At 38.6% G+C, this 62,307-nt stretch overlaps 3 protein-coding genes across 5 annotated transcripts; 2 read left to right on the top strand and 1 right to left on the bottom strand.

Annotated features, from left to right (window-relative positions):
* Positions 1-9,337: 9,337 nt before the first annotated feature.
* Positions 9,338-27,794, bottom strand: LOC149966706 (protein cereblon-like). 3 transcript variants are annotated; one of them, XM_090153857.1, is made up of 9 exons: positions 27,408-27,788; positions 24,731-24,843; positions 24,028-24,230; positions 21,485-21,649; positions 15,107-15,287; positions 12,528-12,593; positions 12,253-12,456; positions 10,999-11,192; positions 9,338-9,734 (listed from the first exon to the last, which is right to left on the bottom strand). In XM_090153857.1, exons 1-9 carry the CDS (start codon positions 27,484-27,486, stop codon positions 9,575-9,577), a joined length of 1,365 nt encoding a protein of 454 aa, XP_090009983.1. In that variant the 5' UTR covers positions 27,487-27,788; the 3' UTR covers positions 9,338-9,574. The 3 variants fall into 3 exon arrangements, with proteins under 3 accessions (XP_090009983.1, XP_090009989.1, XP_090009993.1); XM_090153863.1 differs by having other exon boundaries at positions 24,731-24,840; positions 27,408-27,787; XM_090153867.1 differs by lacking the exon at positions 10,999-11,192 and having other exon boundaries at positions 27,408-27,794.
* Positions 27,795-38,134: 10,340 nt separating this feature from the next.
* Positions 38,135-52,367, top strand: LOC149966705 (dnaJ homolog subfamily B member 9-like). The gene is made up of 5 exons (XM_090153848.1): positions 38,135-38,318; positions 49,278-49,504; positions 50,899-51,098; positions 51,441-51,654; positions 51,952-52,367. The coding sequence occupies exons 2-5, from the start codon at positions 49,279-49,281 to the stop codon at positions 52,020-52,022; spliced, it is 711 nt and encodes a 236-aa protein (XP_090009974.1). The 5' UTR covers positions 38,135-38,318; position 49,278; the 3' UTR covers positions 52,023-52,367.
* A 1,364-nt stretch (positions 52,368-53,731) lies between these two features.
* Positions 53,732-55,682, top strand: LOC149966704 (uncharacterized). Its single transcript, XM_090167584.1, has 6 exons — positions 53,732-53,844; positions 53,931-53,986; positions 54,154-54,196; positions 54,479-54,531; positions 54,909-55,022; positions 55,668-55,682. The coding sequence occupies exons 1-6, from the start codon at positions 53,760-53,762 to the stop codon at positions 55,680-55,682; spliced, it is 366 nt and encodes a 121-aa protein (XP_090023710.1). The 5' UTR covers positions 53,732-53,759.
* Positions 55,683-62,307: the final 6,625 nt, after the last annotated feature.

Raw genomic sequence — 62,307 nt, 5'->3', positions numbered from 1 at the left:
TGGAGATTAAGCCGCGTACAAGTCCTCGGGAGATGGGGAGAGCAGGTTCTGGACCAATGAACCCAGCCCTCGCACCTTCCTTGGCCAAGGCGTCGGCCCTTTCGTTCCCAAGATCCCCCTTATGCCCAGGTACCCAACAAAGTTGAACTTTATTGTGCAACCCAAGAGCACAGAGGATATCTAAGCAGCTAAAAACCAGTTTAGAAAGAATACTATACTGGCTGAGAGCTCTAAGAGCAGCCTGGCTATCTGAATAAATCTGGATAACCTTCCCATGATACCCCTGATGTAAACAGTGAGCAAATGGCAAAAATTTCAGCCTGGAATACACTAGTGTGTATCCCTAGACTTTCATAAAAGCCAAAATTATTAGTAAGGCAATACATCCCCGCACCAGTGCCATAGTGTGTCTTAGACCCATCAGTGAACCAGACGATCTCTCCTCTGGTACCGAGGGTCAAGTGACTCCACTCCGCACGGCTAGGGAAGTTGACCTCAAAAGGTTTACTAAAGTGGAGTTTAGTAACCATCAGATCAGAGCCCATTGTTAAAATCGGCATCTGATTGGACATATCTCGGAAGAGCTTGGTGTGGCTATGCTCCCAATTATTAGCCTTCCACCAGCCATTTTGGTTAAGCCTATAGGCACCTAAAAGGGCAGCTTCCTCAATAAAAAGGTGGAGAGGAAGCATATTCAGGAGTATTTCCAGAGAAGCGCTTGGGGCTGTTCTCATGGCTCCTGTAATGCCGACACAAGCCAGCCTTTGCAGAGTGCGCAGATCAAACTGCACAGTCCTTAAAGTAACCCTTGGCCACCAGACCACAGCTGCATAAGACAGGATAGGTCTGATGATCATGGTGTACAGCCAGTACACAGTCCTGGGGCTTAAGCCCCAGGTCTTGCTAACTGCACTTCTAGTTCTCCAAAATAACATTTTGCCCCTCTTGACTATGTAGTCAAGGTGTGGTTTCCATGTTAGTTTGCTATCCAGGATGACCCCGAGGTACTTAACCTCGGTGCTCTCCACTAGGTCCTTTCCAAATAAGGAAATACCCTCAAACATACCTTTTATCCTTCTACGAGTAAAAGGAACCAAGACAGTTTTATTAGGATTAACCATGAGGTTGACCTCCCTGCACCAGCTCTCAACTGAGGAGAGGGCCCTCCTCATTACGTCCTTCACTGTTGCCGGGAATTTCCCAGTAATGATGATAGCAATATCATCGGCGTAACCGAAACAGCGGCATCCTCCCCTGTTCAACCTCCGAACGAGTTCATCCACCACCAGGCACCACAGAAGGGGAGAAAGAACGCCCCCCTGTGGGCAACCACGACTGGTGGAGACCATAAGGGAGTCACCCAGCAAGGAGGATACCACTTTTCGGTCAGTTAACATAGATTTGATCCAAAGGCACAATGTGTCATTGATACCAAACCTTTTCGCAGCCTTAAGTATAACTGCGCTGGAGACCTTATCAAAGGCTCCCTCAATATCAAGAAAAACTGCTAACGCAATTTCCTTGTGCTCAATTGCTTTTTCCAGGCAGCTGCTGATACCATGCAGGGCGGTCTCAGTAGACCTGCCCTTCTGGTAAGCATGCTGCGCAGTTGACAGAGGAGAGTTGCAAAGAACCTCCTGCCTAATGTAGTTGTCCACCATTTTCTCCAGAATTTTTAGGAGAAAAGAGGTAAGACTAATTGGCCTAAATGCCTTAGCTTCCAGGTAATCAGATTTACCAGGCTTAGGTATGAAGATCGCTTGAGAAAGCTTCCAGGTGCTAGGTAAATGCCCTAGAGCAATACAAGCCCTGTAGATTCTCAGCAGCATAGGGCATAGAATATCAATGCCCTCCTGTAAGAGGATAGGAAAAATCCCATCCGGTCCCGGGGACTTATAGGGTTTAAATGACTTTACAGCCCATATAAGTCTGGAATGCGTGGCGACCTTATTCGCCACTGCCCAATCTTCCCTTTTGGTTCGATTGATCCTCAAAGGGTGATTGTCAGTGTTACCATTGCTAGTGAGCTTAGAGTCCGGAAAGTGTACATCTAACATACGTGTCAGAGTGTCCTTACCGGACGTGGAAAAAACTACCATCTTTCAACTTAATGGTGTCAAGATGCTTAGTATTATCGTGTGCCAAAATTTTCATTAATTTGGCCGTACTGGGAACATCCGCTATGTTGTCACAGAAGTCTCTCCATGAAGCCTTCTTGGCATCGCGGATAGACTTGTGGTAGGTGGTGAGGGTGCGTTTATAGGCATCCCAATCACCCCCCTTCTTTGCCCTATTAAAGAGCCTACGAGTTTCCTTGCGCAGCCTGCCAATCTCGTTGTTCCACCAAGGCACTAGCCTTGGCCGGTTGGCAGGCTTTGCCGGACAGTTGCGGTGATAGGAGTCGATAATGGACTGTTGAACGCGTTCAACAGCCAAATCAAAATCCAACACCGATGACAGCCGTGGCTTATCACCCTTTAGGAAGAAATTTAAGTCTTCCCTGTAACCGGACCAATCTGTGCCCCTAGGGTTACGAATAGTGGTACAAGACCAGGATATTGAAGCAAATGTGTCTGTGATCCGACAAAGACGGTTCGTTAGACACATGCCAGTTCTTGATTTTATCTGCGACATTTACTGTACACAGTGTGAGATCAATGACCTCACTTCTGTTAGAAGTAACAAAAGTTGGTACATTGTTCTTATTCAAAATGTGAAGTCTGGTACTAACCAGATATTCCATTAAGTCGTTACCGCGCTGGTTGCAGTCTGAGCTGCCCCAGATTTCGTGGTGCGCATTAGCATCGCAACCGATGACTAGCCTCCTCCCCGAACCCTCACAGTAGCTGACCAATCTGGTCACCCCCTGCGAGGGAGGGGGGAGAGCATCGTCGTATGGTAGGTATGCCGATGCCATAGTAACCTCCCCACCTTCCGTGATGAGCTTTACTGTGGCAATATCCCTAGAGGTGTGCACTGAGAGCGGAAGGGCATGAATGCCCTTGCGTGTCAGTGCACAAGCCCTCGGTGTAGCAGAGTTATAATCATAGAATATATTACCTGCATTTTGGAGACCAAGTATCTTTCCATTGGCAGTCCATGGCTCCTGTATGAGAGCGACGTCAAAGCTCTCCTTTGCGAACCTCCTGCAGAGAACTGCAGTGGCTGCCTTGCAGTGGTGCAAATTAATTGGCAGCACCTTTACACTCATCTTGGTTTAAGGTGAGCTCGGTTGCAGGCCTTAGATGTCTATTCAGACACAGTGGTGGTTGTGTTTGTGGAAACCGCAACACACCCACCGGTCTGACTTACATCCCTAGCCTGCCCCCCTGTTGCACCCTCCAGTGGTACAACCTCTTTGATCTCTTCGGTGTCCGACAAAGCAAAGGCCTTTAGCTCCTCCACGAGATTATCTTCCATTGGAATGTCCTCTCCGGAGTCCCCGCCAGCCAGAGCCTCATCTTCCATCCTTGAGATCTCCAAGGCGGAGGGTTCGACTGAACCACCCTCCTTTACAGGATCCACCAGAGCTGTCGGGTCAGGTTCATGAAGTATCTTAAAGATACCACTGTCCAGACCCGTTAAAGCTCGGTGTCCTGCCTCCTTGATAGCCTTAACCGACTCTCCATCCACCTGGAAGATCCAGCGGATGGCAGTCGGCTCATCGGCTTTATTTACGACCTTCCAACATTGCGTATTTAGCGCGTTGTTGTAGGTCCTGAGTCTACGAAGGAGGACATTGCCATCCTTGGTGTAGACGTCCTTGGTGCGGAAGGCTACCTTGAAAGGTTTCGGTAGGTCGACGGCCTTCATTACTGAAAGCCGTGACCCCCCGGAGACCAATTCCTTCTGGTTAAATCCTCCCACCAACCAATCCGCTGTAAACGCATCCTTACAGAGGTAGTGAATGGCGCCCCCAACCAGCTGGAAGTTCCCAAAACGAGGTAGAGGGTCTCCCGAAGGTGACCCATCTATCCGCTTCAGGACCTCACGCTGGATGGTGACCATTTCCTCTGCGGAGATGGTTTTCACAGGATAGCCTTCTTTAACGATGGCCATCTTTGTGGAGCTTAAGGTTGCGCTATAGGTTTGGTCGTGAGACTTCACCTTTTTGGAAACCTGAGACTGGGAATCGGGGGAGTCATTTTCCCTGGAACGTTTTGAAAGTGATGGCGGGGGGTCGTCCGACTGGGTCTTGCCAGAGGCAGACCCTTGAAGACTAGGCCGGGTTCTTGTAGGGGAAAGTCCCCCCTCCAGGTTAGAAACAGGGGGGGTAACATCCGAAGATGAACCCGCCCCCTTGCTTTGGGTTGGGACCTTTCGAACCCTCCCCTTGCTTAAGGCCGGGTTCTTTCGAACCCTTGCCCAGTTTTTGGTTTTTTTGTGTTTCCATTTTGGTCCCACGAGAAAAGAAGAAAGTAAAAAGTCACCGCCCTTAATCCTCTGTCGGGGCGGAAGGCTAAAATACAACGGGGTGTCGCCTGTTGCCCCGAGGGGATCGTTCACGATAACGTATTTACGCTTCTCCGGTACCACCCAGCCCTCAGCACGATACCACCTGTTACTCCCTTCCACCACGAAGAGGTACAAGGTTGCAGTTTATGGAAGGGAAGGGTTTTGGTTTAAAACCCTAACACTTTCTCTTGTAAAAACCTTTGCGGTAGGTGGTTCCATAGTCCGTTCTGTGAGGGGCTCCCTTGCCTTTTCCGTTGAGGATTCTACCAGATTCGCTGCTGATGGAAATGTTGTCTTTCCTGTGAAGATTCGTTTTTTTCATTACAATTAAAAACTTCTTTTAGGTAATGCAATATGTTACCTGATTTTTCTAGAATCGTTGAATAGGTAGCTGAGCAATCTTCACAGGCATAATAAGTTCCACCCGAAGAATCGTAGGCTACACCACCATTTTGAAAAATCAGCTGTAATATTAATATTAAAACGTAACTTATCGGTGTCCGAACCAGTGGTTTCTGATTTTTCAGATCTGTCAAAGTCATTGTGTCGTTCATTCTGGCTTTCACTTTCATTTTCACTGTGATTGCCACACTGTTCACCCTGGCTATCAGTTTCACTCTCATTTTCATTTTGGCTGTCACTCTTATTTTCACTTAAACTTTGGAGAAGAATGTCTTCAATGTTGTAATAGTTCTTCCCTACAAATGTGTGCAAGGCATTTTCTGTCATATAGCCATATAGATCCTTACTAATAGCACTCCAAACCGCACTTTTTTTCGCAGCCAAAGTTCCATCTTAAAAAATTTCCAACTTAAATTTTGAAAAAGCTGAAATAACTTTACTAATTTCTTCTTCAGATTTACGTTTGTAAGGCATTTTCAATTTTTAGCCAGCGTAGTGATAGACACGTCTAGCAGCCGAAAACTTTCAAAATAAGAACTTTAAAACTATCCAACTATTCAAAGACCAAACCCGACATAAAGAGATTAAGCAAGTAATTTACGAGAACGTCAAGATTTCAATAATACTTTAATGCTATTCTGAGGCTCCTCTAGAAGCGTCTACGGGTCTTTTCTTAACCTCCGTAATGACTCGCAGACCTTCGAACTTTTACGACCCACGGGCTCAAAAAGGGAAGCAAAACCAAAACCAATAGGCTCTTTGTTTGTTATTTTCACACATATGTGGTAAAAATTTGAGTCCACTGAGGGTAAAGTTGGTGGTGCGGTTGAAATCCAATTATTAGATAAATGGGAGGTTATTCAAAAAGAAAAAGCTTTGGTTTATTCTTGATTTTGTGAAACGTAAATCCTGGATAATTTTTACCAAAACATAAAACCTAGAATTAGGGAACTCTTTTTTTAAAATTTTATATCAAAGAAAACAAGGAAGTTTCTGATTTAAGTTTCATATAGAAGTTTCTTAGATTCGACCAATCGGACTCTCACGCAAAACTTGGCACATTTTAATTACATAACAGCTTTTTAACACATAACACATGAAATATAATACGTAACCAAAGAGTATGGAGGAAATAGAGATACAACAACCGGGAGAAGTCCGCAACTAAATGTTCACCACCGAGGGGATGACAATGGGGAAAAAGCTCTAGAAACCGGCTTCAAAATAGCTACAGCAATACTAGCTGCCGTAGCCGGTTTCTAGAGCTTTTTCCCCATTGTCATCCCCCTCGGTGGTGAATGTTTCGTTGCGGACCTCCGGTTGTTTTACCTCTATTTCCTCCATACTCTTTGACGTAGCGAGTCACACTAGCATAAATTTTCCGTCATTCGTAGGGTTCTACGGTTAAAGAGTATCTAAACATTTTCCATTGAGTAGTTGAGCTAAGTAATTTATTCGTTGAGTCGGGTACTCTATCGAGTTCTTTAGCATGTTGCATTGCTTCACATTAAGGTCGCATTCGAATAGCCGTGATTTGAGACCTTAACTACTATCAGGGGTTTGCAATTAATTTAGCCCCCCCACAACTAATATCAATTATCTCAAAAATTAAATTGTCGCATTCAAAAATAGCGATTATCTCGTTAACTAAGATGTCGCATTCGAAATTAAGGGTGTCACATAACGTCGCATTGAGGTCGCATTCTATTGGTTGTGTTTCCGGGTTGATAGTTGAGAGTGGGGGGCTGTCATTAAGTTAGCCCCCTTTTGTTTCAATTATTCCTACTTAACAATTATGTCGCATCTTTTTTTTTAGTTTCGCATATGGTCGCATCGAGGTCCCAAAAAACTTTCATTTGCGACCTCAATGCGACCATATGCGACACCCTTACTTTTGAATGCGACATCTTAGTTAACGAGATAATCGCTATCATAAGTGGGGGCTAACTTAACGCGAGCCCCCCCTATATCAGTTGGTCTTCAAACACCCTTATTCGAATGCGACCTCAATGCGAAGCAATGCGACAATTTAATTTTTGAGATAATCGATATTAGTTGTGGGGACCTAACTTAATGGCAGCCATTTAAAATGGCGTCTCATTCATTTAAAATAGCGTCGCATTCATATAAAATAGCGTCGCATTCATTTAAAATGGCGTCGCATTCATTTGCAATCATTTAAAATGAGGTCGCATTCATTTGCAATCATTTAAAATGAGGTCGCATTCATTTGCAATCATTTAAAATGAGGTCGCATTCATTTGCAATCATTTAACATGGCGGCGCATTCATTTGCGTTAAGTTAGCCCCCCCACCCACTTACGATAGCGATTATCTCATTAACTAAGATGTCACATTCGAAAGTAAGGGTGTCGCATAACGTCGCATTCTATTGGTTGTGTTTCCGGGTTGATAGTTGAAAGTGGGGGGGCTGTCATTAAGTTAGCCCCCTTTTGTTTTAATTATTCCAACTTAACAATTATGTCGCATCTTTTTATTTAGTTTCATATATGGTCGCATTCGATCGCAAATGAAAGTTTTTAAAATTGTAGAGAGGGGGGGCCAACTTAATGGAACCAATAATTGGTCTTTTTCTGATCATGATTGTTAGTGTTTTTCCTTTGCCAGTTCAAAAGCTTAAAATTTTGACCCTTATTAATTTTCATAAATTTAGTAAAAAAAACTTGAGAATAGAAGTGTCATATTTTGAATTGACCCCTTCTTTCCTCCATCCACTTACCATCATATCACCAAGTATTTGACACAGCCTTAGCTATGAAAATAAACAACCCTTGAAATAGTTTTATTTAAGCTTAATTTCTGCACACCAGTTTTCATGTATTTTTCAAAACTAAACAATTGAATAATGATAAATAACTGCTTTCTGTAACTGTAATGATTGGGTTTATAACGTGTATTTTAGTACGTTACATTAACCAAAAGCACATTTCCTAATAATCATTTATAATCATTAAATTTTAATTATACCACAGGTAAAATAGGTTTTTATTTTTCTCAATCAACAGTTTGGGTGTTAAGGAAATTCTTTGAGACTATTTAAAAATGGTGCAACACAAATGCAGAGCTTTAAAGTTCCAATTTCACCAAAATTTTTCTATCATTTTTATTTGACAGTAGTTATCAAACATACTGGCACCTAAAATATTGATTTCCTCATAAGTGTCTGTTAGTTGAAATAATGTAACGGCACTTACAACAGTCTAATGTAAATCATTTTCCACCATGTTTCTGATTGGTCGTACAACTATGTCAGTTGTGACTGACGTATAATATTGCTTGACACCTGTAAGCCAATATTGCAACAATAGCCCTCATCCGCTTTCAACTTGGTGGTGGTGATCCTTTCGGGCTCAAGCCTCCACATAAATAGAGTTGAGGATAAATAGCCATCAGGGAAAGATTTTTAACATAACTATTTATTATGATCCAAATTCAGTCTTTTTACAGAAGTTATAATTATTTTGATGATGTAGGAAGATGAAATATGCATGAGAATTATTTCAATAGATTCGTCCAAACAAAATCGCGTTGTATGCTAGATATCCTAAAATACCTTCCTAATGCATGTGGCCAAGAAAAGCTTAATGATCTAGCCTTGACCCATGTACACAGATTTTCCTGAAGACATCAATTAAAATATTGTTATCAACGAATTCATTGTTGGGTGAAATACTAGAAAAAAATATAGTAATCAAGATTTAGAGCTGTACATTTTCTTGAATAAAAATTAATGGCTAGAAATTATTTCTGATCGCCGCCGCTGCCGCAACTTAAATATTTTATGGTTTTTATCTTTTCCCTTACAAAATCTTGATTAGCAACTTCTCCAAATTAAGAAGTAACTATGTATTACTAGTACTTATAATACCACCAAATGGTTTTAAAACTGCTTTGTAGATCCTTGGTAGGATACTCAGAGCAGTTTGGAAGACATCTGTAAAGACTTAAGTTATAGTAAAATGCTTAAATATCTTACATTCCTTTGATTTGCACATTCAAAAATATTAGAAATTTTCAATCAATTCCACTATCCTTTTTATTAATGAAGGATGATAATTTTCCCACTTCCAGTTGGAAAGTTTTATTAAGGATCTAAAAGGGTGTCCGATCGTGTTCAATATTCAATTTTGGATGCAACATTTGTAGACATTATAGCTAGGAAATATAACCTCAACGCATTTTTTATGAAAGACCTTAACAATTTGAACAAGTATTCACTAGTGCAATAAATATCTAAAGCCATATAATGAAAAGGTCAATTTTGGAAGTGTCAGTGGTCCACACCAAATACTTGCGGTTTTATTCCCTTAAAGTTTGTTTCAATTTTTTCCCTTCCCGTTTTTACTACTTTTTCTATTTTTTTTTCTTCAGGTTTTGATGGCAATCTGAGAAATCCATAAGGTAAAACTTTTAGCTTTTAAATAAAATGCATTGTGAATGAAAATTGAAAAAAAAGCAATCAAGATGTTAACTCCATTTATTATACTGTCAAACTCTTGATTCCTTTTAAACATAATTCGGTTCAATCAAATTTTGGGAAATAATAACAGTATATACAGTGGTTATTGTTAACTACATGCATAATCATACCATATAAATATATTTCCAATACTTTCTCAATTTGGTAAAAACCTTTACAATATCCTTTTCTCTATTAAAATATTTTTAAATCATGTGATCCAATATTCACATTATATTAAATAACTGGAGTCCACTGTCGTCTGCTAAGCCCCTGTTCCAGCGAGGACCTACAGAGTCCCCAAAACTTGGAGGGTTGTAAGTTCTCTTTTGTTGCTGTAAACCTCCAACCCATATGACTGTGGCAGTTACGACACTGAGCTACAGTCCAGGCATATCTGAAATTCAAACACACATACAACTTAGAATTGCATTTAAAAATTTTCCAAATAAGATACCATGGATTTATGCATTCTACACATGAATATATCACCGCTTTAAGTATGATTCGTCTCTTATAAAAAGAGGTTAGACTAAGATGCAGCCTGATTATGCATTGAGAATTAAAAATTTAATTCTTAGTTCACCTTGGCTGTCGGATAATGCTGCCTGAGGATACTATAATTCTTGAATTTAGCAAAAAAATTATCAATACTAACTTTTAACATTAGTTTTTTGTTTAGTTATAAGTATAGGATTAGAGCTTAGCTGCCTTAATATCTGTCAACTAAATATGTTAAGAAATTAGCAGATGACTTTTGAATTTCTATGATTTTTGGTTCAGCTTTCAGCTGTTGTGCAGTGAAATTTTGAACCAGCAGACAGCTTTCATATATTAAATTTATGACCAAAAGAACATCACACAGATTTATTTCAAATTGAAATATATTGTTAAACATGTTGTAAGAAGCAAAATTGTCCATTGCCATTTTCAATGACATAGTTGAGGACTTAAAAAAGACCAACATTGTTTGGGGAAACTAAAATATATATATTTATCAAGCCAAACTGATAAGTGGGACTTTGGCCTATAGACCTTCAAGGTGATGGTACAAGTATTTGTACCTTCGCCTTGAAGGCCTATTGGCCGAAGTGCCGCATAACGATTTTCAGTGTGTGGCAACACTTACTTTCCACTGGCTACATTTGTTATGAAAATACAATACAAAATCCAAGCCTAACTTTATATTACTAACCCAATATGCCATTCATATTGATTTATCACTTTTTAAAACAATATCATAAAAGTTCTATCTCATATTAATATTTTAAATTATCCTTAGGAATGACTTGATTTATAATTCACTTGACTTGAATTTCCACAGCTAAGGTTATTAACAGTAGATCAGGTATACCAAACAACACACTACAAAACCATTTTATGTTGGCTATGGTATTAAAGAATTTAAAATTTTTGATTTATTATTTACTGTTGAAATTAAAGACATTTAATGAAGTTTCCACAAATTGATGCCACACCGCAAAACTTACAACTTCAAACCTTCACCCTTCTATTTTTTTTATTTGGCCAAGATTTTTGAAATGAAGCATAGAATCCTGTTGAACCAGTATTTTACCAGAGATAACCTACAGTTCTATATTCATAGGTATCGTGAATAAATTAATAGTGATCCATATTTTTATCTTATCTTATATACTAACCCAGGAAACCAGCTATGATCATCAGATGGTTCACCCATAAGCGTAAGGCCTTGGGCCTTATGACAAGTTATAGTTTCATGAACATAGCCATTTGGATTTACGTAAGTGCCTTGAGGACCTTCAAGTGACATACTAAAAATATCATGTCGACTGGCTATCTGTAAATCGCAATGTTTACAGCAAAGCACAGTACACTGAAAAAAAGTTTGTACATCACATTACAGAAATATCTTGGATAACTTCATATTATCTTCAACCAAATTTCTCATTTTTGGAATCGAATGGTTTACAATCTGCATACCAATGTGAGTCAAATTATCTATTGCCTTTGGTCTTAAGCAAAATACCACCATCTACTTTATTCCATTTGACTATCATTTAGTGATATTCATATTTCAAAAGAGTTTAAATGTGGTACTACAACAACAACTTAGCTAGACATAACAGATTTTTGGAAAAATTACAATTTGCTCCCTTATATTATACATGAAAATCGTCAAGAAAAATTTTCAAAATCCATAAAAACACATTTTAGAATAATCTATGCAGAACCAACAATAGGTGGATACTTTTCGTAGGTTGTAGGATTTTGGACTAGTGTAAGAAGAGTAACCATATGATGTCAGTGTAAAAATGTTTTCCTAAAATGGCTTCCTAAGGCCATATTACCAGGTAAATTCTGGATAAGCACACGATTTTATCAATTTACCCTTATAATAAAAAATTTAGACCCAATTCTCTTGACCTCGACGAATAGTTCACAGTGTAGACATTCTCTCGACTAGAATCAGCAAATTGTTTAAATTAGCTAAAGGTGTAAACCTTTTATTGCAGAAAAAGTGAAAAGTGTCCACCTATTAAGAATCAGCTAGGCTATTATTCAAGGCACCACCTTAGGCCTGAGTCAGCTAGCGAATTTTAATGCCTTTAAATCAGGTGGCCAGATTTCAATGCGTAGTAGGGTGGTGAAAAGCCCTTAATGCCATAAGAGCCAACAGCTCCCTATACTCTACTAACTAGTACCCTCAACTTCCTCAAGTTTCTATGGAAAGGGGAAACCGAGGAACTTGAGGGTAAACCCATTTTATCAGTGGGGAGAGAACTTTCAAACTCAACACAAATTGATCAGAGTTTTCACCGGTGTCAGAAGCTGGGATCAAACCTGGTTAGCAATATTTGGAACGAGGTGAAAGCGTTAACTCCTACGCCACCCCACCTCAGTGTAACGTCATTTTAATATACTATAAAATTTACTTTTTGCAAAATGCTCAGGGCGCATCTGAGCCTTTGAATAGGTGAATTGAAAGACAGTAAGCTGAGTCGAAGAGCATCATCTAAAGGGAGGTTAGCTGCAACCCAAAATGAGTATTCGGTTGGATTATCTGGAGCAATGCTTTCTGTGTTGATCATTCGTCCCCATCCACGTAACTCCTTCTTAACCCTTTGCATAAGTAATTGCTGAAAGATAATGTAGTCTGTAATGCAAAATTCATGTAAATAAGTTATAGTTTATGAAAATATATACTCACAGAATCATATTGTTTATAAACCCAAGGTGGCCACCAAGTATAGTTGGCAAAACTATGGCGATCATACTGAATGATAAAAAAATTTAAATAATTGGGTATTTGTGTAAAAAAGAGGCACTTGATGTATATGTCAGGGTTTCAAATTTTGTTTTACAAGTAAACCAAAATGTAGGAAAACATTTCCTGAATCCTGATAAGTCTTTATTTTTTTTCAGATTCTTGTGGGTGTAGAGGTTATTAATGAATTACGACAACAACAATTTGATGATTTTTATCCCAATATGCCCCAATTTAATTTTTGTGGTATACTGCTCAAAGGCAGACATTCTTTGTGTTCATAGCCTAAAATGTCCTTATTTAAGGATACGAGTGAATAATAAGCCTAACATGAGGTCCCCATAAGTTAAGGTCTAACATTGGGCCCATGTAGAGGGCATTGTCCGTGCGATAATGAATTGGATTGTGATAGGATAGTAGCTCCATTTTTATTTTTAAATGTCATTAAATAAAGTATTCTCTTAGCTACCAGATATACTACTAGTCTATGTCAATGATGAGAAATTCAACACAAAATGCGTTTAATCAAAATATGAGCTTGCCTGTTAAATCCAGTTTCATTCAAAACTCGAGTTGTAGCGAAGAGATAAGCTTCAAACTACGATTATTTTACAACAATACCTGTTCATATTGAAATGAATATTCTTCAAAAATGTTGACACATTAGTTGTTTTGTTTAAATTTCCCCCTAATCACGTATTTCACCAGGTAACAAACCCAACGCCATCCGTGTTAAATTTAACACAACCGTCGTTGTTAGGGCTAGCTCCGCTCTACGTACTGCAACCGTCGCGATTTTCACCCTAGCTTCCATCAGCCTAGGCCTAAGCAAATGGTAAGGTTTCTTACCATTGACAGCTTGACATTCCTATTTCCTATGAGACCAGAACAATCTCTTTATACACATTCTTATTTACCTATTATTCTTTTAATGTTCCTACTTATTACTTATTGGCATAGGCTTATATTGAACTGAGCTTAGTTAGCTAAACTTTAGCAGTCGACGTTAGTGACGTCATGGACGGCTTGTTTTAGGTAGACGTCACTTAGAGCACGTCTCTCATGACGTCGTTAAATGATCTTTTTTACACCTTTTTGGCTGTATGCCCATTGTGGCAGTATATAAAGGGAGGTTAGCTAGGATTTAGGGAGATTGATATTGATGATGCTGTTGGAGTAGGTTGATTAGGTAGCTCTTAGGAGATATTATTATTTAGTTGTAAATAAAAGTATATTTTGTAATGTTAGGTTAAAATTATTATATGTTAGAAAGAGTTAGTGTATTGTTGACTTGTCATAATCCCGCCATTCTTCACTCTTACGGAAGAAGTCAGTAATTATTACTTTAAAATTAGTGCTATGCTATGTCTGCTGCACAATGGTAACTAAGGGTATGATGTTTTGTGTTTTGTTACTCTTTCATCTTAAATTTATTATTGTATTTAATTGAAGAAATGTTACTTTTTTGATTATTGTTATTGCTACCACTACCTAAATCACCTCAAATAAATAATGATTGGAACTTCTTTGGTGCTTTCGTAAATTGTAATGCTCTCTCACTCTAACGTGGTTGGGGAACAATCGAACTAGGTTGTAACTGGGGAAAAATATCGGTTACAGTACTAACTTCTTGCACTTCTGTTCGTCTCATACTCATGGAGATAGCTGTTTTCGCTATTGACGGTAGTTGAAAAAGATAGGGCAAGAAGTCACTTATACCGGTTCTAAGTTTTTATGGGAGAAATGGCTTTTGATGTTAGATCTATAGCGGATTAACTTATAGGGAGCTACTATATTATAAACTTATGATAAAGCGTGTGTGCTCATTGAAAATAAATCTTAGATCTTGGCTAATGGGGACCTTATGATAGGCTTACGATTTAATAAATTAGGAACAGATATTTTAGATGATTAATTTAAAGATGAAAAAACCATTGGGCATTGGGGAACTGAAAAATCAGACAAATTCAATCATAACTTCCACTTATTACCATGGTTAATTATAGTTCAAAGTTTGAAACAACATCAACCAACTACATGGTATTGTAAGAACCTTACCTAGATGGTGCAACTTCAATTGGGAAGCCATCTCTACTGACTAGAAGGCCTATAAATAGATATTCACCAAGCCTAACAAGAAAGGGTGCAGCTGGTACAAAACACCAGGGCCTGTGCAGCTTATTGGCTCGTGTTTGAAGAAATGAGGTAGTAACAACTCTCTTGGGGCCCAGAACTCTTATTTTACCAGGGCCTGCTCTCAGTGGCTCTAATATTAACTTGCGGTGGTAAGGGGCAGTTTAGGACAATGATATTGCTCCACACAATACGATTAACCCGTATTATTAAATATAGAGTGCTATTATTCAAGAGTAGTTATGTAGCAGAGTTAGCTAGGATATCAGCACAATTATTTAACCTGTTTTGAGCTTACCTTTTACGCTCTGGAGAAAGGTTAATTACAGTATATTTTAAAAAATCTTTATCCTCTATAATCACTAATATTATGTGTCTACAAAACAAACCTTTCGTCTAGATGGTTTAGGCCTCAAAACACATTGCTGTCCTTGCTTTTCCATTTGTAAAGTCAAACGGTCAAAATTATTTGGTAATAATCTGAAGCGATTCATTGAATCCAGTCGTGCACCCTCACTAGGCTCAAGAAGCAAAATTTCTGGCATTATTTGAACTTTTGCCATCCAACTTCTGAAATAACACAATGTAGGTTAGACAAAAAAAGTTAAATAAAAAATGATAATAAACTATTTTTCTATTTTTGCAAATTCAATTATTATATGAAACATCTATTATTTTAAGGCTCTGTCCCTACACCGTACATGGAGGGTCTACATTATATATTTTAACTGTCTGAAATACCAGTGACTTCTTTGTTTGCAGCTTTTACCACCTCTTCTTAGTAAATTTCTTCCACCAATACAGCCCTTGCTTCAGTACTGAGCAACTATAGGATTTCAATTCGGAAAAATTGCAACGTGAAAGAATTTTTGAATGCACCTTTTTTAAATAAATTAATGCTTCATTATGGATAACCCATTAAGTCTGAGACTTATTTAAAGTGGGGTCTAGTTTAAATTAATTACAAAATAAATGGTAATGCCTGGGAATAGTTAATGATATCAGATTTCAGTAATTTTAAATCATAGCAGATTAAAAAGAAATTTTTTCTTTATTTTAAAAAGAGTTCAGTTACTATTTCTTTAAAAATTCTTGGTAAATTGTTCCATTCTCTGATTCCTATAAATTTAGTGCTGCAATTCGAAAGTCCAGATTTACATATTTTGACATCAAAGTCATATTTGTGGCCTCTTATATGGATAGTTCGGGAGAGGAAGAAGTTCAAGATGTAATTTGGTAAGAGAGCATTTTTTACTTCAAACATGAAAATTAGGAGGTTAAAATGATACATAAATGCTAGGGTTTGAATGTCAGCTGCTTTCCTAGCTTCTATAGCTGACAAATGCCTCTTTTGTCCCATAATAAGTTTAGCACCAGCATTATGAAGAATTTTCAAGTTTATCAAGGTTTTCCTTTGACGCATTGTTATAAAGAATGTTCCCATAGTCAAATAGGGGTTTCACTAAAGCCAAGTAGTGTTTTCAGTGATTTTGTGTCTAACGAGACTTGGCATGAGCGGAGCAACCATATAAGAGACTTCACTTTGTTCACTTTATTGTCTGTGTGGGCAGACCATTTTAAGCTTTCTTCGATCCAGAGGCCCAGGTACTTGACTCTCTCAATCTCAGTTTTGCAATTCTGTACAGAGGTGGCAAGTTTTTTTCGCTTCCCTTGAAGGGCTGAAGATCATAAATTTGTTTTTCTTCTTGTTAAAACCACGCCTTTATGATGTAGTTTATTTGATATATTTTGAAGATCCTTATCTGCCCACTGAAGAGTTCGGTTCGTCTTTTCCAACAAGAGATATGGCATTATCATCTGCATATTCATTTGCACTAGATTTTTCAAGCGCAATGTGGATGTGTGAGGGCGAGAGTATTCTCCATTAATATATTGTTGTATATTCTATTCCTTCCCACTATTGCTTAATTGAAAAACCACATGAACTGGCAATCCTACTATAAAAAGTAAATCGTCTGCTAAACGTTTTAGAAAATGAGCAACAGATTATAGTGCTCTCTCCCTCTTGTTTGTTCGCCAATTAAAGTAACATTATTCTAATTTCATATTTATCTTTTAATCCCTTAAATAAGTTTATTTAACCTTTTAATCCCTTAAATAAATCGGTTAAACCTTTTAATCCCTTAAATAAATTGGTTTAACCTAATTTAAAAATGTGTCTTTAATTTAACTTGCCACATTAGACAATAACACATATACTTGCTGTTCTCTCTCCGAGGTATGACTCTTACCACAAAAGAGCAGTTGTACCCATGTTATCCGAAACTTGAAGTAGCTGTGTATGATTGACAAGGTCAAAGGATTACTATTACGAACGTGTTATTATTTATACCTTTAATTATAGTTTCGTAGAGATAACATATACTAGTTATGGTTGAGTGCCTCGGTCTAATTCCAGATTATAGCTCGTACAGAAGCTTGTGGTCATTCAAATGCTTTTGTTTGTTCATTCGCATTTTTTTCGTAAAGCAAAGAGAGGGTCTGTAATACAGTCAATGGTCGATAATAATTTAAGTCTTTAGGGTCACCACCCTTAAATGCAGGGATAACTTTAGCTTTTTTCCAAAGCTTTGGGAAAACTGCAGTTCTTAATGAAGTGTTGATAATTAATGCAAGAATCTGGGCAAGTATTGGAGTTCCAAACCAGGGCCGGCGCAACATTATCAGTGCCCGTAGCCTTATTCGGTTTAATCCTCATTAGTAATTTAAGGATTTGTTGCTCAGTAACTGGTGTAAAAGAATTAAAGTTAATAGCTACATTTGTTTCATTGTTACTTTGGTTCTTGTTTGGCTGGAAGCTCCTGTAAAAGTTTTTGGGACAGGTAATGGAAGTGATCATTAAAAGCATTGACAATTTCAGATGTATTTTCATAAGTATTCCCTCCCACTGTTAAGGTACTGATATTATTTGGTTTTTAGGTTTTAAGATATGGTTTCAGAGTTTTCCACAACTGCTTTTAATCTGAAGTAGTAGTAAAACCCTTCATGACTGTTTGCCATTTAAGGATATTATTAGGGCAATTTTTATATATCTGATCAATAGCTGTACTGGGATTAAGAGTAATTCTTGTGGGGACATCGATTTATTGTTTATATTAACAGTTTGGTTTTCTGAGTATTTGGTTTGGCCAAAACATCGCAGTTAGTGTCCCCAAGAAGGATAAGCTCCTTAGTAGTACTTGTTAGGCAGTCAATTTGATAATTCAATTAATTCGTGAGGTCTTGATCAAAACTTATAGGTGGGATATAAATAAATCCAATAATTATTCCCTTAGAGTTCTTATACTGAAGGCTTGTCCAGATTGTATCCATGTCATACTGATTTGGATTTTTATTAGTAATATATATTTATATATTATTATTATTATTATTATATATATTTATATTTATAAGCTTATATGTAATAGACGACAAATCCACACCTCAGTTTGTCCAGACGATCTTCTCTAAACTAAAGGTAGTCAGGGATATTTAGGATAGCATCACGAACCTCTGGTTTTAACTATGTTTCTGAAACTCCAAGAATATCAATACAATTTGAGTGTAGTAGGAAATTCACGTCATCAACTTTGGATCTCAGACTACTTATGTTAATATGCACCATTTACATGCCAGACTCAATTGTACGAGGATTAGCTTTAGGAGTTAAGAGCATTTAGATTTTAGTTATTATTATTATTATTATTATTGATGAAGGGGTGAAGGGCTTTGGGAATGCCCGTTCGCGCACGTCGACCAGAGGTCCATTGTGCAAAACCCGAACCTTAAGACTTAAAAAGTCCAATATCCGACACAAAACGGAGAATCCTCTTGGCCGGCATATTATAGAAATCAGAAGTTTCCAGTTGATGCATACCAAGATGCTCGAATCTTTGGGCCGCGTAGTAATCGCACCTACAAAGCACATGAGAGGCGGTTTCCTCCTCAGCCTGACATGCCCTACAGATTGGATCATCACTGATTCCAATCAGGTGAAGATGTCTGTTAAGGAGACAGTGACCTGTTAGTAGGCCAATGACCAACCTGATATTAGATTTGGAAAGCGAGAGCAGCTCCTTAGCTCTCTGCCTAGAGGGGCCCGAGATAAACTCTTTAGCCTGCCTTTGGCCATCCATCTCAAGCCAAAGCTTGAGTTGACGGTCAGTCATGGAGTTAGAGATAAGGCCGCGAACTATGCTAGAGGGGATAGGAACGGCAGGTTCAGGACCAAAGAACCCAGCCTCTGCCCCCTTCTTGGCTAAGACATCGGCCCTCTCATTACCATAGTACCCCCGATGGCCAGGAACCCAATAGAGCTGAACTTTATTATTGGTGCCTAGCTCCGAGAGGAGGTTCAAACAGCTGTAAACCAGTTTTGAAGAGACCTGAAACTGGTTGAGAGCCTTGAGGGCTGCTTGACTATCCGAATAAATTTGGATAACCTTGCCATGAAGCTTCTTCTTAAGACAAAAATCAACACAGAAGCAGATAGCGGCAATTTCCGCCTGGAAAACACTAGCATAGACACCAAGGCTTTCAAAGAAGCCGAGATTGCTAGTAAGGCAATACATCCCCGAACCTGAGCCAGAGCGGGTCTTAGACCCATCGGTAAACCAGACGATTTCTCCTCTGGCCCCGAGGGTACTATGATTGGCCCACTCTGTACGGCTCGGAAAATAAGTATTGAAGGACTTACTAAAATGCAGCTTCGTAGTCATCAAATCAGAACCCATGAGATATACAGGTAACTGACATGAAATTTCCCGAAAGATCTTGGTGTGGCTATTATCCCAAGTATTCGCCTTCCACCAACCATTCTGGTTGAGCCTATAGGCTCCCATAGCAGCAGCTTCTTCTATAAAAAGATGAAGAGGAAGAATGTTCAGGAGAATTTCTAGAGAAGCACTTGGGGCTGTTCTCATAGCTCCTGTGATGCTGACACAAGCCAGCCTTTGTAGGGTGCGCAGATCGCTCTGCACAGTCTTAATTCGGACTCTTGGCCACCAGACCACTGCAGCATAAGAGAGCAGTGGTCTGATGATCATGGTGTACAGCCAGAAGGCTTTTTAGATTGTGACACCTGTACTCAGGGCCGGCGGATCGTGTTAATCTCGGGTGGGTAGTCAGAAGAAGGGGGGGGGGCGGATTTATTGGGTTATCCTACATAAAAAGATAGGCCTATATAATACTAATTAAGAGAAATTGATAGAGGTAAAAACTACTAAAATTTAGTATTATTCAAATTTATTATTACATAGTATTAATTGCGCAATACAAAAACTGTACTGCGCTTTGCATTTTTGGAAATGAACTGATTCAACAATTTTTCCAAATATTTTGACGCGTGATTTCATGTAGCTATTAAAATTCATATGGCTACGTGTAACGATGTTTGAAGGATCTGAGTACTAATATTTAAACTCAATTATTTAGAAAGGTAGAGACAATGTTATAAAACGTAGTACTGACAACTGTGGTTACTTTTACTACCCCAATTTGTGGTAGAAGACTTCGTTCCTTAAAATTAGGCACCGATTATTTAAATTACAATTATTTAAAAAATAAATGGAGACTTTATGGCTTTGGTGTCAAATAAGCAGTTTAGGGAGAATCAGTTATTTATTTTTTGAACACTTACATTAGAGCCCACTACTAACCAAATAATCAACTCAATATCATATATGTAATATACATTTAGTATCGTTTACCTTCTAAAATTTATAGTGTATGCATATGCAATTATGCACTTATAATTCCTACTTCACAACGGGAGGTAGCTAATAACTATTTTATATAAATGTTTGGTACAAAGGGACTAATGACGACAAACAATAACGTTTAAATACACTTATGAAAATTATGCTTTTGTCATTTTGTGTATTTTTAAATTTTGATTTTGATGATTTACTTTAATCTATTTCAATCGGGGCAGTGCCGCGTGCATAGTTTTCAACGGCACCGATATTTAAAGCATGAGATAAAGATAGTGTTGTATTTAACTTCTGCATCACTTCCCGATAGAAGTCAGTCTTTACCGTATTTTCAGAAATAGAAAGGGGATGGACGCGAAGGAAATGAAAAGACTTGTCAAAGGTCTATGCTTAAGTTGTGATTTGCCCTTTTGGGAAGACTGCATTTTACTATTCACGCTTGTCTCATTAGAATTAAAAACTAATATTTAATAACCTATTTTACAAATTTACTTCTGCAGTTTTTATACTGAATGAATTAACTTAATCAAGGAGGAGATAGGAAAAATACGTAGTCCCTGGAAAATTGTGGAAACCTAGCTATTCTGTGACAATGGCCGTGGCTCTACCACCCGGAATTTCCCGGGTGGGTACTTCTACCCACCATACCCACATTATCCGCCGGCCCTGCCTGTACTGCTGACTCTTGAAGTCAAAACCTACCGTGTCATAGGTGCTCATCATTCGGGTTTACACACAATTTTTAATGAAGCGAAATGGGTGCCCCAAAATGGTTTTTCTCATTAAAAATTCAGCGCAGTTGCAATTTTCCTGAAGTTTGCACACATGTTTAACTAAAATGCTTACTCAGTACCTCAATATCACAATTAAATCTTTTATGTAAAATTTCTGTTTCTGGTTTTTTGGGAGGCTCAAAAACTATTTAAAACATAGCATGCATTGAAATTGAAATAGAAAGATCTGACTTTATTCTAGGGAACACAGTATTTTGATGCTGATGTGTTTGTTAATAAAAAATTTCAGTGCATAATTAAATCACTCAATTTAATTGGGTACCCATCAATTTGTCGCCAAGCCTCCAATACTCTGAATCGCTGCCTTCCTTCTGCTTTGACTCGAATTGAAGAAATACCTGAAGGATCATCTTCTTCTCTATAAGAGCGAACTTCAGCAGTAGTTCCAATTGATGCCAAAGAAGGTGTAAAATCAGGATCCTGGTACCTGCGATTGAGATTATAGTAATTGTTTTTATTTTAGTACACAATTTGTACTACATTTTGTCTTTAAAAAGAAAAGTTTTTGTGGCCCATGAGAGTATACCATATTGCTTCAGATTCTGAATATGACCTCGATCCTTATGATTTTTAATAATATTAATGAAAACAAACTATACTGATACTACTTGGTTTAAACTGCAATGGGTGTATCTTTTGTAAACCCAATTTACCCTAGGCTTAATGGTTTAAAGACTGGGACACATCTGGCACTCCTACACCTACATTATTTATTTTAGTAGAGGAGAGAGCAATGTCGAAGTTCACGGGAACCGACACTATTTAAGCTTGCATCAGCGCTGGGAAGGGGGGATTTTTGCCGGCAGTTTTACATCAGAGAAGCTGCCTGCCTCGACCAGGCAGCACTGTCCTTCTTAGAAATCATTGGCAGTGGTGTGCTTTCTCCTCCACAAGTATGATAGGCCTAATCTTTTCATGCAAATGACATGGCTCTCTCCTCTCTGGTAATATTAATTTAATTATTAAACTGCTTTTATTTATACATCCGCTGATATTTACAGATAAGACACTGTAATAGTGTGAATACATGTCCACTACCCAAATAAAGTCTTTATTTATTGAAATAATTAAGGTTATTTTATTTCTATCAAAGCCGATTCAGTTTCCCTTACCAAAAAATAAGTGGCCTAAGAACTATTTAAGTTGGTTTTAAGTTTGAATTTGAGACAAATACCAACTAAAAACCTACTTAAAAACAACTTAACACCAACTTAAAACTTGCTAAAAACTTACTTAAAATGTTACTTAATAAAGACCACTTAAAGCCAACTTAAAACTTACTTAAAAAATAATATGTAATTTTCTGACCACTAAAAACCAACTTAAAGAAAAAGGCATTTTCCCACCAACTTAAAACCAACTTATTACCAACTTAACTAGTTTACTGAAATATGCTGACCACTTAAAACCAACTTAATATCAACTTAAATGTGAATACCAACTAAATACCAACTAAAAACAAACTTATTTTTGGTAAGGGTAAGGGGAATTCCCATAGGTTGTGATATCGGTTGCAACATATTTATTATTTGAATGTATTCACTTACTAAGAGTATGAGAAAGCAAACACCCTAAGCCCACCCTTGCAAACTTTGTAGTGAAAGTACATGTATGTCCACTTAGATTTTTTGTGACACTTTTTCATATATACTTATGTCTAATGATTAAAAAGCAGACAAACTTACACTACGAAGTATGCTAGGATGGTACCTTATTCGGGTGAAGTAAACTACAGCAGCCTTATTGTTTTTGGCTTGTGCCTTGTAAACCTTGTTACGTAGATAGCGTGAGTATTTTTTTGGGCCGCAAATGAAGATTTCATTTTTTAATTTAATTCATTTCGTTGTTTTTGCTGACACCACAGTTTTGTTACTGTGTTGGTAGCCCACACAATGTGTTAGCTTTGAGTCTGCAAACTGTGCAAATTTACACATGCCTAACTGGCTTTGCCACCTCCAGGTAGAAGGAAGTGGTTTATTGCCAGATATCTAGCCACCGTCATGGCTAAACAAGGAAAACACGATTTTTTGAAAGCTACAGCTTCGCTGCATTCACCCAACCCTTGAACCTTTTGTAAATTTTTCTGGATATTAAATGCTTTGAAACTGTACTTTTCTTTCTCAATTAATAAGGCCATAAAGGCTTTTCTTTACAATTTCAGTAGATATGCGTTCACTAGTTAAGATTCCAGATGGTCCAACCATAAGTTTGGGGCAGGTGGGAGCGAGGCGTTAGGCACCAATACTTCCAACCACTAAAAGCCGTTCTTCTGTACTATACTTCATGATACTATCTTGCTACGATTGGAGGGCACCATGAATGCCTTTCATCATCCCACGCAGGGGGCAAGTCAAAACATCACTGGTGTCTGTTTCAATTTTTACGATGAAATCCTCGCAAAGCACATCATTTTCAGACAAAATTAAAGATTTTACAATGGCAGCAAAATCCCAAATTTACCGAAATTTTTAAAAAGAGTGTGGTGTTCATGAATACACAACAAAAGGAATTGCAACAAAAAATTAAAAAAAACTAAAATTTTCATTAAAAAAAAGACTTTATTTGGGACCAAAAAAATACCCTTATAATCTCAGCGTCAAATTCTATCATATCCCCTGAAAAAATAAGGAAATAAAAAGAGGCTGCTGTACTTTAATTTGGCCCCATATTCTTGGGTATTTTAATGCATTCTTGGTAATAGTATAAAGTAATTTTGGGAAAGTTTTAGATTACATTGAACCCTGCCATTATTTTAAGGTAAATTTTGCATCAATTACATGAAGCCACAATTCAATGGTACTGTACCTGCAATTAACCATTCCAAAAGTTCGGTCTTTCTCAATTATTTTCTTTACCATTGATACCATGGCCGGATTAAACAAATGCAGCGGCAATGTTTGCCCAGGAACCAATATAATTCCTGGTAATATCACCAAAGGTAGTTGCAGAAGGCTATCATCATCTAACACAGTCCTTCCACTCAATTCTTCCAAATCTGTTCCCAAATACTGCAAAACCATTTTAATAATTACTACACTAAAATATATCAATTGTATAGGAAATAATTTTTTAATCAAAACAAATTTTCATTAGAACAATTTTAATGATTAATAAAATTATGGTGGATGGTTGTCATTGATACTAGAAATGACACAACCAAATTTGGGGACACTTATTCGCTTCTCCAGGCATTTAGTGTAAAACAAAAAAAATACAGATATTTTCCAAGATGACGTCATAGTTTAACTTAAGTTCTCCTCACGTGACCTGATATTTTAGATCCTTAAAAGGGACCGTGTTTGAAATAAGGGGTCATGATGTACGTAAAGCAAAAAAAATTGTTGGGTTTAGTACAAGTTTAATATACTAAAATAAAAAGTTACTACATAGCACCTGTACTATATTATTTGTTTTGCTAAACCATTTGGGAGCTCAACATTTGTCATGCGTATACAATAATTTTGCTATATGAAAATTATTAAATTTCAGTTTCCTCTTTTAATAATACCTTGTGTTGTGCTGGAAGTGAAGTGTCATAAAGAATATCCACTTTGGAATCAGTCACATTCCCTTTATGATCTCTGTGCACATTCTCACTATCATTTATGTTTTCGTACTCTACTAGAAATAAGAGAAAAATATTTTATATCTCCAGATATAAGCTTATTTTTGGCCTAATATTGGTTTTATTACCCTCAGTTTACCAAGATTTTAATTTCAATATGCATTGTAACACGGTCACCTGAGTTAATAATGACCTTAAAAGTTGGTCGATGACTTAGGCATAAGGTGTTGTCTTGGGTATTTGCCTACCTGCTTATTATTATTATTTCCCAGTAAAGACTAATTCATCTTGTATTCTTACATTCTGTCTCAGTTCTATCATAATCCAAAAAGAATCCTAACCAGCGGGGTTAGAAAGAGGGGTAGGTGACGAGTGTACTCTGAACTTTACCTACAACGTCATTGATCTCACCCCAATCTAAAGAGGGTTATGATGTTTGTAAGATTTGTTACTTTCCAGTTGAAAAACATAACTAGAAAATAACATGCAATCTCGATCCATTAATTGCTCTAGATCACTTTTGGCAGATCTCAAAGCATGCACTTGAGAGTAGTAAATGGAGCTTGGAAAAATTGATCAGAGTTAATAATAATAATATGGTCTTTATTAAGGGATATCCCCTTCAGCAAAGCTGATTTTCAAGGAGGTCCCGGTAAAATATACAAAGTCTGTAGGTAAAAAGACAAATAATTAAAACAATAAATTAGTTAAGTCCTACATTGTATGTGGATTAAAAATTAAATTAATTAGTTAACACCGTCGTGGATAGCATTCTTGAATTCACGAGTATTAGTAATAGTGCGTATAGAAAAGGGAAGATTGTTCCACAGTTTTATGCCTCTGCATTTGATCGATAGTGTACGTAGGTTAGTCTCTAGACTTTCAACATAGAAGGTGTTCTGACATCCTCTTGTGTAGTGGGTATGAAGTGAACCAGGTATTCGAAAGAGTTCGGTAATATAGTCAGGAGTTCGAGCAATTGTAACGAGGTGCATAAAGATTGCCATGTGGTTGTCTCGTCCAAACATGATAATGGAATATGAAATGTTGATTAGGGGATCTTGAGAGCACTGAGATGGTAAATGCTATGCCAATATCAGAGATTTTATAGCAAAATGCCCTAGATTGCCATTTCTTCACAGAAAAGTACAGTAGAGGTTGCCAAGTGATGTTTCATTATTGGAGCATAAAATCAGAAAACAGCTATCCTAGTTGTCAAAAACAGAACTAGTATGCCATTTAGTTCATTTTGAGTTCCAATCATGACTTCACGAGGCTAGATGATTCAGAATTATAATATTACGGGGTATACAGCCTGTAATTTATTTATTTTTCCAGGACTTGTGTGTGTGTATATATATATATATATATATATATATATATATATATATATATATATATATATATATATATATATATATATAAGGAGTCATACCAGAAAGGGATTTTTAAAGACTATGTAGAAAATAGTTATCTCTGCATTTCACTGACTGGAGCTCCTACCTTTTTATTGTTTACAAATAAAATTACTTTTCATTATATTCTATAACTTTTTCCTCCTTTTTTGAAAACGAATTTAATTTTTTTTACTTTTTATTTGATCCCTCCGAGCTAATTACTTTTTCCTGCCAATAAAATCATTGTGTGTGTGGGTAAGTAATATGGGCTATTTATAACAATAGCACCTTTTGTTTTATTTAATCAGTTGTCAAGGATTACATAAACATCAAAATTGTTTTGCGGAAATAATTATTTAAAAAGATGTGATTTAAATAAAAATATATAATAATAATAGCCGGATTTTTATGGTGACGCGCATTTATCATAAAGATTGTATTCAGGTGTTGAAGAATATAGAATAGCATTAGCATCTGGTACTTTACTCGAAAACTTCTTAGAAAGTTCATCTGTATACAGTGAGTATCAAAAAATACAGACAACTAATTAACAAATTCAGAAAAAAATACATATTCCATATTCTTGAGTAAATGAATGCATTCTTACAATCGCTGATAATGGTGTCTTATGAAATTAAATGATTGTTAAAAACATGCATATTGCATAAAGACAATAAGATCAGATGTAAATATAGGAAATGGGCACTTGATAAGCAAAAATAAAATTTTCCCTAAATCTCCAGTGATGCACACATCAATACACCAAACAAATTTAACATATTATGTTAAGCTGAAAATGTATAAATATACACAATATACTACTTTGTTGAAAAATATTACAAATAAAAATATAATTTATAAAATAATTCTTCTCTACTGCTAAACGCCACTCCCTTGTACATCATAATTAGAATCTCATATGACACTTAAGTTATCTGTGCTTTTTCTCTCATGAAAACCATCATAGAAGCCAAAGCTACGGAATGAAACTACTGTATAGCATATTATACAGCTGTCTAACATTTCCACCTAGTATTAACATCTGCTTATACGACACCTCTCAATCTTTCAACGTCCACCAGAGAAGTGCATAGAAATGGAGTAATTCAATTACTGTACCGCATCTTCAACGGCTCAAAGTTACGGATGCCTATTTCCATATATCTACTACTGATTTGGTTTGATATTTCCTAACTACTCTAAGAAGACATGCAACAATTTACCATCATCATTGGCACTGCTATCACTGTCAGTGGATTCACCTATGAAATTAATTAATTCCAATCTATCATCTTCCTCCATTTTTATATAGTTTAAAAGAAAACCTTCACATCAATATTTTGCTTTAAGTAATTTTACAACTTTTCGCTCCACTCTGTTGTGAAATTTTTGTAAACAAACAGCGTTGCCAGATAAGGCTGACCATAGAAACCTGTGGGGCAATTCTGTAAAAAATCGACTGGGAATTCAATCTCGATACCCTATACCATGTCGAAATCGACTTCGACAATTTGCATTGATTTATGCTTATTCGAAATCTTTACCGAATACCATTCGTCGAGATCTCGAAGTTCGAAATCTAGTTTTCGATCGAAAATTGGATTTCGAATATTTACAGAATAGGCCCCATGGTCTTGACCAGCCTTGGAAATAAGGTATTATATTTAACTGGTCCTTATGACCAGTGATCCTTTAGATTAAGAATTATTAAACTGGTCATTATGACCAGTGTCCCCCTAGCTTATGAATTATTAAACTGGTCTCATGTAAAATGTTCTAATGTTATTTTATAAACCTAAAAAAACCTATACATTTTAGAAGTTAGATTATGTTGGTAACATTAATTTTAAACGTATTCAAAATACTTAACTTTATTTTATGAGTATCACAAGAATAACACTATATAGTACTACATGTATCTCATGTAAGACTACTGCCATAGCCTAGAAGACCCTTGTAATTTAAAGTATTCTCACTCTCTACTCTAGGCCCCGTAGCTCCCGAGTCCTCGGTCCGTTACCACGTAGCCTAACGTACTTCGGGGCAGCCTTGGAAATAAGGTTTTTTTTAAACTGGTCCTTATGACCAGTGACCCTCTAGCCTATGAATTATTAAACTGGTCCTTATGACCAGTGACCCCCTAGCTTATGAATTATTAAACTGGTCTTATATAAAATGTTCTAATGTCATTTATAGGCCTAAAAACCATATACTACATGTTTAGAAGTTAGATTATGTTGGTAACATTAACTTTACGCGTATTCAAAATAGTTAACTTTATTTTACGTGTACCACCAGAATATTACAATATAGTACTATCTCACCTAAGACTTCTACCATAGCCTAGAAGACCCTCGTAATTTACCGTATTATCTCTCTTTCTCTAGGCCCCGTAACTCCAGAGTCCCCGGTCCGTTACAGCGTAGCCAGGTAGCCTACCGTACTCGGGGGAAGCGAGACTAGAGGATTTGAGGGTTTGAGGCCAGAGGGATGTTAGACAGTTCGACTCGTTCAAGGGATGCGAGTGAACTTCAACGAAGGGACTCTACATAAAACCTCGACGTGCGGCCCCGGCGGTAGTAAGAGGGGTCGCTGTACATAGAAATCCAGTGAATAGGGAAATCCAAATTGATATAAACCTTGAATTAATAGGTCATCTCCTATTATTTGGAATTATTAAACTGGTCACCTTCTGTTTTTTGTTATTATTTCTAATTAATAAACTGGACACGGTGACCAGTGACCCCCCAAATTTTGAATAAATAAACTGGTCAGAACAATTAATTAATTGGTCTTTGACCAACTGACCACCGTTATTTCCAAGGCTGCTTCGGGGAAAGCGAGACTAGAGGATTCAAAGTTTGAGGCTTTGAGGTCAGAGGGGGCTTCGACAGTTTGACTCATTCGAGGGATGCGAGCGAGGTACTCTGCAATGCCTCGACGTGCGACGGTAGTACGCGGTACATAGAAATCCGGTGAATAGGGAAATCAAACTTTGAATTAATAAACTGGTCATCTCCTATTATTTGATATTATTTGGAAATAACGGTGGTCAGGTGGTCAAAGACCAATTAATTAATTGTTCAGACCAGTTTATTTATTCAAAATTTGGGGGGTCACTGGTCACCGTGTCCAGTTTATTAATTCGAAATATTAACAAAAAAACAGAAGGTGACCAGTTTAATTATTCCAAATAATAGGAGATTACCTATTAATTCAAGGTTTATATCATTTGGATTTCCCTATTCACTGGATTTCTATGTACAGCGACTCCTCTTACTACCGCCGGGGCCACACGTCGAGGTTTTATGTAGAGTCCCTTCACTCGCATCAGTTGAACGAGTCGAACTGTCTAAGCCCCCTCTGGCCTCAAACCCTCAATCCTCTAGTCTCGCTTTCCCCCGAGTACGGTAGGCTACCTGGCTACGCGGTAACGGACCGGGGACTCTGGAGTTACGGGGCCTTGAGAAACAGAGGTAATACGGTAAATTACGAGGGTCTTCTAGGCTCTGGTAGTAGTCTTAGGTGAGATAGTACTATAATGTACTATTCTGATGGTACTCGTAAAATAAAGTTAACTATTTTGAATACGTGTAAAGTTAATGTTACCAACATAATCTAACTTCTAAACATGTAGTATATGTTTTTTAGGCATATAAATGACATTAGAACATTTTATATAAGACCAGGTTAATAATTCATATGCTAGGGGGTCACTGGTCATAAGGACCAGTTTTTAAAAAACAACTTATTTCCAAGGCTGCTGGCAGCAGCGTTCGGCAGTAAACGCTTCTATAAAACATCTTCATGGAAATACCAAAAAGTAATATTTCCAAGAGCTAGGACCTGTAAGTTGTTGAAATAATGAAAACTTTTCACTGTACGATATGCAAAATGTGATTCCTTTTAAAGCAAGTGTCGGCTCGACGACTAGTATCTCTTTTTTTAACAGATGTCGCCATCATCGTAATCAAAACACCTTATAGCGTTTTCCATTGGGAACCTCCGGGCACTCCCGGAGTGCTCCAAAATCAAAATCGTATTCCATTGGGAAAAAAGGGGCAACTCCGAGAGGGATTATCGTCTTCCATTGGCAAAGGTACTCCCTCCCGGAGTGCTCCCGGAGTGCTCCCAGCTGCCCCAACTCAAGAGTCGGAGCAAAACAAAAGAGTGCTCCGAAAACGTTTCGTATTTCCAAAAGGGACATAAGACCCAAAAGTGTGTCAACTCTACCTTCGCGCCCGTTAAAATATTTACTGAGAGCTAGTCTCACAATAGACTACATAAACTACTAGTTGGAAAAGTACTAGCAAGGTTATATTTAGTCTATGGTCTGCCGCAATTTTCTCTCTTCGATTTATTTTCCCGTAGACATACGTTCTAAAACGCCTCACTCGGCGGCGCTGAAGTGGAGAAAATTTCTAATTTTGATGACGTTTTTCAACCCCCTCTCCCACTCCCTCTTTTACTTCGCGACAAACTCTCATTAAACATTATACCATACCGACACACTTTTGGGTCTTATGTCGCTTTTGGTATTTCATTGGGAGCTACCAGGGCGAATCCTCCGAGCGCCTCCTACAGAGAGCAGTGACGTCATTCAACAAATCCGGATCACACTCGGAGGTTCCCAATGGAAAACGCTATAAGTTCAGCTACATTTTTACCCAAAAGTTTGGTACTTATCAAAGTATAGGTACCCCTCGCGTTGATTGGATCGTTTGTATATTGGTGAATGACATAAATTACAATAATTTTAAACTATGTTTTTTACATGGTATATATAGTTTAGGTTATAGCCCATTAAATAAAGTATAACTTGTCTAAATATAATACTCTACAAAGGTTCTCTGACGACGTTATCAATTTGCGACTATGAATTGAACTTCCTTTGCCATTAATAGATGGCACCAATTTTGTTATGGTTTGTTTGTTGGATTGGATTAGGGCGCGCTATAGGCATAGAAATCGGATAACAAACTAGAAAGCTTAATCAAATGGCTGACAAGGTACCGATTAGATTCTTGGCTAAAACGACAGTAACGCCATCTGCGCTGCCTAAAGAGGCGCGCTCGCGCGTAACTTGGTTAAAGGTTTTCCCTCACCCCATTGAAATTAATGTAAAGTTGGCGATAATTAAACGTTAATTAACCTACCAAATGATATAAGAAATATTCCACTGACAATTTTTCCTGTTTATATGAACTTAAATGTAATGTAAAATCGTCTTGAAAAATCGTTTATTGCTTTATAACATTCAAAAATAATATTTTTCTCGCATCATGTAGATAACCGAGCATCTGCTCGTCTAGGTAAAGTTTGTGTTGTCAACGCGCGTATTAAGGCCTTTTCACACGAGTCAACTTTTTGATACAACTAGATGAGTCAACTTGAGTTTAGTCAACTAGTTGGTTCGTGTGAATAAAAGTTCGATGAGTTGATCCACCAAAAAAGTACGCGAGAAAAAAATGGATCAATGATCCATTTTTGCTGACTCAGCATTTTTATTTGAAAAGTTGGCTCGTGTGAAAAGGTCTTTAGAAAGAAAAATGAGATATAGAGAGTAGGTTGTAATTCGGAACGATATTAATACTTTTTACGAATTTTGTCATAGGTGAATTATAAATATGACTTGAAATAAGTTTCAAGGTTTATTTAAAAGCTAGTTTCATAACTTTTCATCCATTGGTTCGTTCAGAATGTATCTTTAAAGTAGACGGAAATTTTAAGGTGCGGAATCTTGCCCAGTCTTAAGCCTCGGTTTAATCTACTGCGTATTTTGAAACAGAAAAACCCGATTACTATCGTTAAACCTTTGTTAATTGATGGCGAACGCTCCTTGTAATAAGAAACAAATAACGAAATACTTTCTAAGCTTATTTAACGCCAAAAATTCCACGTATTTCGTTATTTGTTTCGTATTAAAATATCATATTATTAATCCAAGATTTAACAATAGTAATCGGGTTTTTCCGTTTCAAAATACGTGCGTTGACAACGCAAACTTATTATATTATTAATGTTAATAATTTTAATATTATTTTTGAATGTTATAAAGCAATAAACGGTTTTTCAACACGATTTTATATTACGTTTAAGTTCATATAAACGGGAAAATTTGTATGTTGAATATTTCTTATATCATTTGGTAGGTTGATTCGCTCGCGTTCTACATGTCGAACAGTCTCATCGGTGTCGTGTTTTCTTTTCAAAGCATTGATACTGGTCTTTTGGATTTATTCCTTACGGCAGTCAATATGAACTTAAATTGAAGTGACCCATTATTCAGACTTTCCCATCATTTTGTCTCACACAACCTTCACAATAGCTTCATTTTCAAGCGATTTATTGCAAAAATAACAAGAGTTAGCTGGGTGGTAAATTTTAAACGCGGTTACATGAAGAGCGGCGGTTGCCTTTTAAGTCAACGAAGGCGCAAAATTGTAAGACGCGTTTCAGGTACAACGTTAAAACCGCGATTACGACACAACGATTGCTCGTATGTAAAATGTTCTTAGAGCATTTTTTGTAGGAAATAGCCGGACCCTAATGTTCATACTTGGGTTTATAGCCGTACATACAATACTAACGTAGATATTCGCGATAAACCATTACTGTGCACCGGTTTTCGATTTTCCCCATAACCACTGCTCGTAAAACAACTATTTCTAACAGTAACCTGTGAAAAGATATGTTTTTGTTTGAGTAATTACTCCTTAAATGTTTAATTACGGAATTTTGAACCATTCTTCATTTTTTATTTAAAAACTATCTATGATTTGAAAGAAACGCGTTTTCTAGTGCGTTCTTAGCGATTGGAACTTATGGTAAAAAGAAAACTATTTCTATCACTAACCTGTGAAAATATGTTTTCTTTTGAGTATGTACTCTTACACGATTTGATTACTTTAATTAAACATAAGTTACTTTAAAGATGTAAAAAAAACGGCGTTAGCGTCGAGCTAAAGTCAGCCATTTAATTTTAGGCGAAATAGAGTGTTAGTTCACTAGTTTGGCACCGATGGCGTAACTTTTCGTTGCCAGCCAAACGAAAAGCATGGGCCAAACGCAGGGTTTTTTAAAAGTTCTAACCGGAACCCGCGACAAAATTTCAAAAAACGTTCTAGTTTGTTACCCGATTTCTATGGCTATAGGCGCGTTGTTCAAAGGGTTTTTTTGGTCTCCTTTATTTTTCTAGTTTTCGTAAATTTAGTTATTCTGGTCAGGATTTTTTTCGTATTATTGGTGCTTGAATTAGTTTTGGTGCCTTTTGGATAGGATTTTCTTAGCTCTGTGAGTTATAATCATAGAAATCTCATCATAAGTAACTAGAATGCTGCCGCCTACGGCCGAGCTTGACGCCAGTTCGCCTTGAACCTTCAGCCAATGAGAGGCCGTAGAGTGGTTCCGCCAAGGAGGATAATAATCCTCCTTGGTTCCGCTACTATAGCGGGAGATAGGTGACGTCATTCTCTCTGGTGACATTAAATTCTTGGCAGAACCACTCTTTGAGCTCTGATTGGCTGAGATCTGGCTATCGTCTGCCACGGCGTTTGGTCCATTTGCCAGTTACACGGCAGCATTCTAGTACCTATGAGATTTCTATGGTTATAATTTGCGTTATTTGAATTAGTTGGGCTGGGTTATTTTTCGATTTTTGGGCGCGTACCGTGTCTGCCGTTTGATTTTGACATCGAAATCTCATAGGTAACTAGAATGTTGCCGCCTACGGCCGAGCTTGTCGCCATTTCGTTTTGCACCTTCAGCCAATGCGAGGCCGTAGAGTGGTTCCGCTACTATCGCGGGAGCCAAGGTTCGTAGAGAAAAATACACTATTTTTAGCGGGAGCCTGATGACGTCATTCTCTCTGGTGACATTAAATTCTTGGCAGAACCACTCTTTGAGCTCTGATTGGGTGAGATCTGGCTATCGTCTGCCACGGCGTTTGGTCCATTTGCCAGTTACACGGCAGCATTCTAGTTACCTATGAGATTTCTATGGATTTTGATGCCGAGGTCGAGGCTTGGTTTTTAGCTGAGTGGCTAAGGCGGCCCGCGCTCGACGGGATTGCGGGTTAAGAGGCTGAGGGCCTGCAAGCTAGGATATTTATAGTTGAAATAAGAATGTTTCAATCACAGCGGAAAACCGGGAATCGAAACCAGGATGACGGTAACAATTGCCGGCTCTGTCACACGTCGGACTATGCCCCTAATAAGGGTACAGGTTTACTTAATTTGTGGATTCGTTGTGTGACATTTTACAGCTGGTACCATGTAGAATGGGCCTCAGTCATATGTGAGGGAAGTGGTGATCATAGATATAAGATATGTATATAAAGGTTTAGATAAATTTCGGGGCGTCTAAGCCTAACATAAAAACGGAATTGACACCTAGCAGACACCGAGGAAGGCACGTGAGCAAGAGCGCCAGCTCTCTTAGCATTTTAGTACTAAGTGCTTGACCTTTCCGCAGGCCGTAGTCTTTAGCCACCATCTGTTGGTGACTTTTAGTATAATTTTTAAACAGGAGACAATGGCTCTCGCGACGATAGCACGAGCTTTCTTACCGATAGATAGCGCCTTATAAGGATAGCCTGCAGAAATTACGCGTTTCTGCTAGCTGTCACCTCCGTATTCACTCCCTTTGAAATATTTTATCTAGACCTTTATATACGTTTCCTATATCTATGGTGGTGATGAAAGGAAGATCCCAAAGATTATGAAGAACACTTACGAATGCATGGAATGCGTCTCAGTAGAGGAAGCCCATTTGACTAAGGAAGATAAAGCAAACTCTGGCGATCCAGTATACGATGACAGTCGCTCAGTCCGAAGCGATGCAATAGCGATTCCAGATACCATGGTTCCCAAGCATATCGAGACTTTGGATGTCAATGCGATGAATAGTTTTCTAGCTACTATGGATAGCCTTATTGGAAATAGGTTCAATTCCTTTGAAAAAAGTTTGACGGCAATACAGAGCTCTCTTTTGTCGGAATTCGACCGTAGAGATAATGTAACAATAAAGAGGTGTGAAGAAATTGAGCAGAGTTAGCTAGCCCAAGAGAACAAGACAGCTGGAATTAAGTTGCAGATGGACCAAGTCCAGGAATTAGTGCAACAATTGAATTCGATCTCGTACTGGAACTCCACTCTTTCCGACAATTGCGGTGGCCTCAGTGATGTACAAGTTGTACTACATGTTGCTCAAAGACAAGCTTAGAGTATATGTCGAGGATTGCGGTCTTCTTAATGAGGAACAAGCGGGCTTTCGTCGGGTAAGGAAAATAGCGGATCACCTTTTTGTTATCACAAGTTTGATAGAGCGGTCGTTTAAAATGAATACACCCTTGGAAGTGTCTTTTTTGGACTTAAAAAAGGCGTATGACAGCGTTGATAGGTCCCTCCTTTGGAAAAGTGTGTTATCAAATGGTCTCCCAGCTGAAATAGCACGTGACATCTCTAGATTGTATACCCACTGCCACTATACCTACAGCCTGGACGGTATTACCACAGGAAGGGTCGAGAGTCATTTGGGCTTACGATAGGGCTGCCCGCTCTTGCCTATGCTGTTTGTTCTTTATCTGGATGATCTTGCAGTTGGAGCGGAAATGCATGGACCTCACTCGAACTTTAAGCTGGGGTGCTTACTCTACGCCGACAAAGTGGTGCTTTTTGCGAATAATCATACGGACATGTGTAGGCTACTGGACATTTGTTAAAGTTTTGCTTCCGACGTGGCTTGACCTTTAGTATCCAACTTTTTGAGTACAAGCCCTATGTCCACCGTCTCACCGGGATATCAGTTACAGGGCACGCCTATGCAAAGAGTTACTACATATACTTACCTTGGAGTTACTTTGATGGCCCAGGATGCCTACCTTGCCCAAATGGAAAAAGAAAAATCGGGAAGTGTACTAAGCTACGTTGGATGGTGAGGAATTTGGCGGAATCATCATACAATAAACGTTCTGTTGGACGGACTCTGTGGAAGAGCGTGGCAGTCCCAGTGATTACATATGCCAACTAGGTTATTTGTTACTCCAAGCCTACTAATAAGATCTTTGAGCGTGCACAGCGTGAAGTGGGGCGCACTGCACTCAGTGTAGGGCCAATGGCAGCAAACGTTGCGGTTCAGGGTGAAATGGGCTGGAGTTCAATGGAACAGAGGGAGGCAAAAAGCAAGCTGAAGTTCTTGGGCCGGTTAAAAGTGTTGCCAGAAGATCGAATCGCAAAAAGAATGATAGACTTTATCAGGTCCAACGGTTATACAACTGCATGGACGTTGAGAGTGGCACAACTCGACCGCAGCTACGGAATTGGGACCCGTCGGGGTACTGCTACCACGTATGACGAGTGGGTTACGACAGTTGTGAGGGAAGTCACTGCTGCGGGGCAGCAAAATTGGCCTGCTCTTGTTAAAGGAAAGAAAAGTCTGACGGTGTACGCCTTACGCAAACGCGAAAAGACTGCGTCGTCATGGTAACAAATAGGCGATCTTCCCGCGCAAAAAAAGGCTTATAAAACAATGGATTTAAAAACCTCAATTTGTTATCGTACTTAATATTTTGAAGTAATAATAATGTTCTTCGCGAAAGAAGTGTAGTGATACCTAATTTCAGGTATTTGTATGGTTATAAAAGAGATAATAGACGGTAAAATAAATTCCAACGGCTTCCCAGCCTCTGAAGGGTTTTTGAATTTGGGGGTACGAAAAAAGGGGAAACGTTTCGTGACAGCATGGCTGCCAGCCTCTCCGCTTCGCGACTTTAATTGTCACTGAAATCATTTCAACCGTTTTTCACGTCATTACGATTGATCTCAGTTAATAATTTGTATTTTAATTTAAAGAATTCAAGTTATAGGTAAATTTATAGTTAAACAACCATTTTGTCTAGCTTTTATTCCCGAAATATAACGGTCAGTTTACTTAGATGGCGCCACGTGCTCTACGAAGAATCACGATTTAGATATTTGTTACTCGGCGAAAGTTAAAAATTGGCCTCTGCGCATGCTCCAATACCAACCAATCCGGTGTTCCCTCCCTGGCTAGTGTCCAGTTTTTAAGTGGCAATGACGGTTTAAAATTCCACCCCCATTTATTTTACCGTCTATTAGGTAATCTAATAATATAATAACCATGACTAGGCTTAATGACGAGTTTTCGTTGAATTAGGGTAGCGAGGCGCCAGAGTTTTCCCGCTTTAAGACACGACCATTTCTACGAGCTTCATCCATAGAGATAGAAAAAATAGAGGGAAGATTACCGCGTTAAGGCACCCCTGTTTTTGACTGGGAAAATTCATTCCACCCCCCACGCAGGTATGAAAGCGGAGATGGGCAGAATTTGCAACGCCATCTACCCTTCCTTTGTTTACATCAAATGACAGTTGATTTTCCAAAAGGTTTAATCTATTTCATTTCACCGCACGTCGATGGCGCCACGTAATCTGCCCATCTCATGGCTTCCTACATTGGCGAAAAGGGGGTCGGCACTCGCGGTTAACTTCGCCAGATACAATAGTGCCTCTATTTATTTTCTATCTCTCTGGCTTCATCACGGCCGTAAAAATCTTCCTTAGACATTCCTATATAGTTTCCTGGTACAATCATGTTAATTTAAAGTACCATAAGTGCAGCCAACTTCAATAGTTTGACATGCGCTTTTATTTTATTGCAGTTGGTCAGGATAGTACTTTTGCGGAGACTAATTTGAATTACGCGCAGCCTCTCACAGCGCAAATTTTTAAACCAATAGATAGCTTTAATGTTATTGAAACTGAGAAATTTTTGATAGATGCTAAACAATCTTTTCCTCTATATTACCTCCATCTATTGGACGCTTGGGTCAAGTCTCCCTATTGTAACATAGAAATGGTTAAAAGTTAAGGTCTTGAGTATACAGATGGCTTTCTTTAAACCAATGATATTTGTGATCGTGTCCCGTTATTTACTTACGGTATTCGAGAGCAAGAATGGCGTTTCTGGGTTGAAGTATATTACGCATTTCCATTTTACATGAAGTTTGAAACAAAATGATCCAGCACCTTGTTAAAGTTCTTACTTAACTTACTTAATAACTAATACTAAACCATATTGTTCCGGATTTTGTTTTGGAAAGTGATTCTCATTTAGGTAAACGAACTATAGTTTTTATTTGGAAATTTTACTGAAGTTGTGTTTTCTAAGCTCTCTAATGGTTCTCTTATTTTATTTAACGATAATTACCTAATACGTTCCTCTGCGTTTTTAACCAGTCATTATTAATATTTTATTTAGTTATCATTATTAGAGTAGATAACGTTTTTGAGATACGTTTTACACTGGAAGTTCTCAAAGTTTTCCCAAATGTGACAACAACCCAGTTATATATTTGAGATGGCACGGGTGCTTGATAGAGCCACTCAGAGCATTCTCTAATTGTTTTTCCATTGCCCTATTTCGAAAGCCAACCTAAAATGTGGTAAATGACGATCTGACCAAATGGAAAATATCACTTTCAAGAGAAAAAACTTTGTGAGAAAATGGAGCACGCAAAAGTAGGCTTCAAATTCTTGGAAAGCATTTTGAGCAGCCCAGTGGAAAAGGTTGTTAGAGTAGTAAATTGAAGAGCATAAATAATGTGCTGGTATAGACCATGGGCCAAATAATGATAAATCCAGGACATGACTCTGGTACCTTCACACGTACTAAATCTGTCGTCCACCAAAAGGTACAGGATCTCAATGCGGTAGAAAAGGGGTAAATACCAAATTGGGGGCAAATTTCTTAAGCGCCATCTAGCGTAGTAGCGTTGAATAAATCGAAATTGTGGCGATGGTTGAATTTTGAAAAACAAATCAGACCACGATTTACATCAACGATTTTTTCGCGAGTTACATATAAATGGGTAAAAAAAAGCACTGCATTTTTCCTAAATGCAATAGGGATAGTCGCTATTCTCACAAATCGCATATGTTAAGGGTATATTTTATTGCTTTTCCTAAACCAAAGTAGAAACCCGAGCGATTTAAACAGTGGGCTAACTGTCTAGCAAAGTTTAAACCTGGTTTCACAGTAAACAATGTAAACTATGATACATTTTTGTGTTCAAATCACTTAAATGAAGAGTTTTTCAAAACCCAGCTTTGGCTTCAACAACCAAAACTACAAAGCATGGCTCCAGGTATGTATTAATATGAGCTTGAAATTTTAACTAGTCTGTCTTTAATATAATACGCCTACACCTCAAGGGGACGTTGCAAATATAGAAGTGTCAGGAGAAGACAATCCAGAACTACTAAAGCGAACTGAGGATATTTTAAATGTGGATATCATACACAATGCAAAATCGACATAAACCTCTCAAGAAATTGCGTACCAACATATACTTGACCATGATTACGTTCAAACAGATTTAAATAATGATGACAACAGTCCCAATTCACCAACCGCTGATGGTCAAAAGTATTGAAAAGACCCTGGAATTAATACACAGTTCTGTATTACCGGGAGAGTCAATAGAAAATGGGGGAGAAATCGATATAATTTCACACGTTGAAATGGTTCCAACCACATCAGTCAAAGACATTTTCTCAACCTATACATTTCCTAAGGAATGGGTGGTGAATTTTGACGAAGGAATGAAAATGTTCAAGATGAATTTAGCTCCACTTTTAACTTTTCATTGCGTTTCATAAATCAATTAGTAACAGAGCACCCGCTTCTATCAGACATTCCGTTGAAAATGTTATCACTTGATGACTTGACCAAATTTTTGGATAAACTAAATTCAATTCGCATCTGCTCGCGAACACAAGAAGAAATATACTGCAAGATCTTAAGAGAAAAAACTATCCCAAATAGTGCTGTGTGCTGGATCACTAATTCTATTAAACACTCCACATGTTGTTTATTGTCGCAAATGAAATGGTGTGGCAACAAGTCAGTCAAGACCATAATATTACCTCTCCTCGGAGTGGATTTATTCGGCTTACAACACTATAACTACACTTAACCAAAACTTTTACAACGGCGATAAATTTGTTTTTAGAAAAGAAAAATAAGGAAGCGGGCCGTAAATTTAAAAATTGAACCTATTATTGTTACTAAGTAGAAACAGTAGCACAGGCTAAAGGCGTTTTTTCACCAGATCCTCTGATTGTAATAACAGGATACCGTGTACGTGATTCACAGAAAAATATTTAATAATAACCCAACCAATCAGACTTTAGAGCAAAAATAACGAATAGAAAAATATAAACTAACCCAATCGATCAGGCTTCAGAGCAAAAATAACCCATAAACAAATATATAATAATAACTCAACTGATCAGGCTTCAAAGCAAAAAAATTAATAGAAAAATTTATAGTAATAACCCAATCAATCAAGACTTCAGCACAAAAATAACGAATAAAAAACTATAAACTAACTCAATCAATCAGGCGTCAGAGCAAAAATAACCCATAGAAAATATATAATAATAACCCAATCTATCAGGCTTCAGAGCAAAAATAACGAATAAAAAAATATAAACTAACTCAATTATCAGGCTTCAAAGCCAAAATAACCGGAAGAAAAATATAACGCAATCAAGCCACAAATGACTTCAAATATTTTAGAAACTAAGGAATAGAAAATGTAATTATAGCAAAAAGTACAACAAATTACCATTCACAAATTCAAATTTTCGACGTTACTATAATGCAACCGGATAAATTTTAGAACACGATGCATACACTTTAAAACCTCCTCTAACACTTTACGATTTTGAGGGGAAAAAAAGTTAAAAACAGAAAAATATGAAACAAGAACAAACCAACGATACGGAAAAATAGACAAAAAAAAACAACGTTATCACGATCAGTAAAATAACATAAGACCCTTCCTTTGTCTGAAACAAAAATTCTTATTACATTACAAAAAAAGCGTATCCAGAAAAAAATAAACCTACTGACAACAAATAACGAGTGAAGAAAACAACATTGATAACATCAAAAGTAACATAAGACCCAAAAGTGTGTCAGAACTGTATAGTAATTAATGAGAATTTGTCCTAAAGTAAAAAAGGGAAATGAAGAGGGAGTCGGAAAATACGTCATAAAAATCGAGATACTCGAGCGCTACCGTGTGAGGCGGCTTAGAACTAAGAGTGATATTCCTACGCGAGCTATGCGCTAGTAAAATGGTGCCAATTCTCTGTGCATCTAAAATGTATCAGATTGCGGCGTAAAGAGTTTCAAGCTAATGGCCAAGTTATAAAACCATGTGATGCTAAATACATTGAAACATTTTATTTATAACCAAGCTTTAACAAAGTTAGCCTTGTCTCAATGTCCCACACATTCAAAATACGCTGAAGTAACGTTATACTACACCCAATACAATATCAAACATTAAAGTAACAAACAAAATAAACATCTACGTAAGGTGTTTATAATCTTCCCACCCAAACAAATATTACATTTATTTTTATACCAGTTTTACTGGTATTTAAACTTAAGAGATGTAGGCATATGGCTCATTGTTAAAACGTCTGCCCCGGGTTCGATTCCTGACAACGATCGTATTTAACTACAAATTGATCAATTTCCACATTTGACAATTTTATACATATCAAAAAAAAATATGGTACAGGAAAAATTGACGTTAATAACTTAAAAACTGCTTAAAACACTTTCGCCAAAGCTGTTTTAGAAAAACACCGTAGCTTAACAAGCGTCAGTGGTTAGAGTAAATCTCTTGCACGCAGCAGACCCGGGTTCGATTCCCGCCGGCGCCAATGAATCGCAAATAGACACAGACGAATACCATGAACAATTGGTGGAAACCCTGCCATTGGAAGTTGAGAGGTTGCCATAACACTCGGCACTCGCTCCGTCCTAAAAGTCAATAAGAAGAAGTTGAAGAGAAAACGCCCATACACACACAACCGTCATAACACAAACTCAACATTCACACCCTACACATAAACATTACAATAACGAAATATCCAATCAAACTTGAGTTAAAACTGTTGCGACGGTGAGCGTTAATGAAAAAAAAATATCCAAACCAAACCCAATCGCAAATTAATCCGCTAACGCTCACCATCGCATGGTGGTTTTTCCACCCCTCGACTTAGTTCCCTAATTCCTAGCAACTGCGAACACAAAGAGTCCTAGCAACTGCGAACGCAGAGATTTCAAGAAACTGCGTACGCAATGATTAAGCTTTGCATGGAAAATGCGAAAGCGTTCGCAGGACAGACAGGGGTGATTGGATAACTCCTCCTAGGGGACATGTCCCCTCGGAGAGGTAAAAACAGCTGCGTTTAAAAGCCTAAACAATACACAACTTCTTTTTGAGTTAAAAAAGAGCAAAAATAATGAAATCAAATTGAAGAAAAAACTAAAGAGGAGAGAGAGAAAAAAATTTGCAAACTAATTATAGTAAATGGAGAGCCAGCTAGTCTGAAAGCGGAGAATTAGCTGGAAGAGGTCCTTACCAAAAATTTCAGTGGCAAAACTGATGAAGAGTTTAGCAACAAAGACTTCCCTAAAGATGTACAAATTAAGGAGTAAAAAATGTATAGACCAAATAAATTTTTTGGGTAAACACCCTCTTGTCACCTTACTAAATTTTTAGCCCCTTCTTATATTTTCCATAATATAATAAAAACATTTTGTTTTTTCTTTTGCAACTAAATAAAGCATTATTTGATGTCAAAATAATGGATAGTTCTGTCTAATTACTAATTCTCAAAAACATTATAGCCAAGGCACCATTTTATAACCAATGTAATTTGCGTAGGAATTAATATTTATTATTTTAGAATAATGATAAATATTCATGTCAGCCAGCTATTCTTTAATTTGAACCATAAGCCTATCAACCCTAAGTTTGAATTGAAAGGCAGTGTTGGTTCAAGCTAACGACTGTCGAAAGTACAGCGCTAAATCCACCCAGTGGCGGAAAAGAGAAATGTAACGCGTCGATCAATGCATGATGCCAGCTGCTTTAGTAAGAGAGAGGTCCGTAGAGATAGAAACGGGAAAGGAAGAAGCTTCAATTTATCTCTACCAGGTGCCGATACTATCGCCTGATTTTTTCTTTTTCGCCCGTCCAGTGGTGATACAAAGGGCGCTATGCGCGTTTCAAACTTAGGGTTGATAGTCTTATGTTTGAACTTATTTACTTTACAATATAATAAACTAGGCTAATACCCATAAACATAATAGTAATAATAATACCAAACACTTACATAGCAAATGATATTTAATAATCAGTTAGTCAATTAATATGAAGTATATGAGATATTAATTGGCAATAAGCACTGAGATATTATCATATTAAGGACCTATACTACAATATATGAAAAAAGAAACTTCAGTTTTGAAAGGTAACAGAGATGCAATTATATTTAGCCTAATTCCATAAACTGCAACCTTGTACCTCTTCGTGGTGGAAGGGAGTAACAGGTGGAGGGGCAACCCTTCATGCTGGCCAACTAAGGCTCTGCTTCTTCCTTAAGCTAAGGTGGGTGGTATCGTGCTGAGGGCTGAGTGGTACCGGGGAAGCGAAATTACGGTATCGTGAACGATCCCCTCGGGGAACCAGGCGACACCCCGTTGTATTTTAGCCTTCCGCCCGGACAGAGGATTAAGGGCGGTGACCTTCTACTTTCCTCTTTTCTCGTGGGATCTTTTATGAATTCCAACAACAAAAAACAAAACAAAAAACCATCGGGCAAGGGTCTGTCTTTGACAGCACCCTGCTCTAGCCAGGGGAAGGGTGTATCTCAGGATACTACCCTCCCTTCCACAAGTTCAGGTCGTGGGTCTGTCGTGGAGGATACCGAGCCCATGGTGCTAGGGTCTGCCTCTGGCAGTACCCAGCATCAGAAGCCGGAGTCTACCAAAGACAGTACCCCGACGGAGGGAAGCAAGGTAAGTGCTTCTAATGCTCGTACTCGCAAGAGGAACAGGCGTCGTAAGACAAACAAGAAGGTGGCAGACGACTCTCCAAAGGGTAACTCCTCTTCTAACAAGAGAACAAGGGAGTCAGATCAAGACTCTCCTAGCTCTCAACAACAGGCTGCCAAGAAGTCCAAACCACTAACCTTCAGTGAAGCTGTGGGTTCGATGCGGATGGCCATCATTAAAGAAGGCTTTCCCTCGAACGGCTTAACCGAGGCAGAAATGGGTACCATCCAGCGTGGAGTTCTGGAGAGGATTGACGGGATACCTTCGGGTAACCCTCTTCCTCAATTCCTGCAATTCCAGCTGAAAGGAGGTGCCCTGGTTTACCTGTGTAAGGATGACTTCACAGGTAAATGGTTAAGCCAGGAGTTCGACCGCAACGAACAGGTTCTCCAGGGAACGAAGCTTTTGGTAACAAAAGCCAGTGACCTGCCGAAACCTTTTAAGGTCGCTCTCCGTACAAGGGACGTCTGGACGAAGGACCCTAAAGTGCTCCTCAGGCGTCTTCAAGCCTTCAACGGTGCGCTGAACACCAGCCGCTGGAAGGTGCTGGGCAAATCCGAGGAACCGGCTGCCATCCGTTGGATTTTTCTAATGGATGGTGAGTCGGTCAACGCCATCAAAGCGGCAGGATTTGCCGCTCAGACAGGTTTGGATAGGGGTATCTTTAAGATACTCAGTCAACCAAATCAAACCTCAGTCGTAAGTGCTGTAGAGGGTGTGGGTAATCCTACACCTATTAATGATTCCAAGTCTAACGACTCGGTAATTTCAGGACTAGAGGACCTAGAGCCTCTGCTCAGCGATTACTCGGAAGGGGATACGCTGACAGAGGACATCAAGAACCTCAGTGTCTCGGACGGTGAAGAGGTCCAAGGCATGGTGGCTCAGCCAGATGGAGCAGTGGTGGGGGAGACTGGTGGTACTAACCTAACCAGCGGGAGTGGTGTGGTTTCCACACCCCCCACTGGAGGGGGCGGTGTCACTGGTCAACCTCCAATCTAGGCCCGTCGCCATGAGCATTAAGGTGGTGCAGATAAATCTTCATCACTGCAAGGCAGCCTCCGCTGTACTTTGTCGAAGGCTTGCTAAGGAGCAAATTGATGTTGCTCTTATTCAGGAGCCTTGGATTGCCAGGGGTAAAATCCTTGGTCTTAATAGTGCAGGTAATATCTATTATGACCATAATTCCGTTTCTCCTAGAGCTTGTATTTTGGTACGCAAGGACATTCATGCCCTTCCGCTCTCAATCTATCACTCTAGGGACACTGCAGTGGTTAAAATCATTTCCCCTTCTGCTGATGGGAATGATGAACTCACGCTGGCTTCTGCTTACTTTCCCTACGATGATGCTCTGCCCCCACCATCACAGGAGGTGACCAATCTGGTCAACCACTGTGAGCGGTCGGGAAAGAAACTCATTATAGGTTGTGATGCAAATGCTCACCATGTTATCTGGGGCAGCAGTAACTGCAACGATCGTGGTGATAAACTAATGGAATATGTGGTTAGTACGAAACTCCATATTCTTAATAGGAACAATGAACCAACTTTTGTTACTCGTAACAGAAGTGAGGTCATTGATCTCACGCTGTGCACAGAAAATGTCGCAGCTCTTATTAATGACTGGCATGTGTCTAGTGAACCATCACTGTCGGATCACAGACACATTTGCTATACAGTCAGGATGAAAGTGGTTCAGGTTTGTACCGAACTTCGTAATCCCAGGCGAACTAATTGGCCTGGTTTTAGGGATGATCTAAATCTTCATCTGCAGGATGATAAGCCTAGGCTGTCATCGGTGCTGGATTTTGATTTGGCTGTTGATCGCATGCAACATGCCATTATCGACTCCTACCACCGTAACTGTCCGGTGAAGTCTGCCAACCAGCCAAGGCTAGTTCCTTGGTGGAACCTTGAGATTGGCAGGCTTCGCAAAGAGTCTAGGAGGCTCTTTAACAATGCTAAGAGGTCGGGTGACTGGGTTGCCTACAAGCAAACCCTCACTGCGTACCATAAGGCCATCCGCGAGGCCAAGAGGGACTCGTGGAGGAATTTCTGTGAGAATATCTCTGATATTCCTAGTACGGCAAAGTTAATGAAAATTATGGCCAACGATAAGACTAAACATCTTGACACTATCAAGTTGAAAGATGGCAGTCATTCTTCGTCGGGTAAGGAGACACTAACTCATATGTTAGATGTACACTTTCCCGACTCCAGAATTACAAACAGTACTGATTCTGACCCCCTTCCTATTAGGATTGCACGTACCAAAAGGGAGGACTGGGCGGTGGCGAATAAAATTGTCACGCACTCGAGACTTATTTGGGCTATAAAGTCTTTTAAGCCCTATAAGTCTCCGGGGCCGGATGGGATACTTCCCATTCTGTTGCAGGAGGGCATTGACGTTGTCTGCCCAATGCTGAGTAGAATCTATAGGGCTTGTATTGCCCTTGGATATATTCCTAGCACCTGGAAGCTTTCTAGGGTGATCTTTATTCCGAAGCCAGGGAAATCTAACTATCTCGAGGCTAAGGCTTTTAGACCAATCAGTTTGACTTCTTTTTTTCTAAAGATTTTGGAGAAATTGGTAGACAACTATATTAGGGGAGAGGTTATTTCTCATACACCTCTCTCGACGGCTCAGTATGCCTACCAAAAAGGCAAATCTACTGAGACTGCCCTTCATGGCATAACCAATTGCATTGAAAGGGCTATTAACTTTAAGGAAATAGCATTAGCTGTGTTCCTTGATATTGAGGGCGCCTTTGATAAGGTGTCCAGCGCAGTCATCATGAAGGCTGCTAAGCGCTTTGGCATTAATGACACTCTGTGTCTCTGGCTCAAAGCTATGCTGACGAATCGTGTGGTGGTATCCTCCCTGCTCGGTGAATCCCTTCTGATCTCCACCAGCCGTGGTTGCCCGCAAGGTGGTGTTCTATCACCTCTGCTGTGGTGCCTGGTTGTGGATGAGCTTTTGGTGAGGCTAGACAGGGATGGGTGCCGCTGCTTCGGCTATGCCGACGATATCGCCATCATCTTTACGGGAAAATTCCCCAACACTACTAGCGATTTAGTGAGAAGGGCTCTTGCATCAGTGGAAAAATGGTGCAGGGAAGTTGGTCTTACGGTTAATCCTAGTAAAACGGTACTTGTTCCTTTTACTCGTAAAAGGCTGCAAAACTCTTTTAATGATATCTCCTTATTTGGGACTATTTTGAGGGAAAGCACGGAGGTGAAGTACCTTGGTGTTATTCTTGACAACAAACTAACGTGGAAGCCTCACCTTGACTGTGTAGTTAAGAAGGCCAAGATGTTACTTTGGAGGACTAGGAGTGCAGTTAGCAGGTCATGGGGGCTTAGCCCTAAAGTGGCCTTCTGGCTGTACACCATGATCATCAGACCACTGCTCTCTTATGCTGCAGTGGTCTGGTGGCCAAGAGTCCGAATTAAGACTGTGCAGAGCGATCTGCGCACCCTACAAAGGCTGGCTTGTGTCAGCATCACAGGAGCTATGAGAACAGCCCCAAGTGCTTCTCTAGAAATTCTCCTGAACATTCTTCCTCTTCATCTTTTTATAGAAGAAGCTGCTGCTATGGGAGCCTATAGGCTCAACCAGAATGGTTGGTGGAAGGCGAATACTTGGGATAATAGCCACACCAAGATCTTTCGGGAAATTTCATGTCAGTTACCTGTATATCTCATGGGTTCTGATTTGATGACTACGAAGCTGCATTTTAGTAAGTCCTTCAATACTTATTTTCCGAGCCGTACAGAGTGGGCCAATCATAGTACCCTCGGGGCCAGAGGAGAAATCGTCTGGTTTACCGATGGGTCTAAGACCCGCTCTGGCTCAGGTTCGGGGATGTATTGCCTTACTAGCAATCTCGGCTTCTTTGAAAGCCTTGGTGTCTATGCTAGTGTTTTCCAGGCGGAAATTGCCGCTATCTGCTTCTGTGTTGATTTTTGTCTTAAGAAGAAGCTTCATGGCAAGGTTATCCAAATTTATTCGGATAGTCAAGCAGCCCTCAAGGCTCTCAACCAGTTTCAGGTCTCTTCAAAACTGGTTTACAGCTGTTTGAACCTCCTCTCGGAGCTAGGCACCAATAATAAAGTTCAGCTCTATTGGGTTCCTGGCCATCGGGGGTACTATGGTAATGAGAGGGCCGATGTCTTAGCCAAGAAGGGGGCAGAGGCTGGGTTCTTTGGTCCTGAACCTGCCGTTCCTATCCCCTCTAGCATAGTTCGCGGCCTTATCTCTAACTCCATGACTGACCGTCAACTCAAGCTTTGGCTTGAGATGGATGGCCAAAGGCAGGCTAAAGAGTTTATCTCGGGCCCCTCTAGGCAGAGAGCTAAGGAGCTGCTCTCGCTTTCCAAATCTAATATCAGGTTGGTCATTGGCCTACTAACAGGTCACTGTCTCCTTAACAGACATCTTCACCTGATTGGAATCAGTGATGATCCAATCTGTAGGGCATGTCAGGCTGAGGAGGAAACCGCCTCTCATGTGCTTTGTAGGTGCGATTACTACGCGGCCCAAAGATTCGAGCATCTTGGTATGCATCAACTGGAAACTTCTGATTTCTATAATATGCCGGCCAAGAGGATTCTCCGTTTTGTGTCGGATATTGGACTTTTTAAGTCTTAAGGTTCGGGTTTTGCACAATGGACCTCTGGTCGACGTGCGCGAAAGGGCATTCCCAAAGCCCTTCACCCCTTCATCAATAATAATAATAGCCTAATTGCTAGTACCATCTGGAGGAAAAGTGTTATAGTAAATGCTAAAAATTTATTAGTGTAATAAATTTTCCAATTTCAATAATGAAAAGGTGTTTTCAAATACCACCAGTACAGTTAACTTTAATAGTTTTGACACTCCTTTATTTTATCGTAGTTGAGCGAGATGGTACTTTTGTGCAATAGTAGTTTTAAGAATGCGTGGCTTATTCATATTTTGGAACTGAATTTCACTTGTAAGGATGATTCAAACAGCAATGTTAGAGATGTAATACAATTTATTTTAAAAACTACTACCCCCGCTGTCCAATGGAGAATGGTGCCTTACTCTTAGCGCTTACATGTATTTCGAAAATATTCTAAGATTTCTTGGTTTGTTCTCTTAGATCAACTTGTTTATTTTTTATGTAGGATGAAGATCAACATATTAAAGCTAGCTATGATAGCCAGCCTTTATAGCTTCTTGGCAACCAGTGTTATTGGGGAGATGAAACGTGACCTTTATGAAGTCCTTGGAATTAAGAAATCGGCTACTGATCGAGAAATTAAGAAAGCCTTCAGAAAAATGGCAGTGAAGTACCATCCAGATAAAAATAAGGAGAAAGATGCTGAAAAAAAATTTCAAGAAGTTGCACATGGTAATTTATCTCATTTATAATAGTTTTCTTAAGGTAAAACAATATACAGTAATTTTTAAACTATTAATTTTAAAGTTTATGGTTCTTTTATAATTTGTTACGTAATTTACGGGTGGTGGGTCTTTTTAATTGTTAAAAATTTAATTTTTTTGCAATATTTAATTTTGAATTGCATTTCTATTGACTAATGAGCCTAATTTTAGTCAAAAGTAGTAAATGGATAACATGCCAGTACCCTTACCAAAAAATAAGTTGGCAAAAACCACTTACGACAACTTGTTTTTCAACTTGGTTTTCAGTTTGTATTTGGGACAAATGCCTACTTAAAAATAACTTAAATCCTCTTAAATAATCAACTTATTTCCAACTAAACCAGAATCAACATTTACATTTAACTACTTAAAAGCAACTTAAATCCTACTTGGGAAACATCTAAAATCCAACTTAAAAATATTATGTAACTTCCTGACTACTAAAAACCAACTAATTATAAACTTAGCAAAAGCAGTATTTTCCTACCAACTGAATAACAACTTATTACCCCTTTAATAGTAACTTGAAATATGCTGACAAATTGAGCCTACTTAATACCAACTCAATATCAACTAATATAGTGTATACAAACTAAATACAAACTGAAATCCAACTTATTTTTTGGTAAGGGTAAGTTAAGATTTTGAATAGGTAATTTGTTTCTGAAGCAAAAGTAAAAAAATTGTCTAACCTTTTTACCAAATGTCAACTTTTAATTTGCTCTACTAGTTGATGAGCAGTTCTGAAATATGTAATTTTTTTAGTGTCACAAAGATTGAATAATGAAAAATATGTAGAGGTTACTCAAAGCTCTACGAGTTTGAATTACCACATTCCGAGCCATGGCATGAAGGGCTTGGCACCAACCTATTGCCTATTGTAACCCAGCCACCTGAATTAATGGCATTTAAAGTTGCTAGATGCATTGAGCCTAAAGTAGTTGTTATTATTATTATATTTAACCACTTAAAGATGGTACAAAAAGTTGGTTTTAGTATTGTTAACTTTTTTTGTCATTGATTAATATTGGTAATTATTTAAAATTGGGCGAGCTTTCAAATCTTTTGTTTTTAAGCCGATTGAGTAGAATGTATCAATTGACTTGAAAAGGAAATACTGTTCAAAAGCTCACCCAATTGGAAATAATTGTTGGTTTTAATAAAAAAAATTTGGATCGTCATTTAATTTTACACTTATTTACAAATGAGTCAGTTTGTGGAACAGTGAAATAATAAGCCTAATTAGTTAATTACTCAAAATATTATAATCGTATATTTAAGTGGGGCCGTTATGAAAATTGCAAGAAAGAAAATACCATCTCAACTTGTAGTTATTTTAAAAATGAAATTTTTTTTTATCAGCTTATGAAATATTGTCCGATTCCGAAAAACGGAAGAAGTATGACCAGTTTGGACATCAGGCTTTTGAGAACGGAGGACATGGTGCTGGTCCAGAAGGCCATTACAACATGCATGATTTCTTTCAGCATTTTGATGATGCCTTTTCTTTCCATTCAAGAAGAAGACACGGAGATCACGAAGGGCACGATCATGAAAATAACGTGAGTTACTTATCCAAAGTTAATATTTAAATCTGTGAATATCTTTAAAATTATTGAGTGTAACATAAACATGTTTTTCTCAAGTGTTTGCTAATTCTTGGTTAGAATTTTATGGAGCCTTTGGTCGCATAATAGTTAAATTCAGGAAATTTCTAATCCAAAATGGAATTTAAAGTTGAAAAAAACCACTTCCATGATATTATGTAGAATAGAAATCGGAGTTCTTGTATTGAGAAGAAACAAAAACCAACTTACATAACTAGGTCAATACTAAAGTTAACCCTGCTTGTAAAAAAAAATAATTAAAAAACATTTTAACGAAATAAACTTTTTATTTCACAGGGATTCAGATTTCCTTTTGGATCAGGGGGTAACTTCTTCAACTTTGATGATTTGTTTAATGACATGGAACCAGAAGAAGACTCATTTTTTGGAGGTGGAGGTGGTTTTGGATTTGGTGGTGTTGATCCTTTTGGAAGTGGCGATTCATTTTTTGGTTCGCATTTTGGTGCTCAGCAACATGTGGAGCAGCAAAGTGAAAGTTCCTTTTCTTCGAGTAAGTCATTTTAAATTTTTTCAGCTAGTATTAGAGGATTGGGAAATGTTATGTTGGATAAATGAGAGGCGATTCTTTCTGATCTAACCTGTAAAAATACATTTTTTCATATGTAAGATTTTTTTTTTCGATATTTTATACTAACTGCCATGTGTGTTGCAAACCTAGTGTTTTTTTCTTGTATTCTTCCATTTTCACTCCTCGGCGTCAGTGTTTTCCTCATGGGATGAGATCACAATTTGATTGATTGAGAGTATAAGTATAATTTTATAATATTTGGCAATTGCTTTTTACTAGATGGAGGACGTTGTCGAACTGTCACTCAAAGAATGGGCAATATGGTTACCACCTACACACAATGTTCCTGAAGTTAAGACAATAGAATGTCAAATACGGAAGGGAACTCACTTGTTATGCATTTGTTACAAACACGTTAAATTGTTACTATAGTGCTATTATATATATTTATATATATTGTAAATACATTGCTAAAATACTTAAATTTTCCAATTCTATATTATTTATTAATTTCTTTGCTTTGTACTACTATGGGGGATTTTTACCGAGACCAAACCGGAACTACTTTATCAAAACTTTTATATAAAATTCTATAAATCACTGTAAATTAAACTTCTTTATTATTTGTAAATAATTGTAAATTGATGGCATAGTTTTATTTTTTCCATTGTTGTTGTAATAAACGTTTATCTGCAGTTTATTTCTTTTCATTTGGGTCAACAGGTGAGGTTGCAAAGAAGTTTTTATTAATAGTGTATATATTATATACTAATAGTTATATTTGGGTTACTATCCAGCAGTTCGATTGGTAAATAATACCATGTTTGTTTAAAGCCTCGGGAGTACTATAAAACTAAATACATAAATTGGAAAAAGTTAGGTTTAGTAAACTGGAAGGAATCCCTTACTTTCACCATGTATAACAAAGACTCATTAGTATGCCTCAGTATAACATTTCCATAAAAATGGAACACCCAATTATTAAATGTAAATTTCTTATATTCCTTTTACTATAGAAACAATCTCTAGGTATACTACAGATTGTCTAACTTGCGAGGAATTTGTGCGTTTTTAACATCCACTACAGCTTCCATCTACAATGTTGATGATGCTTTTTTTGACAAGTGCTCAAAGTAATTAAATTTACGAAATATCCCATGAACAAGATATCGTTAAAAAAAATCTTTATGGCATACTTATAATAGTACGATTGATACTCTTAAATTACCATCCATATTAGGGGGCTGGTCTCAAATTACATATGTAAGAAATAACTTATTAGCACCCCCTTCACAATCGCAATGGGGATCAACGATAGGAAATACCTCCACTCCCAAAAATTTTGAAACGAATACTTAAACCCCGTTCAATCATAACAGCTATAAACCTTAAAATTATTTAATTTCATTCAAAATTAAGGGCATATTTGTTTATTGTGAACACTAATCCAACTATTATAAATGAGAAAAACCAGTATTAATTTGCTACTAACTTAAATTTATTGAGTTTATTTTTTGGTATAAATCTGCATTTGAATGACCCCTATAAGTCAATATTTTTCAAACACCATCTCCCTTAATGCACCGAGTTACATAATTGGTTAATGGCCCCTTAATTTTAACTTAATTATCTTTCTGCACATGTTTATAGTGAGTAAGTGCCATCTTGACCTCTATATTTCTCATAATTATCACGTATTGTTTGGTCTTCTGATTAAAACTTGGTAGTCTCGCTGATTATTATTATTACTTGGTTAGGATTTATTATCTAAAGTATACGTACATTAAGAACATTTTGCTAATCAAAACCCACTTATTCCCTTATTAAATGATTAAATTAAACAATAACATTAATTAACAATTTTTGACCAGTGCATTTTGGTATGTACCGTATAATCATATTAATTAACCCACCTGCCCTCAAAAGAAAAGCACTCCCAAATTATGAATAAAACTTCCCTATTGGGCTTAAACTAGCTGAATAAATACACTTTATTTTGCTATTTATTCTTCTAGGAAATTTTTACTATATATTTCTTTTAAAATACTCAACTCTTCTATTTGAAGTTGAAATTATTTCATGGTAACATGAGCATCATTCCTTTCCTTAGTCTCACTTTGTTTCTTGTAGAATTAAACTTCATTTTTACAAAAAGCCAGTTAGCAGGTAAATGTAAGTGCACAGTATCCCCTGTTTCATGGGAAAAAAATACAGTTTAAAAATTTTGTACTTTTTTCAAATCATTTTAATGTTTTTAGATACAGACGAAACTACAAATGATGATTCAATGGAATCGCCTAATGGAAGATCCGCCGTAAGAAATTTAATTATACTATTAGATTATAACTGTATTGTTTCTGTCAATATTAGTCATTAGCAATCAATAATGTTTTAGAAAGTGAAAATTTTCTTTGGTAGGCTTATTGACAATGTTATGTTTTAGGCAATTGACAGTACATCTTTTACTTGTACCTTGTTTAGGTAATTCCTACGGATCTCATCCAAGAATACTTTGTAGAAAATAGTAAGTTAATTTTTAAATTTATGGCCCTAAAAAGACCTAGCTAGGATAAGCCCTTATTATTTTAGAAAGGGTAGGCAGAGTCAATTTAACAACATATCCCTATCCTTAGAATAAAATATAAGAACTAATAATGTGTCATCAAAAATCAATTTGATATCAGTAAAATTGAAATGAGAATACTATGAATTTGATAGGTGGTATCAAAAAAAAATAATAGTACAAAGCCTTCAACAGAGCTTTCATTTTGATTTACACTAAAATGACTAAATTACAAATTTTTAGATGGTCATGATCGTTACATATGTCTAGTTCAAACAGTTCCAATGGAGGTTATAGTATTAATGTTTTGTTTATTTTATCGTATAAAAGACGTTAATGTTCTTTAAAGAGTAGAAAGTTTTTTTCTTCAGAGTGGTATTAAAATATGATCGTATCAATCCAAAAGCTGAACACAGCTCAGATATTTTTCTAATGCAGATTGCCAAATATTATTGCACACTCCTTTTTTATGTAGTGGGTGATAATTGAACTAAAGAACTCAATTCTAGGTACTTTCTAAAAACACCTTCAGTAGCTACATATAACACAATATTGCTACCTCAACTTTTACTGAATGTGAAAAACTTTCTACTCATTATTTAAAACTTTAATGTGCACTCATTTTGTAATTTTTCTTGTCATGTGTATTTTCATTTATTTTATGTTTTATCAGATCTTGATTGTACTAGAAAACTGCAAGGACATGCATTTTCCAAATGTATCAGATGCAGAAATGACAAAAGAAATGGATGATAACAGTACTTTTAAAATCAAGCAAATAAACAGAGTAAGGAAATTACTTTGTTTGGCAGATTGCATATTTTTAATAAGATGGAAATAACCTCATAATATAGCTAAACTTATTCATTTTTCGTTTTCAAATAAATTATTGATTTCCATTTTCAAAAAATAAAAGTGGGGAAACTGTTTGGTTATGAATTTTCCAAGAGAAAAAACCAGAGAAGCTCTAAAGTATCCCATTGTAAGAACTTTTTATTTAAGTCTGATGAGGAAACTATAGATGTATAAAATTGAAATGTCTAAGGAAGACACTATAAACAGACGTGGTTTACAGCGGACATTTTGCTAGCGAGCTGCTTAAATCATCAATATTAAGCCTGCCCTCGAACAGAAGTTCACTAACCTCTGTTGCATTTTTTAACTAATTGGAGTTCCTTAAATTAATTTTCTTTTCCCATCATGGTTTCTTATCAATGGCACCCAGCTAATGAGTTAGAAAAAAAAAACGTGTTACATCTTATATTCAACGTAGTTTAAGCCCTCTCCCATTTCTTTAGCCCCTTTCGAGGCACAGTGGCAGTGGATTAGACATTCTAAGTGTATTTATGTATAGTTTCCTGAATTTATGTATGCCATTCTAGTATTCTTTTTTAAGGAATTCACTGACATTAAATTTGTGCTATTTTTTTAGGATTGTATGATATAAGACTGTAAACAAAGTAAATTAAAGTTGTAAATGCTGTATAAACAATCCTGTGTATATCTAATCTTTTTAAGCATAACAAAGCGATTTATTTTATCATATAGGTAATTATTAACTATAAGGTACATTATAGTATTCTTGAAGTCATGGCCAACCGTAATAACACTATAGCGCATAATAATGTTTGGGAATGCTATAGTTTCTTTGTAAAAAAATTTCTAAGGGAGACAATCTTCATTCCTTAATTAGTGTATTCATAGCCCATGAAAGGGGGAGCATTTATTTTGACCAAAGAAATATCAATGTTAAAGCTAGTACCTTGCAAATAAACAAGCTAAATATTGTGATAGATTTGGACAGAAGCAGAAATATGATTTTTTATATAAATTGATTGATTTTACACTTCCTATACTACACATTTAACTATTTGTAGAAATTGGTGTGTTTGGTATAAAAGATGGCTCTGAATTTGATTGCCTTATCAAAAGTTTTATTATAGTAAAAACTAAAATAAGACCAAATATATATGTAACAGATTCAGTTGCTTGACAAGGGGTTTCCAAGCTGGTGGAAAGCTATTAAAATGTCTAAAACAAAGTTTTATTAAAAATTATCTACTAGCAGTCATGGGCATAACTTTGACTGTACCAAATTTTCACCTTATTCTAGATCCTTCTGAAATTTCTGGCTACGCCACTGGAGTGTATACATTTACATACACTGTTGCAAACAAAAGATTTCTTGCCTGTAAACCCCACCCATTTTTATGGGAATGTTAAGCTAATGTGTGCTACAGTCAAAATAATTTGGATATACTAATGCTTTGAAAAAGTTTACTCTAGCTACTTCCGTTATTATTATTATTAATGAAAGGGGAGAAGGGCTAAACACATGCCCGTTCGCACACTACGACCAGTGGTCCATTGTGCAACCCCAAACCTTATGACTTAAAAAGACACAAAATCCTCCTCTCTCTCTCTCTCTCTCTGTCTCTGTCTCTGTCTCTCTCTCTCTCGTGCTCGTTTTATTAAGTTGACGCTTTTTAACGCTCCCGTTTTTTTAGTATTTTTCGAGATTAAAGTGCCGTTTAGGCCCCATTTTTGTTTATTTCCGGTTCGTGAAAGTCCCATCTACCTTCTGTTACAAGTTCCTTCCCGTATAAACCGATATTTTCGGTTTTAGGACCGTTTTCCGAAACGGTACCTTCGCCTGAAAAGTCGATTTTTCGGCTTTTTAGGCTTATCATCTTTTGAAATTTTCATTTCGCTCGCGCGAAATAAAAATTTCAATTCTCGCGCCGATGGCTACTAAGCCTAACGCCGGGATGTCTGACTCGTCGCCATACAAAACGGCTTTCTTCCGAAACCGTTTTGGCCAATCTAACTCAACCGTCTCCAACCGAAACCAAACTAAACCGAACCAAGACCTCCCGATTCAACCGAAAAAAAAACATTTTCCGCTCCCGACCCAATGACTCGTCTTCCAACAAAAAAATCACCGCTGCTCACGGTATCCTGATCGACTCCTCCATCTATACCTACTCGAACAAGGAACTGATTGATGCTATTAAGACCACTACTAATCCATCCCAAATCTACTCTTTTGGCCGAATACAAGGTACATTTCATCTGTTTTTCAAAAATCCGACATGGGCGACTGAACTCAAGACCAACGGTCTCCCGATACCCGACCACTCGCTGGTACAATGCCACGTGATTGTACTCCTCCAACACGGGTTGTTGTATCGGACGTGCCTTCCCACTTTCAGAACCCTGATCTACGGGAGATGATGTCGACTTACGGTTCCGTCGTCGGGCCCATCAAATCTCTGAGAGCGGCATACACTGATCCTGATCTCCCTGGATTGCAAAGTCTTCGGAGACAGGTGATGATTAAATTCCCGACCACCAAAGCTCGAGAGAGCCTACCCGAAAGAATTTTTGTGGAACTAGATGATGTTCCCTACACTTTCTTCGTATCCACTGACATCAAGTGTCACCTCTGCCACGATATCGGCCACACGCGTGAGTTCTGCCCCAAAAGGAAAGACTCCGCTGTTTACACTCCAGAAGGTGAGACTTCCACAAGACCAAAGGAAGTAGACGAAATTGAGAGGCCCGTTTTAGAGAAATCGAAGTCATCCTCGATCACTGACGTTGCTATGTCGTCCGTTGAGGAGACTGGTCCATTTCCCATCTACCCAGTTTTGGATATGACCCCAATAACGGTCAATTGCAATGAATCTGATGGCGTAAGTTGGTTTCGACCTCCGGCAGCCACTCCTGTATCCAAACATCCTCCTGGTCTAACAGTTCTTTCGAAATCAAAACGACAGTCTCCAGCACCGCAACATTCAACACCTTTAAAGAAGCAATCCATCGCCCAATCTGACATACTCAAAGCTCTATCACAAAAATCAGCGTCTTCTTATTCAAGCGTAGTCTCTGACACCGACCTCGCCGACTTTCTTGATTCTGACTTTTCTCAAATTTCTTCTAGCACCGCTCCGCTTTCTGATTCTTCGCTTGTAAGCCTATTTGACTCCATGTATCGCTCTAAAATTCCCATCCTCGATCATGTTCGCCAACATACTAATTCACCTGTCGCTCTTCTTAAACAACTCGAAGGTATTCGAAAAAACGATACCACCTACCGCAAGAGCCCGCTTTCTAGACTTTCAAAACAAGCAATCTATCAATGGGAACGAAAAATTATGCACGCGTTGGAAAATGAATCTGAATCATGTCATTAATTATTTTAATTGATTTCATGTAACCGTTTTTATATTTTTATTTTATTCCTTGCATTGTATTTAAAATTCGCCGTTTTAGCTTAATGTTTTAATTTAATTTTAAATCTGATTCGATACCTGGTTTTCCTTATTTATGTGTACATGCAAAATTTGATATATTGTACATTTTTATTAATTCACATATGTTTATCTAATTTGATCCTGCTAGATAAAGCATTTTTATACTCTCTCTTTCTCTCTTTCTCTCTTTCTCTCTTTCTCTCTCTTTCTCTCTCTCTCTCTTTCTCTCTCTCTCTCTTTCTCTCTCTTTATCTCTCTTTCTCTCTCTCTTTCTCTCTCTTTCTCTCTCTTTCTCTCTCTTTCTCTCTCTTTCTCTCTCTTTCTCTCTCTTTCTCTCTTTCTCTCTTTCTCTCTCTTTCTCTCTTTCTCTCTCTTTCTCTCTCTTTCTCTCTCTTTCTCTCTCTTTCTCTCTTTCTCTCTCTTTCTCTCTCTTTCTCTCTCTTTCTCTCTCTTTCTCTCTTTCTCTCTCTTTCTCTCTCTTTCTCTCTCTTTCTCTCTCTTTCTCTCTTTCTCTCTCAGAGGCCGCGCCGTTCCCGCAAGAGGGTTAGTTCTGACCAGCTGATGCCACCACCGCGTGGTGGTTTGAAGACGGCCTCTCAATACAGCTTTAACGCCGATACCAACGAATGGGGTGATCGTCTCGGCACCTTTTCGCCTGCTTTCGATTTAGACACTATAAAAGATTTTCTCGCTAAAGTGGATAGTCTTGGGATGGACGATGCGCGCGCGCTACTCCTCACCTACGCACCCACTGCCGACCTAGCTTTTATTTTTACTCGCCAAATACGTATTTTCGCCGGTACCGACCCTGCCATTAACGCCATTACACCAAGCGCTGATAAGCAGGCCGTGAAACGCCGTTATTTTAATCTTTCGAAATCACTCATGCGCGCTTTTCCGGACTTTACGCCCCCGGACGCGGCTCCCTCCTCCTAATTGTCTTCATGACAGTGTCCTCATCTCCTTCCCGTCTCCCGCTCCTCTTTAATTTTCTTCTGTTTGTCATGTTCTCTTTTCTTTCGTTAAATGTTCGGGGCGTAGGGACCGGTGTCACGAATGTCCGTGCCCGGGATTTTATAGCGCGGCATACGCCGGCTATTTGCTGCTTACAAGAGACTAATCTGTCTCTTTCTTCCTCGCAATCGTACCTATGGACTACCTGGCCCTAAGTTTTTTTCCACAGTTGCGCGGCTTCTCCCCGAGGTGCCGGAGTGTCTTTAGGGCTCTCTCCCGCTCTCGCGCAGTCGGTAGTATTCAATGACTCGTTTCCGGGTCACTGCGTGTATGTTCGTTTATCCCGCGGTACCCCGGACGCTCCCTTTTTCGATCATCTCTTCGGGATCTACGTCCCTTCTTCTGCCCACTCCCTCGCTCTTCAAACGCTGGCTTACGTTCGATCGCGGCTGGTGGCGGTTGGTGACGCCGATAATGTTTATTTTTTCGGCGACTTCAACTGCACGCTAGATCCCGAGATTGACCGTGCCGGTTGCGTTGAGTCACGCACGGGCGTAGTGACAGCTTTAACCAGCTTGGTCGGGGATTTCGATCTCGTCGACGCCTTTCGACGTCTCTATCCTGATCGGCACTCTTTTACTTGGCGCACTCGAACCACCCATGGTCTCATGTCAGCACGCCTTGATCGATTGTATTATTGTACTACTGCCTCTCTCACCTCGGTTTCCCATTTACCGACGTTCTTCTCCGACCACGACGCAGTCTTCTGCGCCTTCACGGAGGACGCGACCATCTCTCGAAAGGCTCCCTTCTGGCGCCTCTCCCCGGAATTGCTTTTAAATACCGCATTTGCCACTAAGGTACGCGCGAAAGTCGTATCTCTCATCCGCGCTCGTCCTGAGCGTGTCACCTGGAGCTTTTGGTGGTTTAGGTTGTTTAAGCCCTCGATAAAGTCTTTCCTGATAACCCTCGTTCACGAGTCGCGCGTTAACGAATCGGTTCATTGCAGGTCTCTCGAGATTGCCCTGGGCTCGTTTTCTCCCGACTCCCCAGAGTATATCCAGTGTCGCGAAGAGCTTCACTCTTTCCAACTCAGTCAGGCGAGGGCAAGTCTTGTCCGTTCTCGAACCGATTTCTCGCGCGCGGTTGATACTCCGTCCAAGCAGTTTTACGGGCTTGACAAAAAGGTCCGCGCTTCGTCGGTGGTCCACGCATTGTACGATACCTCAGGCGTCCTAGTTCGTGACGCCGAGTCCCTACGCGACTGTGTCGTCAATTTCTATTCGTCCCTTTATTCCCCTCCCTGCCCCTCCCCTTCCGCGGAGACCTCGGAGGCGGACTTACTCGCCCAACTTCCCACTTTGACCGATGACGCCGCCAATAGGCTCACTCAGACTATCACCGCCACCGATATCATCGAGGCCCTTTCGACTCTACCTCGCGGTAAGGCGTCCGGCATCGACGGTTTACCGGTAGAATTTTACTTTTTGTACCAAGATCTCCTAGTGCCGCTCCTGTTACAAGTCTATCGCGACCTCCAAATAAACCCGCGTTTCGCTTCAACCTTCGCCGAATCGGTCATTTCTCTTATCCCAAAGAAGGGTGATTTACACTATCTCTCCAACTGGCGGCCAATTTCGGTCTCCAACGCCGATTATAAGCTCTACGGCAAGGTTCTCGTCAACCGTTTCAAGCCGGTAATTTGCTCGGTCGTCCACGCCTCTCAACCGTACGCGATTCCTGGTCGTACTATTTACGACACGCTATCCGTCATCAGGGACCTCGTCTCTCTCGCGAACCGACTTAATGAACCCCTTGCCGTCGTGAACATTGACTTTGAAAAGGCTTTCGATCGCGTAAGCCATGACTATCTCTTTCGCCTGCTTCAACGTTTCGGCTTTCCCGAACCTTTCGTCGCATCTTTACGGGTTATCTATACGAATTCGACCTTCCGCGTCCGGTATAACAACACCGTCACGGACCTCATTCCCTTCCGGCGAGGCATTCGTCAGGGGTGCCCATTATCAGGGATGCTTTTCTCCCTGGCGCTGGAACCTCTCCTGTGCCTACTCCGATATCGTATCTCGGCTCGACTTGGGCCTATTCATCACTCGATCGTCACAGGCCCTTTCGCTGATGACTCAAATTCCTTCCTCCGAGAAGATCAAGACTTCGACATTCTCAAAGACTCTTTGGACAAATATTGCGACGTCTCCGGCGCGATCGTCAACTATCGCAAGTCTTTCACGCTGTGGTGTGGCTCCTGGAAAGGTCGCGGTGACTCACCTCTCGGTATTCCCTCGCGCTCCGACGGCGGGCTTTTCCTCGGCACCTATCTCGGTAACTCCAAGCTTTACGAAGCTCAGAATTGGCCTGAGCTTCTTACACGCCTTCGTAACGTCTTAGGACGTTGGACGAAATACCGTCACTTAAGTTCTCTCGAAGGGAGAGCTTTAATCGCGAACGCGCTCGCCGCGAGTGTTTTGTGGCACCGACTCAAGGTGCTCCATCCTCCTGCCACGTTCGTGACGTCCGCTCAGAAAGCTCTCAACGACTTTATGTGGGATGGTATTCACTGGGTGCCATCCTCCTCGTTATATCTCGACAAACGTTCCGGTGGCGTCGGCCTCGTCAACGTACTTTCGAAAATCAAGGCTTTTCGCGTCGTCGAAGCGCTATCCCTCTCAACCGGACTCGGCGCGACGATGCCGCGGGTGCTCACCGCCTCCGCCGTTCTTCGTGCGTGCAACCCTACTTTCACGTCGCTCGAAGACTCTCTCCTTCATAATCTGCCACTACAAATCGCCGACTCTTACTACGCCTCTCTTCTAGCCAGCTGGTTTTCCTCGGGAGTCATCTACT

The sequence above is a fragment of the Leiobunum rupestre genome, chromosome 1, assembly GCF_980474605.1.
Source record: "Leiobunum rupestre chromosome 1, qqLeiRupe1.1.hap1, whole genome shotgun sequence".
Lineage (NCBI taxonomy): Eukaryota > Metazoa > Arthropoda > Arachnida > Opiliones > Sclerosomatidae > Leiobunum > Leiobunum rupestre.
This window is presented reverse-complemented; position numbering and strand designations above follow the sequence as displayed.

Coding starts and splice junctions, on each gene's coding strand:
- LOC149966705 (XM_090153848.1), top strand. CDS start 49,279: ATGAAGATCAACATATTAAAGCTAGCTATGATAGCCAGCCTTTATAGC. Junction 49,505..50,898: donor ATTTCAAGAAGTTGCACATG/GTAATTTATCTC, acceptor TTTTTTTATCAG/CTTATGAAATATTGTCCGAT. Junction 51,655..51,951: donor TGAAAGTTCCTTTTCTTCGA/GTAAGTCATTTT, acceptor GCTTTTTACTAG/ATGGAGGACGTTGTCGAACT.
- LOC149966704 (XM_090167584.1), top strand. CDS start 53,760: ATGAGCATCATTCCTTTCCTTAGTCTCACTTTGTTTCTTGTAGAATTA. Junction 53,845..53,930: donor AAGCCAGTTAGCAGGTAAAT/GTAAGTGCACAG, acceptor TAATGTTTTTAG/ATACAGACGAAACTACAAAT. Junction 53,987..54,153: donor CGCCTAATGGAAGATCCGCC/GTAAGAAATTTA, acceptor TACCTTGTTTAG/GTAATTCCTACGGATCTCAT.
- LOC149966706 (XM_090153857.1), bottom strand. CDS start 27,486: ATGGAGGAAGATGATAGATTGGAATTAATTAATTTCATAGGTGAATCC. Junction 24,844..27,407: donor TAGCAGTGCCAATGATGATG/GTAAATTGTTGC, acceptor TCTTATTTCTAG/TAGAGTACGAAAACATAAAT. Junction 12,457..12,527: donor TTTATAAACAATATGATTCT/GTGAGTATATAT, acceptor ATTATCTTTCAG/CAATTACTTATGCAAAGGGT.